We start from the raw sequence: 72089 nt of genomic DNA, 5'->3' as shown, positions 1-72089 counted from the left end.
CATCTGGCAGGACATCCTGCCAGCGAGAGGTCGGCAGGCATCACGACTTCAGAGACAATAAGACAGCCCTCCACACTGTCGCATTTTCTTTCTCGACTTGCCCATTACCACGAGGGTTATAGCTGGTAGTTCTACTCGTTGCAATTGCTTTCGATAGCAAAAACTGTCGCAATTCTTTGCTCATAAAGGAAGAACCCCTATCACTATGTATATAGTTAGACATGCCAGACAAAGAAAACAGTTGGCAGAGGCATTTAATTACAACAGCACTGGTCAGATCCGGACAGGGGATAACAAAAGGGAACCGAGAGTACTCGTCTATAATATTAAGAAAATGGACATTACGGTCGCTCGATGGAAGGGGACCTTTAAAATCGAGACTCAAACGCTCATATGGTCGAGTTGCTTTAATAAGATGAGCTGGCTCGGACGGCTTATAGAAGCGGGGTTTGCATTCAGCACAAACACGACAGGTTCTGGTCATTGTCCGGACCTCCTCAATAGAGTAGGGTAGATTGTGGGACTTAATGAAGTGGTTCATTCTGGAAAGTCCAGGGTGGCAGAGTGCATCGTGGAGACTTTGAAGCTTATCTATACCTAGACTAGCACATACTCCTCGTGACAAAGCATCCGATGGCTCATTAAATACTCCAGGCCTGTGCCGAATATCATAGTCATATGTTGACAGTTCTATTCGCCATCTTAAAATCTTATCATTTTTGATCTTGCCTCTCTGCTTAGTATTGAACATAAAGGCCCCAGATCGCTGGTCAGTAATGAGCGTAAAACATTGGCCAGCGAGATAATGTCTCCAATACCTGACTGCTTCAATAATCGCCTGCGCCTCCTTTTCCACTGAAGAATGTCGAACTTCTGGTCCTTGCAATGTACGAGAGAAGAAAGCTACTGGTCTACCAGCTCGGTTAAGAGTTGCTGCCAATGCAAAATCAGATGCATCACTTTTCACTTGAAAAGGGATCTTCTCATCCACGGCACATACCGCTGCCTTCTCAATGTCCCGTTTGATATTACAGAAAGCCTCCTGAGCTTCCGCCGATAGCGGAAAAGACATCGACTTAATGAGAGGTCGGACTTTATCTGAGTAGCTAGCCACCCACTGGGCATAGTACGAAAAGAATCCCAGACACCTTCTTAAAGCTTTTACAGTGTGAGGTAAAGGTAATTCCTTAAGTGGGCGTAATCTTTCAGGATCCGGCCCAATTACTCCATTCTCCACAATGCAACCAAGAATACACAAACGTGTAGTATTGAAGGTACATTGCTTTCGTTGTAGGTCAGGTTTAACCTCTTTGCCATCTCTAGGAACTTCACGAGATTTGATCATGCTCCCGTTGGTCACGCCCACAGATAGTAACATTGTCCAGGTACGGGAATGTTGCCTGCAACACGTATTCATCCACCATATGATCCATCTCCCGTTGGAAGACGGATACCCCATTCGTCACACCAAAGGGCACCCTAAGACATTGATACAGGTGCCCATTAGCTTCGAAGGCCGTATAAGGTCGGTCTTCTATTTTGATGGGGAGTTGATGGTAGGCAGATTTTAAATCAAGGGTGGAGAACACGCGGTACTGAGCTATCTGGTTCACCATCTCAGAAATACGAGGCAAAGGATAGGCGTCCAATTGGGTATACAAGTTTATAGTCTGGCTATAATCGACCACAAGTCTTTTCTTTTCATTAGTTTAAACCACCACCACCTGGGCACGCCACAGGCTATTACTGTGTTCGATGATTCCCTCCCGTTGAAGCCTTTCCACTTCCTCTTTTATAAATGTTTTATCTTCTGAGCTATACCGTCAACTCTTAGTCGCTATAGGTCTACAATTAGGAGCAAAGTTCACGAACAAAGAAGGTGGACTTACTTTTAAAGGAGAAAGGCTGCAGACTGTGAGTGGAGGCTGAGGCCCTCCATACTTAAGGGTAACGCTCTCATGCTGACACTGGAAGTCCAAGCCTAAAATTAAGTTCACACACAACTGAGGTAAGATAAGGAGTTTAAAGTCCTTATACTCCGTATCCTTAACGGTCAATGTGACTTTACAATATCCAGTTACCTCAGAAGTAAGGGACTTAGACGGCATCACAATTTCACTTCGAGTAGTATACACCTTCAATGAACAGAAGTTAACAAGTTTGGGATGTACAAAACTTTCAGTACTGCCACAGTCTATCAAACACCCAGTAGGACGACCATTAATCTTAATGTCCATCATAGATTTCGACAAGGAACACGGTATGGTCTGGTCAACCATAACCGAGGCTAGAGTAAAACAATAGGCGGCAGCAGAGAAGACATCGGGTACAGGATTACCCTTACACACTTTTCTAAAATGTCCCCGTTTCTTACATTTAAAACAAGTAGCCTCTCTGGCTGGGCATCTTTGCCTGGTGTAAGATTCGAAATTTTCAGCAATAATCACGCAAGAAAACAGGATAAAATAAGACAGTTTATTGACCAAAGTAAGCTTGCACAGAAAAACCTTTGATAAACGGGCATACAAAATGGCCGCCGGGCCTCATGATCAGTTTCTGGACCATTTGATTTCTGTTACTGCAAGCCAGACAGGCTTGTGGATTGAAGACAGTAAGCCCGCGAAAGCCAGTATCGGGAAACCAAAACTCAGGGAAACAGCATACATATTCAATGGATTCTAAGTACAGGACAGTTTCAGGCAAACAGGACGGGGCCCATCAAGATATGGGCGGACAATGCATGAACACTTAAACCCATTTAATGTACAAAGGAGAAACCGTTTAACAGCCATCAAGGGAAATCTCCAGACCGATCAATATGCGAACCGAGTCACGGTGACAATGTAAAAGACATTAAAAGACATTATCGGCCAGGAAGGCCAGTTAAGTTATCACCGGCTCCCGTTACAAGACAAAGCGCCCCTGCAGAGATTTCTGCCCGCCAAAATATTACAAAGACTGGACTATGATCTGGCGGGAGATAAGGCGGGCCCAAAAGGGTATAAATATGGATTTTGAAAAGTCCATCAGCCCTGCCCTGCCCTCTCTTCCACCTCGGTAGCTTCGGAATCGTTAAAGATGCTTCAGACGGACTCGGCCACGACGGGAAGACGATGAGGGTGGCCCGGGTGCTGTTGTCGGGAGATCATCGACGACCCAGGCCGAAGGAGAAGACACCCTCGGGAAAACGATGATCCAGGCCGGAGAAAAGGACAATCCGGGCCTAGCACTTCCGTGCCTCAACATCCCATCGAGGTGTTGTTCTGTTCCATGAACCCAAATCCACAACAGACTTGGTGGATTTCAGCCATGACGAGCGCTCACCGAGGCTGTGTCCACTGCCTCATCGCCTGAGAGAGAGAGAAAAACAAGCTGCGCCAGAAGTTTCCAAATCCACGTGATGATGGAAAGCTGTGCCAGAAAGGCTGCGAACCCTTCCTTTGCGATTCCGATAGTGGTGAGCATGATCCCGAGTTCCTCAAGTCGAAACTTAGTTTAGGTATTAGGGGAGGGAGTAAGGTTAAATCGTAATGTGTTTCCCCTTTTACGACGTGCCGTGTGTTCCCCATTTCCATAGAGTCAAGTTCATAAATTTGTGCATGATTGTAGTTACTTTAATCTGTGCCTGTGACATGTATTTTGTAATGCTTCAAACTGTTTAAAAATAAAAGCATCCATTTCGTGCTATTCAACCTGGTCTATTGAGTCCTTTCTCTGCACTACAGTTCTCTGCATCTAAGTCCAAGGTCTAGAACCGTAGGGTAGCGTGGGTCGAACCACTCAAGGGTAATTGTTGCACAAAGCCTGGCAGGAGACCAGAACGAGCAAGAGAAACCCCCTACACTGGAGTGTTTAGATTGGCCACAAAAATAACACTTAGACCCATGGGGTACAGCCGCAACAGTAGGATTAAGTGGAGGCTCCATTGGCGTTATGGATGCCTCCATACTCGGAACACACGAGGGTGAGAGAGATTCATGGGCTGATGCATACATTTCTAAATTCTTCTGGGCTACATCTAACGATCGAGCCGTAACAAGGACTGTTTTTAAAACTAACGAGTCATTCTCGAGGAGCCTCTGTCTAATATTATTAGATCGAAGGCCAGATATGAAAGAATCGCGGATGGCTTCTTCCTGATAAATTATGGCAGAGACAGCCTTGTAGTTGCAATCCTTAGCCAAAGCCTTAAGATCCTGCAGAAAATCATCCAGGGATTCCTCGGGTAATTGCCTGCGAGTAGACAAAAGATACCTGGCGTATACTTCATTAACCGACTTAAGGTACTGGGCCTTAAGAGCTGCAAGGGCCTCTTCATATGTAGTAATATCTTCAAATATAGAGTAAGTTGATGACTTACCAAGTTGGTTAAAAGACCCAAATTATTAACCGTCGGATCGATCGCTGCGATGAAGTGTTCAAAACATCGAACAAATGCGTAAATTTCTTCGATGCATCTGCCGAATGGGGATCAATATCCAGACGCTCTGGTTTCAAAAATTGATCCATCTTCCAAAGTTGTTACTTAATAAAATTGATGTGCCAAATAACCACCTGAATCCATGAGGTTGAAACTTAAAACTAAAGGCTTTTATAAAGTAAGAATCATGGCATCAAGTTAACACAGGGCAACCATCATTCATCACCAACCCAGCCCTTATGAGTAAAACCCAGCTCTTATAAATAAGACTTACACCAATCAGGAGGATCCATAAAGGTGGAGCTAGGGAGGAACATTAGTGGTTACACCTGTAAAACATTACAGACATTAACAAGTACAGCAACAGACAATCCAGAACACAGAGTTATTTCATCACAACATATTACTTGGAAAATAAGAATCTAAATGGGTTAGAAGTGCTAAAGCATCTCAGAGTACAAATACACAAATTACTAAATTTAGCGACGCAGGTTAATAGGGCCATAAAAAACAAGCACTAGCTGTAAAAGCTTTTATAGATATGTGAAGAGAAAAAGATTAGTGAAGTCAAGCATACGACCCTTGCGGTCAGAATCGGGGGAATTTATAAGGGGGAACAAAGAAATGGCAGACCGATTAAATACATATTTTGGTTCTGTCTTCACAAAGGAGGACACAAATAACCTCCCAGAGATTTCGGGGAACATAGGGTCTGATGAAAGGGAGGAACTGAAAGAAATCAGTATTTGTTGGGAAATGGTGTTAGGGAAATTGATGGGATTGAAGGCCGATAAATCCCCAGGGCCTGATAATCTACATCCTAGGGTACTTAAGGAAGTGGCCCTAGAAATAGTAGAAGCATTGCTGATCATCTTCCAACATTCGATGGAATCTGGAACAGTACCCATGGATTGGAGGGTAGCTAATGTTACCCCACTATTCAAAAAAGGTGGTAGAGAGAAGACGGGGAATTACAGACTGGTAAGCCTGACATCGGTAGTGGGGAAAATGCTAGAGTCCATTATAAAAGATGTAATAGCAGAGCACTAGGAAAACAGTGACAGGATCGGACAAAGTCAACATGAATTTACAAAAGGTAAATTGTGCTTGACTAATCTAGTGGAAATTTTTGAGGATGTAAATTGTAAAATAGATAAGGGAGAACCAGTAGATGTGGTGTATTTGGACTTTCAAAAGGCTTTCGATAAGGTCCCGCATAAGAGATTAGCATGTAAAGTTAAGGCACATGGGATTGGGGGCAAGGTATTGACTTCGATAGAGAACTGGTTGGCCGACTGAAAGCAAAGAGTTGGAATTAATGAGTCTTTTTCCAAGTGGCATGCAGTGACAAGTGGGGTACCGCAGGGATCTGTACTTGGACCCCAGCTATTCACAATATATATTAATGATCTAGACAAGGGAACTAGGTGTAATATCTCCAAGTTTGCAGATGACACAAAGCTGGGCGGTCATGTGTGCTGTGAGGAGGATGCCGAGAAACTCCAGGATGATTTGGACAGGTTGGGTGATTGGGTTGAAGCATAGCAGATGCAATATAACGTGGATAAATGCGAGGTTATCCACTTTGGTGTCAAAAGCAGGAAGGCAGATTATTATCTGAATGGCAATCGATTGGGACAAGGGGTAGTGCAACGATTTCCTGGATTTCCTTGTGCACCAGTCGCTGAAGGTAAGCATGCAGGTGCGGCAGGTGGTTAAGAAGGCAAATGGTATGTTGGCCTTCGTAGCGAGAGGGTTTGAGTACAGGAACAAGGATGTCTTGCTGCAGTTCTACATGGCCTTGGTGAGACAACATCTTGAGTATTGTGTGCAGTTTTGGTCGCCTTATCTGAGGAAGGATGTTCTTGCCATGGAGGGAGTTCAGCAAAGATTCACCAGGCTGATACCTGCGATGGCAGGGTTCACGTATGAGGAGGGATGGGTCGATTGGGCTTATACTTGCTGGAGTTTAGAAGAATGAGAGGGGATCACATTGAAACTTATAAAATCTGACAGGACTGGACAGACTAGGTGCAGGAAGGATGTTCCCGATGGTCGGGAATTCTCTACCACAGAAGGCAGTAGAGGCCAATTCATTAAATATATTCAAGAAGGAGTTGGATATATTTCTTAAGGCTAAAGGGATCAAGGGATATGGGGAGAAGGCAGGGACAGGGCACTGAATTTGAATGACCAACCATGATCGCATTGAATGGCAGAGCAGGCTTGAGGGGCCGAATGTCCTACTCCTGCTCCTATCTTCTATGTGTCTATGTTTTATATCTAGCGGGACAGATTGAAATTTAGAGAAGTAATGTTTAATTTTTATCGAACCTTGGTTAGATCTTACTTGGAGTACAGTGTACAATTCTGGTCGCAATAATATAAAAAGGAATTAGAGGCAATAGAAAGGGTGAAAAAAATATTGACAAGTATGATAACAGAAATGCGAGGTTATACCTTGCAGGAAAGGATGAAGAGCCTGTGTCTCTGTTCTCTTGAAATGATATCTTTCAAATTAGGAAAGGTTCTGATGGAGTAGACACAGCGACAGTGTTTCCACTTGTGTGGACGAGCACAACCAGAGGCCATAAATATAAGATAGACACCACAAACTCGAATGGTGAATTCAGAAAAAACTTCTTTACCCAGAGAGTGGTGAGAATGTGGAACTCGCCAGGAAATGGTTGAAGCAAATATTATAGGTGCACTTAAGGGGTGGCTGAACAAGCATATGAAGGAGAAGTGAATAGAAGGTTATACTGATTGAGTTAGATGAGGAAAGACGGGAGGAGGTTGGAGTTGAACATAAACGCCGGCATGGCCTGGTTGGGCCCAATGGCCTGTTTCTGCGCTGTATATCCTATGTAATCCTATGCAAGTACCTGTGGGTACAGTGCAAGGCACTTCAATATACCTTCAATAATCTGACCAGCAGTAACTCGCCTAACAGAATTTCCTTTACCCTGAGTTCAAGTAAATGAGCTGGATCCAGTGACCGATAGAAATAACACCACCCGCTTCCCTACCCCTCCATCTCACTAACGAGCACTGATTTATCTGTAGACCCTAGTACTACCCGTTCAACTGCCCCATCTATCTCACTGTCCATCACTGTGTGATCTCTACCCACTAATATTAGTCATTGCTGCGTGGGACTGATCAATTTGTGTCAGACCGTGACCCGATATTAATGCTGGGAATCAACATTTCATCAGCAACAAGACCTTGTATTGATGCAGCGCCATTAATGTAGGAAACACTCCCACTGGCGCTTTACAGAAACAAGAAAGACACAGACCTCAAGAACAAAAACAGATATTAGGAGGGGTGAGCAAAGGCTTAGTCAAAAAGGCATTGGGCTTTAGCCGGGTCTTAAATGGCCAGACGCAACTGGAGAAATATGGATTGAATGACAGCATTCCAGACGTGGATCCCAGACAGCCAACAGGAAAGGAGATGGGAGTTGTAGGCTGGAACATGTGTTGGAAAGTTAGAATCACTGAAGGAGTTTACCGACCTAGGAAGGGTAGGTGGCAGTGGTGGATTGAAACACAAGAATACGATTTCTAATGTTGAGGCTTTTGGGGGACCAGGATTCATTGTAGATTAGTAAAGGCCAGTTCGATACGGAGTGGGACTTGGTTTGTGCTAGCATATGGGGAGCATAGATTCGAATGATCTGAATTTCATGAGTGCTGGAGGATGGGAGCCCTAACCATCTCATTTTCACAATGAACGTCCCTCCATGCCTCCATCCCCTGCCAGGAATACCTCAGGGACCTCCGCTTCTTTGTTCAACGGAGGTCCAAATAGTCCCCGTCCAACACCACCCTCCTCCGCCTGGCTGAACTTGCTGAACTTGTTCTTACAGTTAGTAACTTCTTCTTTGACTCCACTGACTTCCACCTGATAAAAGGTATTGCGATGGGAACCCGCAGGCAATGTGATGCGAAAGCAACGCCTGCCTTTTTGTAGGGTATGTGGAAGACTTTTAATTCCAGTTACACTCAGGTCCCCTTTTCCACCTCTATTTCCAGTACATTGACGGTATTGGTGCCTTTTCCTGCTCTCTGGAAAAACTCTACTGGAAAAAACCATCAACTTTCTATCCATTTACACCCCTCCGTTGCCTCCACATGGTCCGACTCTTCCCTTTCCTTCCTCTACTTCTCAATATCCATCTCTGGGAATATGCTATCGACTATTATCTACTTTAAGCCCAATGACTCCCACAGCTGCTTTGATTACACTTTACATCTCCCTGCTTCCTGTAAGGAAACTATTCCATTCTACCAGTTTCTTTGTCTCCATTGCATCTGTTACGACGATGCCTCCTTCTAACGATATGTCTTCTCTTTTACTCAACCGAGGATTCGCCTGCACCGTAGTTGTCTGGCCCTCGACCATGTCCATCTCATTTCCCACACTTTTACTCTCACCCCTTGCCCTTACTCACAGAATCACGATATGGTTCCCCTCACCTTCCTCCCCACCAGCCTTCATATTTAACGGATCATGCTCCAACATATCCAGCATGATGCCTCTACCAAACACAACTTCCCCATCCCATCGATTTCCAAAATGAAAGTTCCCTCCTGGAAACACTGGTCCACTCTTCAATTACCCCCAACATGCCCTCTTCTTCTCACAGCACCTTCCCTTGCCAGCGCAGGAGATGCAAACATGGGGAGACCAAACACAAATGTTGTGATCACTTGGTGGAACAGCTCGTTTCAGTCGCTGCATGACGCTGAGATACCGATTGCTTGCCAAGATCGAAGGTGAAACAAACACGGATGTGAATTTCAGTGGTGGATGAAATGACGTCAGGATTGAGGTTGGAGATGTTCTCAAGCTGGAAATCGGCAAGGTTTATATACAAACTGGTGGTGGGTCTCCTTGAAGGAATGTGGTCTGAATGGACACGGAGGCCGAAGTGAGTAACTGGAGAGAGACAGAGGTTCCGGTGTAGATTCCGATGGGAGGGTTTGTGGGATGTTTGGGTTGGTGGATAATGAGAAGGGGGAGCCGCAGAGGCAGCTGAATGGAGAATAAAAGCACTTCTTCAAAATAAAACCATGTACAGAAGAGAATCTTCAATGAAACGTGATCTGTATGAAATATCTTCTTCTAGTCTTTGCAAATCCCAAATTACCTTGTCATTCAGGACAGTGGACCGAATCAAGTTGAAGTTTTTGGAATACTCACTTCAATTATTTCTGTCGTATTTGAAAAGTGGCCCCAGTAAATCCTTGGGGAGATGAAGTCCTGTCTTTACATGGAGGACACCCTCCATCGTGTTGTCTGGCACTAACCATGCTAAACGGGATAAATTCAGAACAGATCTTGCAGCTCAAAACTGGGCACCCATGAGGCGCTGTGAGCCATCAGCAGCAGCAGAATTGTATTCCACCACAAGTCGTAACCTCATGGCCCCGCATATCGCTCATTCGACCATTGCCATCAAACCAGGTGAGCACCCATGGTTGATTGAGATGTGTGGAAGAGCATGCCAGGAGATGCACCAGGAGTACCTAAAATGAGGTGCCAATTTGGTGATGCTGCAACACAGGGCTACATGTATGTTAAACAGTGGAAGCAGCAATCTATACACAGCGCTAAGCAATAACATGACCAACGGATCAGATAAAAGCTCTGCAGTCTTGCCACATCCACTCGTGAATGGTGGTGAATAATTAAACAACTGACGAAAGTCAGAGCGTCTTTGAGCAATCCCATCCTCAATGATGGTAGAGCCCAGCATGTCAGTGCAAAAGCCAAGTCTGAAGCATTTGCAACTATCTCAGCTCAGCCAGAAGTGTGAGTGGATGATCGATCTCAACCTCCTCCTGAGATCCCCAACATCACAGATGCCAGTCGACAGTCCATTCGATTGAGTCCACATGATATAGAGCCATAGATTCATAACGGAACATAAGGAGGCCATTCAGCTCTCTAGAGCAATCCATCAGTCAGTCCCATTGCCCCGCTCTATCCCCGTAGCCTTGCAAGTTTATTTCCCTCGCATGCCTATCCAGTCTCCCCTTGAAAACATTGAGATCCTCTGCTTCCACCTATTCAGTTGGCAGTGAATTCCAGGTCATCCCCACTCACTGCATAAAAAGTATTTCCTCACTTTCCCCTTGTATCTCTTGCCCAAAACCTTAAACCTGTTTCCCCAATCCTTGTACCATCAAGTAGCGGGAACAGTCTTTCCCCGTATAGCCTATCCAAAACATAATCGTGTACAACTCTACAAAATCACCCCTCAACCTCCTTTGCTCTAATGAAAACAAATCCAGCTTCTCCAACCTGTCCTTGTATCTAAGATCCCTCATCCCCGGAACCATTCTGGTAAATCGCCTCTGCACGCTCACAAGGTCTTTCACATCCTTCCTAACGTGTGGTGACCAGTGCTGGACGGAAAACTCCAGTTGTGGCCTAACCAGCGCTTTATAAATGTTCAGTATATCTTCTCTACTTTTGTATTCAATACTTCTATTTATGAAGCCCAATAAACGGCTGAGCCTTCTGGATACAGCAGAGACTATGGGTCCCAAATACATCCCTGAGTCCTTATGCTCCAGAACTAGTTGCGCCTCCAGCCTAGCTTGCCCAGTACAGCTACAACACCGGCATCTACCTCACAGAGTGGAACATTGCCCAGGTATGACATTTCCACAAAAAGTAGAGCAAATTCAGCAGCTGCAGAAATATTGTGGTGAATGGAAACCAAACGCTGGCCAGTTGAGAATATGAAAGTGATTTGGGGGAGAGATTTTGCCAGGCGTGGAAAAAAGGAATTGGCGTTCGGAGGGCGAGGGGGTTGTGGGTGGAGAGGAATAGAAGGAAGTGATCAGGGATGGCCTTACCTGTGATTGGCACAACGGCATCAGAGAGACAAACTTCGAGGGCATAACTGTGATTATATGTTGGGTAGTTTATTTGGAGGGAGCGATTAAAGGAGGACAGGAGGGCAGTGAACCTATTGGAGAGAGGGCATCGAACCATTGCTGTCTCTGCCCTCGGAGTGTTTTACGGAACACTGTAGAGGGCGCATTTCTCTCTAACTAACCCATGTTGTATCTGCAATGAGATTGTTTGATGGGACTGTGTAGAGGGAGATTTACTCTCTAACTAACACGTGCTCTATCTGCAATGAGATTGTTGAATGATGTGGAGATGCCGGAGTTGGACTGGGGTGGACAAATGTAAGAAGTCACACAACACCAGGTTATAGTCCAACAGCTTTATTTGAAATCACAAGTTTTCGGAGCGCTCCGAAAGCTTGTGATTTCAAATATTGCTGAATGATACAGTGTAGAGTGAGCTTTACTCCGTATCTAAACAGTGCTCTATCTGGTCTGTTAGTCTTTAATGGATCAGTGTCGAGAGAGCTTTACTCTGTAGCCAACCATTGCTTTATATGCCCCGGGACTATTTGATGGGACAGTGTAGTGGGAGTTTTGCTGCATTATTGCCAATGACAGACTCTCCAATTCATGCACCGGAAGTCCCACCAGTTGACAACCCTGACGATCCCTATTCTTTGTGCAAGTGACGATCATTCAGGGTCACAGGGAGAGGTTGGTTTCTGAACACAGAATAGATTGTAATATCCCTGCCTCATCTCAAAACCATAAGACCAATCTTCCAAAATAAGTGCGAGACACACTGCCTGATATGAAATGATTGAGATTGTGGCATGCATAAAGTAAGAAGTGGACATGGCGGCTATTGAGTAGTGAGACCTCACATTATGTGGATGGGCGGGTGTATTTGTGTGGTTTAATTTTGTTTGAAAAGTAGGTGCTAATAGATTGCCATGGAGGTAACAGTGTTGACCAAGAACCGATGGTGTAAAGGTGAGGCAATCGTGGTGCCAACTCTGGTTTGATGCATTGATAGAGGTTCTATCACGTAACTGGCTGATGACATGACATTTGATCGCAGGATTTCTACAAATGCTATTGCGTTTACGTACAAAGGTCGTGTCCACTTTAGGTGAGTGTTGCTGCTCGAAGTTTTGCACCAGCAGCTGTAGTAGAGCAAATTCCAAGAACCAGGAGGTCACCCGCGAGTAGGTGAAGAGCGAAGACTGAGTGCAGGGGAGGAGGGGAAGCCGAGGGTGGGGGAGGGGAATGGAGGGTGGGGGAGGAGGGGAAACCGAGGGTGAGGGAGGGGAATGGAGGGTGGGGGTGGAGGGGAAACTGAGGGTAAGGGAGGGGAATGGAGGGTGGGGGAGGAGGGGAAACTGAGGGTGAGGGAGGGGAATGGAGGGTGGGGGAGGAGGGGAAAACAAGGGTGGAGAGCATAATGGAGGGTGGGGAGGAGGGGAAACCGAGGGTGAGGGAGGGGAATGGAGGGTGGGGAGGAGGGGAAACCGAGGGTGGGGGAGAAGATTTATCTGAGGGTGGGGTGGAGGGAAAATCGATGTTGGCGACCGATTCACAAAACTGAACCCAGTGGAAGGGGTGACTTTGATTGCACCGATAAATGATGGCAACTCACTGAAACTGCACTCAGTGCTCACCACTCTGAACCTCGAGCTTCTGCCAGAGCTGATCTGTTCTTATTCATCACACGTCAAAATTGTGTGACACAGAGTGACCTAAACCAATCTGAGAGTTGGCACAGAGGGCTGGGGGCTCAGAGAACACATCGTCCAGAGCTCAGCTCATCACAAACATTTCTAAACCATCCCCTGAAGTCGGATACAAGAAAGGGGAGTTTTCATAAAATGGCAGGAATTATAGCACAGGAGGAGGCAATCCGGGCCCGGTGCGAGCGCTCGCTATCGTAAACTCATTAACCCCCCAGATCTTCTCATATTCCTCCTTTTCAAATCTTTGTCATTTTCTCTTTGAAATGAAGCTTTAGTCCCAATCTCAATAGCCATATATGGTGAGGTGACCCACGGTCTAATAGCCCTCAGTTCAAGAAGCTTCCTCCTCCCTTCCCAGCTGCTTCTGCCCATGAGAATGCTTGGTTTCCATTCACTAGTTCCCCATTTCCCCACCAGTGGACCACCCCTTCTCTCCCCTGACCTCCAATGCACAATCACCTTCACTCCCAGTCCCCCATTCCACAATCTCCATCTCTATCCGAGCCCCATTCCCAGTCTCCATCTCTCTCCTGAAACCCACATTTCCGAATCTCCATCTCTCCCCCAGCCCCCATTTCCGAGTCTCCATCTCTCCCTGAGCCCCATTTCCGAGTCTCCATCTCTCCCTCAGCCCCCATTTCCGATTCTCCATCTCTCCCCGAGTCCCCATTCCCCACTCTCCATCTCTCCCCGAGTCCCCATTCCCCAGTCTCCATCTCTCCCCGAGTCCCCATTCCCCACTCTCCATCACTCCCCGAGTCTCCATTCCTCAGTCTCCATCGCTCCGCCTCTGTTATTAGTGGTGACATATTGGACTAGATTGAGGACTGCCTAGAAAGCTGTAGGCAGACATAAGTTACTGATGGTTTTGGATCTGTTTGGAAACCAGTCATCAATGGTGTCCCATAGGGTTCAGATTCGGAACCGTTGCCTTTTACTATTTTTATCTATGATCTGGATGTAGGTGTTGGGGGCACAATCTGCAAGTTTGCAGTTGATAATGAGATTTATATCAGTTTCCGGGCAGTAAATGATACTTTACTGCTTCAGGTGGCTCTTGAGTTGTTGGGTGAGTGGCTCATGACTGGAAAATGATGTATTTTTTTGAAAATGCAGTGTTTTTCACGTGTGCAGGGCGAATGCTTAACATACATACACACTTCAACAAAAAGCATTAAAGCAAGTGGAACAGGCAAAAGATCTGGTGGTTCCAGTGAATGCATCTCTTAAGATTCATGTGCATGGCCAGGAATCGATTGCTAGAGCCAAGAGGACTGTCACAGGATTATTGACTATGAGACCTGCCTCGATCACTACTGTCGAGAACTTCTATACAAGTGATCTCTAAATCTTCATGGGCAATGCCATGAAGCGATTGCCAGACAAAAAAAAGTTTAGGGTTGCATTCATAGGACAATTGATTATAAGGCGATACATACCATTTTGTCCATGTATATACCATGGTCGGGCCTCACTTGGAATACTGTGTCCAGGTTTAGTCTCCTCATATGGTGGGCGATAATCAGGCTTTGAAAAGGGTGCAGACAATGGCCACTAGACTATCTTCTCGTTTGCAGCATCTTAGTTATCAAGATAGGCTAAAAGAGTTGGGACTGTGCAAATTAGAGAAGATTAGACGTAGGGGTGATGTGATTGAGGTTTCTAAGATAATAAAGGGAACAGATTGTCTTTCAGTTGATAGTTTGTTCCAATTAAATAGGTTAGGGAGGACCAGGGGTCAAAATTTAAGTTGTGTGAGGCCAGATCTAGGTGAGATGTCAGGAGGTTTTCCTTTACCCAGAGAATTGTGCATCTCCAGATCAGGCTGCCATCTCATGCGGTGGACGCCGATTCGCCAAACTCCTTCAAGCGAGAGTTTCTGGATGGAGTGAAGATTAACTGTACCAAAGTTAGGTAGTGCAAGGAATTATCAGGGCCAGAGTGATCTCCTGGACAATTTTAGATCGCCAGGGGTGTCGGAGAGGAATTTCCCATATTTGTGCCCAATTTGAATACCAGGTAGGTTGACAAACACGCGAAGGAGTGCAGTCCAGAGTCTGCCATCGTGAGGGAAATGGCTACACACGGGGGCATCCAAACTGTAATTGCAGCAGTAACTGGGGATTCGATAGTCAGGGGGACATAAAAGTAGTTCTGCTACCATCGGCATGAGATCCATGTGGTACGTTGCCTCTCTGGTGCCAGGGTAAGGGATATCATGGAGAGGGTGCAGAACATTCAGTGGGGTTGCGGTTGGAATGGAAGAGCTGGAAGTTGTGGTCCATGTCTGAACCAATGACCTAGGGAAGGAGAGGATTGTGGACCTGGAGTCAGACTTTAAGTAGCTTGGGAGGAAGTTAAATAGCAGGATCTCAAATGTCATAATCTCTGGATTACTCCCAGTGCCACGCACCAGTGAGAGTAGAAAAAGAAGGATGGTGCAGATTAAAGCATGGCTACAGACAAGGTGCAGCAGGGAGGGCTTCAGATTACTGGGACATTGCGACAAGTTCTGTGGCAGGAGGGAGCTGTTCAAGATGGACGGCTTGCACCTCAAGCGAGGTGGGACCAATATCTTGGCAGGAAGTTTAACTAGTGCGAGACGGAGGGTTTAAACTAATTCGGTAGTGGGTTGGGCACCAAGATTTGTATTAAAATATAGAATCAAAGTGCACAGAAGACTGGGAGAGATAGTTAGAGTTAGAAGTAATACAGAATTAGGTGGGTTCATAGAAAATACAAAGAGTTCTAAATTAGGTTTCGAGTGCATATCCTTAAATGCACGAAATTGTCTTAATAACTTTGGTGAGCTGATGGCGCAAATAGCCACGTGGGAATATAATGTAGTGGCGATAATGAGCCCTGAAAAATGTATCGGATGCTTCATATTCCTGGCTATAGGTTCTTCAAGGAAAAAAGGCAAGGAAAGAGGAGGAGGGTTTGCAGATTTGATTAAAGAATATAGGAGATAATAGGAGACTTTGCCAGACCATTCAGTACCTTGGCATCTTATTTGAACCTGAGATGAGGTTCCAACCCCATATCCTCTTCATCTCCAGGACTGCCTACTTCCACCAGTTACATTTCGCATCTTTGCCCCTGCCTCAGCTTATGTGCTGCTGACACCTTCATTTGTGCCTCTGTTACCTCTAGACTCGACTATTCCAATGCACTCTTAGCTGGCCTCCCAACTTGGACCTTCGTAACTTGAGCTCATCCATACCTCTGCTGCTCGTATCCTAATTCGCACCAAGTCCCATTGACACATCATCTCCGTGTTCGCTGACCTACATTAGCTCCCGGTCCAGCAATGTCTCGTTATAAAAATTCTCATCCCTCTGTTGAAATCGCTTCTTGTTCTTGCCCCTGTCTATCGCTGTCACCTCCTTCAGGACGTCAACCCTACATGAACAATGCAATCCTCCAATGCTGGCCACGGCTGGATTAAATTAACAGAGTGTCAAGCCTTGCTGGAAAATTGATTCAACAGCAATATTTGAGCTTCGGCACAAAAAACAACATAGATGGTGGAATGATTGTCTCTTGTTTGGTTGATCTTAGTGAGAATTTAACAAGATTCCATGATATGGTTTAACATTACTTTAATCGATAATCCACAATGGATTTATGTATAGTACAGCCCTTATGAAAAACTATAAACCATGATGAATTGGGTCTGCTGCAGGCATCTATTCTGTTTCAGATAAATCACTCAGCCCTTTAAGTGGTCTGGTCTCCTGAATTTTTCGGCCGTGGAATTTGTGCACTCTGGAATGTGAAGGACCGGGACCCGGGAGTGTAGTGTACTGGGACCAGGAGTGTGCAATAACAGGACCAGGGAGTGCGCTGTACCGTGACCCAGTAATGTACTGATGTACTGTACCGGGACCCAGAACTGTAGTGTACTGGGACCAGGAGTGTGCAATAACAGGACCAGGGAGTGCGCTGAGCTGTTACCCAAGAATGTACTGATGTGCTGTACTGGGACCCGGGATCGTGCTGTACTGGGTCCTGGGGATGTGCTGTACTGGGACTCGCGAGTGTATTTAGTCAGCACTCAGGAGTGTCGCAAAGACATTCCCTTCTAATCTGGCCCCCATCTCTATGTTTCCTCTTACAGTCTATCCAACGGTGGATCGAGTTATCACTGGCAAAGGTGAATTTTAGTTCGATTCTCAATCTGTTTTATTGAGCAACAGATAAAATATCCTGAACACTGAGTGCAATATATTCAGTCCAGCATCGGCCATGAAACTTCAAAAAGAAAGAACACACGTAGACAAACGCATTGGTTTGATTGGAATTAATGTACATACATTGATTCCTTTTCTCTATCTGTCCCAGTGAGAGTGCAGATATCCTTCACAGTCTTCTTCCTGCCTTGACATTTTTCAGGAGTCTGTCTTGATTTTCAAAAAAGTCATCCTTTAAAGACTTACAGAGATCAGAGAAAGTTTTCAACACTGAGGTGATAATCACCCCTTGAACAATGGGACATTTCACACGATTGGTCAAATTTGGTGAAATAATCACAACAAGCGCTCATTCGCAAAACACCCCTGGAGTGCGAGCTCAGCATGGGACTGTGTGAAGCAGCTCACCACTCTTGGGCAAGTATCTGCTCAAAGCACCTTTGTAAATAACCCATGTCTAGGTCCCACCCTTGGAAAAATGGCTACATGATCTTGAACTATGATGTTAACTAACATTTAATTGGAAGAAGATTGTGAACATTTTTCAGGCCAAATTTGCAGTCAGCGGTGAAGGAACTTTGATCACCGCTGACCTTGAAGAAAGCTGCCCACAAAGATCTTCGGATTTCTGTGGTGAAAACCTTAGCTTTCTCAATATTAAATTGATTGTAGTGCTGTCTTTAGGGGTCTCCAACTCAGACAGTTTCACCATCATCACCACCGCAATTTCTGGGCCAAAATAGTAAAGGAGCCTGACAGCCGATTCTACAGATTATCAAACAAAATATACATGATAATCACAGAAAGTGTTCGGACTTCTCATCTAATTAATCGGACCACCATTGTGTGGGATATTTCACTCCGTTCCTCAACTACTCCCTGAATTTCCTTTGGGTCACTGCACAAATAGATGTGTTCGTGCAGCAACTCAGGAGCTGGAGCATGAACCCAATTTCCGTGACAAATTTGGGCAGAGAAACAGAATATCCCAAGTAATCCAATCATCTCCATATAGAAGAACCCATGAACACCACCCACAGTATTATGAAATTCCCCGATATAACAAACAGTATAAGAGGTATAAGAGGAGGGGGTGTCGCAATATTAATTAAGGAGTCAATTACTGCAGTAAGGAGGGATGATATATTAGCAGGTTCCTCTAATGAGGCCATATGGGTGGAGCTTAAAAACAAAAAGGGGGCAAGCACTTTGCTGGGAGTGTACTATAGGCCTCCAAACAGTCAGGGGGAGATAGAGGAACAGATATGTAGGCAAATCTCAGAGAAATGTGCAAATAATAGGGTAAAAATAATGGGGGATTTCAACTTCCCCAATATTAATTGCGATAGTCAGAGTGTGAAAGGCTCAGAGGGTGTAGAATTCTTATAGTGCATCCAGGAGAGCTTTTTGAGCCAGCATGTAGAAAGTCCTACAAGAGAGGGGGCGGTAATGGACCTAATTCTAGAGAATGTGGCTGGCCAAGTGGAAAAAATGCTAGTAGGTGAGCACTTTGGTGACATTGACCATAATATGGTAAGATTTAAGGTGGTCATGGAAAAGGACATGGATGGGCCAGAAATAAAGTTTCTAAATTGGGGGAAGGCCGATCTTCATAGGATAAGGCAGGATCTGGCCAAAATGGACTGGGATCAGCTACTTGTAGGAAAATCCGCATCGGAGCAATGGGAGGCTTTCAGAAGGGAGATTGAGATCATACAATGGCAACATGTTCCCGTAAAGGTCAAGGGTGGTTATAAAAGCCACAGGGAACCTTGGATGTCAGGGGATATACGAGAATGGATTAGGAAAAAAAGGAGAGCTTTTGGCAGATACAAAAGGCTAAAGACGGAGGAAGCCCTAGAGGAGTACAAAAAGTGCAGGGGGATACTTAAAAAAGAAATTAGGAGATCAAGGAGGGGCCATGAAAAAGCACTGGTGAGCAAAATAAAGGAAAATCCTAAGATGTTTTATAAGTATATTAAGGGTAAGAGGATAACTAGGGAAAAAATAGGGCCCATTAGGGACAAAAGTGGCAATCTGTGTGTGGAGCCGGAAGATGTAGGAGGGGTTCTAAATGAATTTTTTGCATCTGTTTTCACGATGGAGAAGGACGATGTAGACATAGAAATAGGGCGGGGGGACTGTGATATGCTCGAACATATTAACATCGAGAGGGAGGAGGTATTGGCGGTTTTAGCTGGCCTAAAAATGGATAAATCCCCAGGCCCGGATGAAATGTATCCCAGGCTGCTGGGTGAGGCAAAGGAAGAGATTGCAGGGGCTCTAACACATATATTCAGGACCTCTGTGGCCACAGGGGATGTGCCAGAGGACTGGAGAACCGCTAATGTAGTACCATTATTCAAGAAGGGAAGTAGGGAAAAACCGGGGAACTACAGGACAGTGAGCCTAACATCAGTGGTAGGAAAATTATTGGAAAAAATTCTGAGGGACAAAATTTGTCTCCACTTGGAGAGGCAAGGATTAATCAGGGATAGTCAACATGGCTTTGTCAAGGGAAGATCATGTCTGACTAATTTGATTGAATTTTTTGAGGGGGTGACTAGGTGTGTGGATGAGGGTAACGCAGTGGATGTGGTATACATGGATTTCAGTAAGGCCTTCGATAAAGTCCCACACAGGAGACTGGTCAAGAAGGTAAGAGCCCATGGAATCCAGGGTGCCTTGGCACATTGGATACAAAACTGTCTTTGTGGCAGAAGGCAGAGTGTGATGGTCAAAGGTTGTTTTTGTGACTGGAAGCCTGTGGCCAGTGGGGTACCACAGGGATCGGTGCTGGGTCCCTTGCTGTTTGTGGTCTACATTAATGACTTGGATATGAATGTAAAAGGTATGATCAGTAAGTTCGCGGATGATACAAAAATTGGTAGGGTGGTAAATAGCGAGGAGGGTAGCCTCAGTCTGCAGGATGATATAGATGGGTTGGTCAGATGGGTGGAACAGCGGCAAATGGAATTTAACCCGGAAAAGTGTGAGGTGATGCACTTTGGGGGGACTAACAAGGCAAGGGAATATACAATGAATGGTAAGACCCTAGGCAAGAAGGAGGGTCAGAGGGATCTGGGTGTGCAAGTACACAGATCCCTGAAGGCGGCAGAACAGGTGGATAAGGTGGTAAAAAAGGTATATGGGATACTTGCCTTCATTAGCCGAGGCATAGAATATAAGAGCAAGGAGGTTATGATGGAGCTGTATAGAACACTGGTTAGGCCACAGCTGGAATACTGTGTGCAGTTCTGGTCGCCACACTACAGGAAGGATGTGATCGCGTTGGAGAGGGTGCAGAGGAGGTTCACCAGGATGTTACCAGGGCTGGAGCGCTTCAGCTATGAAGAGAGACTGGGCAGATTGGGTTTGTTTTCCTTGGAGCAGAGGAGGCTGAGGGGGGACATGATTGAGGTGTACAAAATTATGAGGGGCATAGATAGGATGGATGCTGAGGAGCTTTTTCCCTTAGTAGATGGGTCAATAACTAGGGGGCATAGATTCAAGGTAAAGGGCGGGAGGTTTAGAGGGGATTTGAGAAAGAACTTTTTCACCCAGAGGGTGGTTGGAGTCTGGAACTCACTGCCTGAAAGGGTTGTGGAGGCAGGAACCCTCACAACATTTAAGAAGCAATTGGACGAGCACTTGAAATGCCACAGCATACAAGGCTACGGACCAAATGCTGGAATATGGGATTAGATTAGACAGGGCTTGATGGCTGGCGCGGACACGATGGGCCGAAGGGCCTCTATCCGTGCTGTAAATCTCTATGACTCTATGACTCTATGACTCCTTCGGTTCCCCATCTCTGGGTTACTGGGACTCTCACCACTGCTCTGACCCCGGAGTCTCCTGCGGGCTCTGCTGGCCACTAAAATGTGTCTGACCGTCAATGCATTGAGCAGAAGAATCAAAAGAAATGGATAAAATGGTGTTAAAATGTAATGCATTAATTCCACGATGGCCCAGGCCAGCGACTGATATACACTGACTGGCACATCGCAAAACCAGGGATCGTGAGAAAGCCAGTGTTTACCTTTATACAGAAAATACCAGAAAACATTCTTCAAACAGCTGAGCACATTCACTGCTCCGAAAACAATAGCCGCCGATTTCTCGGTGCAATATTTAGATTTCAGCTTCTGACAACAAATGGCCACAAATCGATCGAAGGTGAAAGTTACGGTGAACCAGACAGAACAGTCTGTGGTGGCATGAAGTAGGACAGCATGGGTATTACATACTCTAATATAGCCTACAAACATGAATAGTTCCCGATAAACAATAGGAATCTGCCTTAGTATCAGATCGAGGATCACAACCGGTAGATCTGCTGCTGCCATGGCCACCAGGTAGTGAGTGACACATTTGGAGAGACCGCACTTTCCCCGAGACAAGATCACAATCGTCACCACGTTAACTGTGAGCAATTGGAGAAAACGGAAATTATTCACTGAACACCGGTCACATAGAGCACTTTGATTTGTTTCAAGTAATGTAAGGGAGTAGGTCTACAGAGTGGTCTGGACAGAATGGGCTTAAACAGAGTGCTTCTAAACAGCGTGTTAAGGTTGGGAATTTGGAGAGAATGAGAATTCGGAACCAAGGGGGAACGAGGTGCTGCTTTTAGCCACCAATACTTGTAGTGCTTTGTGTTACAGGTAAATATTTAAGTTATTCTACCTATAACTTGTAATGAGTTAAATACAAAATTATAAGCTAAATTAATTATTCTATAAACTTTTATAGGGTGAATAAATAAAAAAGGAAAACTATGGATGGCAGTGCCAGTGGTGATCCGCAACTGTAGCATGTGTGATTTGTGGCCAGCACTGCAATACCGGATGAACATGTCTACAGTAAGTGTTTGCATCTCGAGGATCTTCAGCTCAGAATTGTTGAACACGAGTCTATGGCGCAGCTATTGTGGGGCATCAGGGAGGGGGAGAGTTACTTGGACACTTCGCTCCATGAGGCAGTCTCACCCCTTGGGTTAGGTAGTGGTACACGTCTGGTTGGTTTTCAGGGATCCGAGGATGTGACTGCTACACAGGTGCAGTGCCGGAGCAGACTGAGCCTTTGCTCTTATGCAACACGCACGAGGTTCTTTTTACCTGTGTGGATGAGGGCAAAGTCTTCAGGGTGGATGATCAAACTGACCACGTCACCGTGGTACGAGGCCAAGCAACTGGGTGGAGTGAAAAGGAAAGTATTGTGGTAGGGGACACTATAGTGAGGGCGCTAGATACTGTTCTCTGGGAGCTAGATCCTTCCTATCCACTCTATCGAGGCCCCTCACAATTATATAGAACTCAATTATGTCTACCCTCATCCTCCTCTGCTCCATTGAAAACAACTGCAGCCTTTGTAATCTTTACTCATTGCAAAAACTCTCCAGGCCTGGCAACCTCCTCACAAATTTCCCCTGTAGCCTGTCTAATGCAGTCACATCTTCCATGTAATGTTGTGACCGTAACTGTACACAGTACTCTAGCTGTGGCCAAACTAATGTTTGATAGAGTTCAAGTAGAATCTCCCTGCTCTTATATTCTATGAATTGTCTAATAAAGGAAAGTGTCCCGTACGCCTTCTTAACTAGCTTATTGATCTCTTCTGCTACCTTCAGGGATCTGTGGACATGCAGTCCAATGTTCTCCTGTTCCTCTACAATGCTCAGCATCTTACCATTTATTGTGTATTCCCTTGCCTTGTGAGCGCTTCCCAAATCCACCACCTCACACGTCTCCAGATTGAATTCCATTTGCCAATTTCTGCCCACCTGAATGGCCGTTGATATCTTCCTGCAGTCGACAGCTTTGTTCCTCACTATCAACCGAGGGCCAATTTTTATATCATCTGGAATCGTCTTAATCATGTTCCCTACATTGAAGTCTAAGTCATTGATACATACAAACCCACACAAGAGAGAAAGAGCGTAAGAGAGAATGAAATAAAGAACTTGCGTTCATACAGCACCATTCTCCCTCATTTCTTAAATAGTGCGGTTATATATGCTACAGTCCAATCCACGGGAACCATTCTAGTATCTGTGGAATTTTGGAAATGTCAACCAGTCCATGCACTATGTCTATAGCCACCTCTTTTAAAACCCTAGGATGCGGGCCATCATGTCCAGGGAATTTATAATCTTTCAGTTCCATTAATTTCTCCAGTACTTTATTTTACTATTACTACATTCTTTTAGTTCCTGGTTCTCGCTGGACCCTTGGTTCTCCACTATTTCTGCAAAGCGTTTGCATCTTCTTCCGTGAAAACAGACATAGCATATTTATTTAATTTCTCTGCCATTTCCCTATTATAATTTCAGCCTGTAAGGGACCCATGTTTACTTTTGCTGACCTTTTCCTTATTACATGCCTATAGAAGCTTTTGCAGTTTGTTTTTACGTCTCTCGCAAGTTTACTCTCATATTCTATTTTTTTCTTCCTCAATTTCTTGGCCCTCCTTTGCTGAATTGCATATCCTCCAAATCCTCAGGCTTACTAATCTTTTTGGCAACATTATAATCCTCGTCCTTTACAGAAATCACAGAATCACAGAAATCCCCACAGTGTGGATAGAGGCCATTTCGGCCCATCGAGCCTGCACCGACACATATCCCACCCTATCCCCGTAACCCCACGTATTTAATCCCCTAACACTAAGGGTCAATTTATCATAGCCAAATCAACCTAACCCGCACATCTTTGGACTGTGGGAGGAAACCGGAGCACCCGGAGGAAACCCACGCAGACACAGGGAGAATGTGCAAACTCCACACAGACAGTCGCCCGAGGCCGGATTTGAACCCAGGTCCCTGGTGCTGTGAGGCAACAGTGCTAACCACTATGCCACCGTGCCTTATTTAATCTAATGTAATCATTAATTGCTCTAGTTAGCCATATTTGGACTATTTGCCTGTGGCGTTTTTATTCCTTATGGCAATGAAAAGTCGTTGCGAATTATGAATTATTTCTTTAAATGTTTGCAATTGCTTTTCTACTGTCTTATCTTTTAATCTAGTTTCATAATCGAACTTAACCAACTCGTTTCTCACACCTTCGTAATTCGCTTTGATCAGGGTTAGGACACTGGTTTTGGGCTTACCTAAATCACTCTCACATTCAACGTAAAATGTTATCATATTATGATCACTGCTTTCCAGATGCTCCTTTACTCCAAGGTTATTAATTAACCCCGTCTCACTGCACAGTACTGGATATAAAATAACAAATGTCCTCGTAGGATCCTTGACATACTGATCTAGATAACTATCTTGACTGCTTTGCATGAACTCTTCCTCTGCACTATTTCTGCAAATTTGGTTTCCCCAGTCTATATGAAAGTTAATGACCCCCATGGTTACTGTATTAGCCTTCTTACATGCATCTCTAATTTCCTGATTTATACTCTCTCCACCACTGCCACCACTGTTATGGGGCCGATAGATTAATCCCACTATTATTTTCTCCCCCTTGTTGTTTCTTAGCTCCACACAAACTGATTCTACATTTTGTTTTTCAGAGCCAAGATGTATTCTCTCTTCTGTGTTTATTCCCTCTTTTAATACCAGGGCTACCCCTGCTCCTTTTCCATTGCACCTGGCTCTTCCAAAAATCAAATATCCTGGAATATTTAGTTCCCAACCTTGGACACCCTGCAACTATGTCTCAGTAATTGCTATTAAAACAAACTCATTTATTTCTATCTGCGCTATGAATTATTCTATTTTGTTGTGAATGCTTCGTGCATTCAGATATAATATCTTTAGCTTTAACTTATCCTCTATTTTTCCCTGATGTCACTTTAGTCACTAATGTCCTATTACCTTTATTAATCTTTCTGTCCCTTCCTGACCCGCTCTGCTTATCTTTACCCAGATCTCTACTCTGCTCTACAGTCTTGACATTTCTCTTACTGCTTTTGAATTTACCCTTTCCTGAATCGTCCCAGACACCCACTTCATTAATTTAAAGCCCTATCTTTCGTTTTGCCAGGACACTGGTCCCAGCCTGGTTTAAGTGGAGCCCATCTCCAAGGAATAGCTCCCTCCTTCCCCGGTACTGGTGCCAGTGCCCCATGAAATGAATCCCCTTCCTCCCTCACCACTCTTTGAGCCACTAATTTAGCCTTCAAATCTGTTTGTCCCTCTGCCAATTTGCGCTTGGCTCAGGTAAAAATCCAGAGATTAAAAGATTAGGAGATTAAGAGATAAACCCAGAGATTAAGGTAAGCATTCTATTCAATTAGATTTCATTTTTTTAAACTTGAAAATAACCGATTAAAAATGTTTTTTTAACATTTAATAATGTTTAAAGAATTACGTCAGAATATATGAATGTTTTAAATGTTAAATTTTTTATGCTATTTAAAACTTGTGTGTATGCCTTTGTAAAAGTTCAAGATGTCCTTTAGATCAGTCTCGGGTGGTGAATTTTATCAGACACTGCGTATGATGGGCGGCCAATCCGATACCACCCATGTCCCACCACCACCCAACCAGACTTTCTACCGACTCACTTACTTAACATGACTTTTACACCTCTTTCCATGTTTCCCCACATGTACTGAATCTATTTAATGAAGTTTGTGAGGGAGAAACACGCTTCATGACGATTTTGCCCCAATCTTTTGTGAGATTCTGGCTCACAGCCTCGATCTCGCCAGAGAACAACAAAGAAGATTGAGCAACCATGATCAGGAGGAGCTACAACCCACTCCAGTTAGAGTACAGCGAGAGGCTGTCTGTTGAGATGATGTCACAGGAATTGTGTGTGAGAAGGCTACGCTTTAGTAAAAAGGCAATCAGTCGACTATGTGCCGTGTTAAAGAACGGCCTTCAAACACACTCAAAGATCTGTATTGCCTTGCCAGTGTCCATGAAGGTAACCGCAGCACTGAACTTCTTTGCATGCGGGCCATTTCAGTCAGGCACTGGTGGCATTTCAAACACCGCCCAGAGCAATGCGAGGGCCTGCATTCACCAGATCACATTTCATAGGATTGCTGGCTTCCCCAAATTGATTGGGGCCGTCGATGGAGCCCATGCTGCATTGAAGGCACCAAGTGATGCACCTGTGACATACATCAACAGGAAGGGGATTCATTCCTGAAATGTAATGATCACCTGTGACGCTCAACTGAGGATCCCATATGTGAAAGCAAATCACCGGGGAAATGCTCATGACTCCACCGTCCTCCATCACTCAGACTTATATGGCGCCCTCAGCACATTGCCTCCCGGAGCAGCATGGATATTGGGCGACAAGGGCTACCCGCTAAATCCGTGGCTGATGACCCATACTGAGGCACAGGAGAGGCAGAACCATGCACACGTGTCCACACGGCAAGTGATGGAGAGGTCAATCGGGGTTCTGAAATCACGCTTCCAATGCCTGGGCAGGTCAGGAGGGACTTTGCAGTACTCTCCTCTGAAAGTGTCAAGGATATTGGTGGCCTGTTGTACTTTTCAGAATACAATAGCAAAATACTGCGGATGCTGGATATCTGAAATAATGACAGAAAATGCTGGAAATACTCAGCAGGCCAGGCAGCATCTGTGGAGAGAGAAACAGAGTTAACGTTTCAGGTCTGGGACCCTTCATCAGAACTGGAAAAAGCTGGAGATGTAACAGATATTAAGCAGGTGCAGAGACAGGGTGGGGGGTGGTTAGGAGGGGAGGAAGGAAAGGAAAGGACATACTGTACATTTGTAAGAGGCAGGAAAGATAAAATGTTGCAAATGGGAATGGCAAAAATCATACAGCATGAAAATGGGGGCAGGGATTATTAGCTGAAATTGTTGAACCCGATGTTGAGTCCGGAAGGCTGTAAAGTGCCTAATCGAAAGATGAGGTGCTGTTCCTCGAGCTTACTTATTGTGGCATGTGAAGTGGTTTTTGAGTAAGTTGGAGATCTGACTCCCGGATTCCTTACCCCATAACACTGACTGATTGGCCGGGGTGATGCAGACTCCAGCCACGGGATTCTTTACTGCCAGTGCCCCAGTGATCAGTCTTGTGATACGACGTGAATGTGGCAAGCTGTTTAACTAAAAGATCCCAAACTCTGCCCAGATTTCTTGAAGCAATGCGGAATTCCATTACCCATAAATCTGTCCAGAGCTAGTTATGCTCAGTGGCTGGTTGACCACCTGAATAAGATTCTCACTGAATCTGAAACTCTATTATACTTTCATTCTCATTACCTGAACTTCCTCTTAAAAATTAGTGATGGGTTTGTTGTGGAGATCAATAATAAGGTTGGGCAATGAAATTCTGTTTGTTTATGCTTATCTCCTGGAGGCTTGGGATCTGTTGTGAATGTGAATCTGAAGTTATTACAGAATGTGGGTTGTGTAGTGGCAATATACGTGAGATTAGATGTGTTGGTGTTGATTAGTATAATCACAGAGCAATCCGCCAATGCGTAGCACTTAACAGACAATGGGCCAGAGTTTGCGGTGGGTATGATGGCGCGCTCTGAGATTATGCCATCATACCGCCTATGAAATTGACAGCAAGTTCGGGGCATGTGCTAAATCCCGAACTTGCGATCTGTCAAGTTTCGACATGAAAGATCAACTTCACCGACAATGCACTGACATTCAAAACCTATTTGCTGTCGCAGGGTTGGGCTAATTGCCCAGAAACTGGCTAACAATTATGTACAAAAGTTTTACGGCTGTTGGAAATTGGCGCAGGTCCTGTCAGTGTGAGGGGAAACTGCCTGACAAATCCAAGTAATTTTAACAACTTATCAGGCCGGAAATGGAAGCATTTTAGGACTTTCTCCTTGGAAAGTATTTATTTGTCTATGAGATGTTCGGAGGAATCGGTTGCTACATTGATAACATAATTAATTTTTGCATCTATGTCGAGCATGAGCTTTAATAAATATCCAAACTGAAAATTTAGATGTTTATCCCGGAAAGCTCTAGTAATGAGGATTTTTTTCTGTCCGGAGGTTCCTGATTGGCACACCATGCCCACTTGATATCAGGTACAGCCCTGGCATCCCTGGGACTTTACATTGCATTCTAGTATGCAGCGTCCAACAGCAAGTTCTCCAAGGAGGTTCCCGATCAGATAAGTTCGCATTGGGCCTGAATTTGCGATGTGAGTCTTGCCGCGGGCGGATGCCTCCGATCATCAAATTTTCTACGCATTTACCTGGTGGCCCGGGAGATATGGGGGCTTGCGATCCTGGGCCTCTCCTGGGAGAATTGCATTGAGGCCCAGGTATCCCAGGGGTGCATTCGATTCGCAAGCGCCCCCGGGATCACGGGGAGGGGGGCAGCCCAACTAATGAAAGAATGGAATCCACATTCATACTTTTCACAGTTCTGTACCTACAGAACAGTCATAAGTTGAATGGGGGTGACCTAAAAATACACGACCACATGAAAAAATGTTTTAAAATACATTCCATGTGTAAAATTAATTAAATGGCATTTAATTATATATCTTAAACAAAAAATTAATTTTTTGAAAGCAAATTAAATGTTTTAACAGGGCTAAAAATAAACTTACCTTATTGGAGCGGGCTTTTAATGTATAAGTGAGTGATAAAATATTATTTTAATTTTATTTTAAATGCTTACACTGGTAAAAGCTGGCCTTACGTCTGCTTTTGCCAGGTGCAAGAAATCCCCTGCCATGCATGCGGGCAGAATTTGGACAAATAGCGCAAATCTCCACCCGCAGAGGCCCTTTTCTTGGGCATGTGGATGATTTGTCCAGAAGATTCTTGACAGGTCGCAAATACCCTGTTTCAATGCATGCGCTTTGCATGCCTAAACCCGGCACTTGCGCAGCCCCTGTGGGTGTGTACATGCCTCGTACGTACCCATAGAGGTCACAGAATACGGCCCACTCTGTTCGGATGCCGGCGGCATGATCCACTGACCACAAAATCCAGGCCTATGTATTTACAGTAAGCTGTTCGCTTTCAGAGTCTGTCCCATAACATCGCTGGGTGACGAATGCAATTGACTAGCAACGCGAGCAAGTTAGTTAGCAGCCCTGCCTCCGATCTATCTCTTCTTTCCAGTTTTGAAGAAGGGTTCGACCTGAAACATCAACTCAAATTTCTGTCCACGGATGTTGCCTGACCTGCTGAGTTTTTCCAGCATTTTCTGTTGTTATTTAGTTCTTAAGTGACATCAGTTGTGTTTATTTGAGTAACTTAATAACTAGCATAAAGGGAGTTCTGACAATATTTTTCAACTCCTCTCTGAAATTGGCCTGAGTTACCACATAGATACAGGTGTTGGTACAGGAGCTGGTAAGCTGAAACATATACGCCATCTGTTGTAGGATATATCCAGGATCAGACGGACCTGTGTAATAATAAGAATTTGAGATTCGATAATATAAGAAATTAATGACATAGGGCATCCATAGCACGATGAAGTTGCCCGATATGGCGTAGAGTAATATCATGGATTTTCTTCGGTTCTCCGTTTCTGGATCGAACTGAGCCCCGCCGTGAGTGGAGAGCAGCCCCCTGCGAACTCTATTGGCCACTACAATGTGTCTGACGGTCAGAGCATTAAAGAGTAAAATGAAGAAAAAAGGCAAGAATGGGGTGAGGACTCGGTGGAGCCAATCATATCCAATCCAGGCAGGTAACGTGTAAAATGTGGGCTTTGATTGGCAGAACCATGGTACGTTGTCAATGATATAGAGAGGTTCAAATGAAAAATACCAGGGGATGTTCTTCAAGCAGAACAGTAGACATACGGCTACAATCACCGAAGTGGCCGTTTTTGGAATGCAATATTTTGCTTTCAGTTTCTGGTAACAAATGGCTATGAGCCGATCAAAAGTGAAGGCGACGGTTAACCAGACAGAACTGTCCCTCGCCGCACAGAGCAAGGCAATGATACAACTACACACAGGGGTGATGTGCAGGGAAGATTTGGGGAAGTAATAGTGAGCAATGCGATTCAATATCACTTCAGTAATAACCACCATCAGATCCGCCGCTGCCATGGCCACCAAGTAGAGTGTGATGCATTTGGAGAGCCCACATTTCCTCTGGGATAGAATCCAAATCGTCACCAAGTTCACTGTAAGAAACAAGAAAACACAGTCATCAAACAGTCATGCAGTTGTTCAGGGCCTTGGTGAGACCACACCTTGAGTATTGTGTGCAGTTTTGGTCGCCTTATCTGAGGAAGGATGTTCTTGCCATGGAGGGAATGCAGCGATTCACCAGGCTGATACCTGGGATGGCAGGAATGACGTATGAGGAGAGATTGGGTCGATTGGGCTGATACCCGCTGGAGTTTAGAAGAATGAGAGGGGATCTCATTGAAACTTATAAAATTCTGACAGGACTAGACAGCCTAGATGCAGGAAGGATGTTCCCGATGGTCAGGGAGCCCAGAACCAGGGGTCACAGTCTAAGGATAAGGGCTAAGCCATTTAGGACAGAGATGAGGAGGAATTTCTTCACCCAGAGAGTGGTGAACCTGTGGAATTCTCTACCACAGAAGGCAGTAGAGGCTAATTCATTAAATATATTCAAGGAGGAGTTAGATATATTTCTTAAGGCTAAAGGGATCAAGGGATATGGGGAGAAAGCAGGGACAGGGTACTGAATTTGGATGATCAGCCATGATCGCATTGAATGGCGGAGCAGGCTCGAGGGGTCTAATGGCCTACTCCTGCTCCTATCTTCTCTGTTTCTATGTAACTCGCAACTGCAGTAATCTCCGTTACACATCCTCCTTGCAACTGATCCTTTGCTTCTTAGATTTCTTGCCAGTCTCCTCGCCGATGTCATTCAGTTCACTCCATCCAATCAGACAAAATCACCTGTTTTCTGGGATTGCTATTTAAAGGGACCTGCCACTGAATTGTTTGTTGTAACTTAGTTTCTGAGCACTTCCAGCACTCTACGTGTGAAACGTCAAGTATGTGGGGATTACACGTCACCAGGAAGGCACGTGCTGCAAAATATTCTGGAGGGAACTTCAAACATCCTTTTTGCCGGAATGGCCTGCCCCGATCACTGCAATCAACAACTTCTACACAACGATCTCTAAAGTTTCATGAGCAAGGCCGTGAAGCGATAGCTAAAGCAAATAGAGTTTTGGGGTGCATTCATAGGACAATTGGTTATAAGATGAGGCATACTATTTTTTCCTTCTACAGGACTCTGCTCAGGCCTTACTTGGAATACTGTCCCCAGTTTTGATCTCCTCACACGATGGGTGGTTCTGAGACGTTGGAAAGGATGCGGAGGATGGCCACTAGTGTTATTCGTAGCATAAAGTATCTTAGTTATCAAGATAGGCTGAAATAGTTGGGACTCTACGCTTTAGAGAAGCGTAGGCTTCGGGCTGATATCGTTGAGGTTTATAAGGTGATGAACAGAATAGATTGTGTTCCAGTTGACAGTTTGCTCCAAATAAATAGGTGCGGGAGGGCCAGGGGGTCACAATTTAAAGTTGTATAAGGCCAGATCTAGGTGAGATGTCAGGAGGAGGTGGTTCTGTTCCCAGAGAACAGACCTCCTAAACAGGCTGCCATGTCATGCGGTGGACGCCGATTGTCTGGGTTTCTTCAAGCGAGAGCTGGACTTGTTTCTGGTTGGAGCAGACATACCCTCTTATGGAACATAAGTACTGCAGGAATGCAGGACCACATTGATCTCCTGGACTAGTTTTGAGCACCTAGAGGTGTTGGAGAGGAATTTCCCAATTTTTCCCCCCAAAAAACCTCGGTTGTTTTCTGGTATTTCGCCACTGCCAGGAGATCAGATGATCTTTAGGTGGGGTGGGGGAGTGTATATATTGGCCCAGATTTTCCGATCGCAGGCCTCCTGCCGGTGGAGGGCTGCAATCTGGAAAAATCGGCGCCTTTACCTGAGGGCTCCCGGGAGACACAGAGTTCCGCTGCTGGGCCTCTCCAAATTGCCGGTGCGCGGGGCCCCCGTATCCCAGAGACGCAGGTAGTTCACGGAGTCCCTGGGATCACGTGGGCCATGGTTAGACAATCAAAGAATGGAATCTCCCTTCATACATGTGACAGGAAGACCTGTCAAATATATGAACGGAGATCACCCCCAAAAAAATAGTAAAACTTCAAATACATTTTTTTTTAAATCACATTTTTAAAATGACATGAAATTACATAAATTAAATATTTTAATCCAAAATATAAATTTTTGAAATGAATAATTAAAGTTTTTAACGGGGCTAAAATAAAATTACTTTCCTTTAAATACATTTTAAATGATAAATCAGTGGGGCAAAATGTTTTTTTTACTTTTTTTCAACTCTTATCCTGGTAAAAGCAGGCCTTACCCCTGCTTCTACCAGGCGCAAGAACTTTAAGGGCTTTCAGCGGGTGGAGGGTCTCCAAAAAGTGGAACTCTACGCCCACAGAGGCCCTTCTCCTGAGCAGCCAGAGGATCTGTCGAGAGCTTTCTTGACAGAACGGAAATACCGGTTTCCAGCGCATGCACAGTGCCTGCCTGAAAATGGCATTTCCGCTGTCGCTACGGGTGAGTGCACAACGCAGACACACCAGTAGTGATCGGAATTTCTGCCCCATTGTGACACACAATGTATCATAACTGTGTGGGACAAGCTGGATGTACCAACGGTCTTTACCTTTCCGACATCGTTCAAATGTCCGTAACTGCCAACCACACTATTCATTTCACCTCAGGCTGATGTAAAACTCATTAAATTAACAATCTCTGGGAGCAATGCTAAGGAAATGCAGTCAGATTTTATCAACCAAATCTTCATTTACCTCTGCTGATCTTGTTCACTTTCCCAGGGTTTACCTTGGTGTCAGACTCTTGCGTTAAACTCCCTCATGTAGTGACCTAAACTGGGCTCCCACACGGCTGAGATTTGGGAAGGTGCTGGATCAGATGGTGCACGGGATTGTGGAAGGGCAAGTGATGGTACACAGGATTGTGGAAGGGCAAGAGATGGTACACAGGATTGCGGAAGGGCAAGAGATGGTACACAGGATTGTGGAAGGGCAAGAGATGGTACACGGGATTGTGGAAGGGAAAGAGATGGTACACATGATTGTGGAAGGGCAAGAGATGGTACACAGGATTGTGGAAGGGCAAGAGATGGTACACAGGATTGTGGAAGGTCAAGAGATGGTACACAGGATTGTGGAAGGGCAAGAGATGGTACACAGGATTGTGGAAGGGCAAGAGATGGTACACAGGATTGTGGAAGGGCAAGAGATGGTACACGGGATTGTGGAAGGGCAAGAGATGGTACACAGGATTGTGGAAGGGCAACAGATGGTACACAGGATTGTGGAAGGGCAAGAGATGGTACACGGGATTGTGGGAGGGCAAGAGATGGTACAGAGGATTGTGGAAGGGCAAGAGATGGTACACGGGATTGTGGAAGGGCAAGAGATGGTACACAGGATTGTGGAAGGGCAAGAGATGGTACACAGGATTGCGGAAGGGCAAGAGATTGTACACAGGATTGCAGAAGGGCAAGAGATGGTACACAGGATTGCGGAAGGGCAAGAGATGGTACACAGGATTGCGGAAGGGCAAGAGATGGTACACAGGATTGCGGAAGGGCAAGAGATGGTACACAGGATTGTGGAAGGGCAAGAGATGGTACACAGGATTGTGGAAGGGCAAGAGATGGTACACAGTATTGTGGAAGGGCAAGAGATGGTACACAGGATTGTGGAAGGGCAAGTGATGGTACACAGTGTAGTGTCCGTGTGTAGATAAAGACACTGAAGACAGGAGTTGGTTCATAGGTATTTACTAAGCAAGTCTGGGGGGGGGTTCTAAAGGATACACACAATACACAGGCTTATATAGCCCAAGTGGCAATTACCGGCATTACGCACACCTGGGGCTCTTAAAGGCACATACACCACAATTGCTCTTAAAGGCACATACACCACAATTCCTCCCCTTCTAGCTAACTAGTATATCATATTTTAAGTAATTATTAATTTACATGTTATATGCAAAATAATATACATTGCTGTATTAATTAATTATAAGTTAGTCTCTCAGGAGGCTTCCTGACTCGGTCCGGATAATGCCTCGGGGGTGTAGTAGTTTCTGGTGGTGTAGTAGGTTCTTCTGGCAAGGCTGATTCGGCTTGAAGGCCAGTGTCAGGTTCATCGGTTTCCAGTATCACCGGATCAGAGGTAGATATGGGTATCTCTACTTCATCGTTAGATGTATAGCGTGGTGGTGTAGGTTGTCCCTTTTCGGATGACTTGATGATTTGGTCAGCATGGCGCCTTATTATGCTTTCTCCGATGTCCACGGTATACATCAGTGGTCCTAGTCGTGTGCAGATAGTTCCAGGCTGCCATTTCTCGGTACGGTAGTCCCGGGCCAAAACCGGTTGGCCTATCTGGAAGGCCCTGAAACTGCCGGTTCTCCACGTCCCTTCGGATGTTGGGCTTGACCAAATCCAGCCGGCATCTTAGGTTTCTATTGTAGAACATCATGGCGGGAGTTTGGTTTGTAACCATATGTGTTGCATTCCTATATGCAAATAAGAAGTTATCCACCTTGTGCTGAAGTTTTATGTCTTCATTACCCATGGCCTTTATGGCCTTCTTGAAGGTCTGGACAAACCTTTCAGCCAATCCATTGGTGGCGGGATGGTATGGGGCGGACGTGTAGTGCTTTACCCCATTGTTCTTTAAGAACTTTCTGAATTCTTCGGACACAAATTGCGGTCCATTATCAGAACGTATCTGTTCCGGCAGCCCATTCCTGGCAAATATGGTCCTTAATACTGTGATGGTTTTTTCCGTGGTGGTGGAGGACATCTTTATTACCTCCGGCCACTTGGAGTGTGCATCAACTGCGATTAAGAACATTGAGTCCATAAATGGACCAGCAACGTCGATGTGCACCCTTTGCCAGGGAGATGAGGGCCACTCCCATGGATGTAGAGGGGCCTGTGGCGGAGCATTTTGGACCTTCTGGCATCCTAGGCAGCTCTTGGTCATGTCTTCGATGTCTCCATCGATACCTGGCCACCATACAAACGCCCTAGCCAGATTCTTCATTTTCACTCCACCCAGATGCCCCTCGTGAAGCTCCTTTAGCACTTTATCCTGGAGTTTGGGTGGAATCACCACTCTGGATCCACACATCAAGGTTCCTCGGCACACTGACAGCTGTTCTCTTCTTTGCGAGAATGCTGGCAACAGTGGTTTGCCATGTGCTGGCCATCCCTTCATTGTTAAATCGTAGACCCGTGAGAGAGTAGGGTCATTTCTTGTCTCCCTTTCAATGGCAGGATTTGTCACCGGTAGACATTCCACTATGGTAGAGTGGAATATCTCTACTGGGTCTACTGTAGGTGCCTCTTCTATCGTTGGCAACGGCAGGTGCGATAAACCGTCAGCATTGCCATGCTGTTTTGACCCTTTGTATTCAATGTTGTATTGGTGTGCCCCTAGAAAAAGGGACCACCTCTGTAGTCTTTGTGCCGTCATAATGGGGACACCTTTCTTAGGGTTGAATATGGAGAGGAGGGGTTGATGGTCAGTCAGTAAGGTAAATTTTTGTCCGTGTAGGTAATGGTTGAATTTCTTCACTCCCCATACCAGGCTGAGTGCTTCCCTGTCTATCTGGGAATAGTTACGCTCAGCTGAGTTGAATGAGCGTGACGCAAAAGCTATCGGCCGTTCCGAGCCATCAGGGAATCTATGGGACAATACCACTCCTATGCTGTAAGGGGATGCATCGCACGCCAGTCTGATTGGTAGTGATGGGTTGTAATGAGCCAAAACTTTCTCGGATGTGATTAAGTCTTTACATTTATGGAAGGCACGTTTACAGTCTTCGTTCCATTTCCAAATCACTCCTGTGTGTAGAAGATCATTAAGAGGGTGTAGAATAGTTGATAAGTTCGGTAAAAATTTATGATAGTAATTTATTAATCCCAGGAATGACCTCAATTGTGAAACATTTTCAGGTGCTGGGGCTTTTATAACTGCTTCAATTTTTTCAGGTGACTTATGCAACCCTTCCTTATTAATTATGTGGCCACAATATGATATCTGATTTTGGAAAAATTCGCACTTGGGGCGATTTGCTCGTAGGCCCCGTTCTTTCAGCCTAGTGAGCACCTGCTCCAAATTGGCAAGGTGCTCGTTGTCATTTTCTCCTGTTAGAAGGATGTCGTCTAGGTAGCACTGAGTCCCCGGAATCCCTTGCAGGACTTGCTCCATAGCTCTTTGCCAGATAGCTGGAGCTGATGCTACTCCAAAAACCAGTCGATTGTACTGGTACAGGCCTTTGTGTGTGTTTATTGTGAGATACTTTTTAGAGGTCTCCTCAACCTCCATCTGTAGATATGCCTGTGCCAAGTCAATTTTTGTGAAATGTTTTCCTCTGGATAGTGAGGCGGAAATATCTTCTATCCTCGGAAGAGGATACTGTACCATGTGAAGGACCGGGTTTACAGTCACCTTAAAGTCCCCACAGATGCGAATTTTTCTCTGTTCCTCAGAGTTATTTTTCAATGCTTTTTTCATGACTGGAACGATGGGTGTTGCCCATTCGCTCCAATCTATTTTGGATAAAACGCCTGCCTTTTCCAAATTCTTCAGCTCTGCCTCGACTGCCGGACGTATTGCGTATGGCACCGGTCTTGCCTTAAAAATTTTTGGAATTGCTGCATCTTTCACTTTTATTGAGGCGGTGATGCCTTTCAAGGTTCCTAGTTTCTCTTGAAACACTTCTTTGGCGTTGGCCAAGATGTCTTTTAATCGTTCAGGTATGATGTCATCATTGTTTTTTTCCTTACTGGTCACCGTCAGTGCCTGAATGGAGTGCCAGTCCAAACATATCTACCTTATCCATTCACGTCCCAACAACAGTGGACCACCATCTTGTAGAATGTATAAATACAACTTTTGTATTTCTTTGCCGTTGTATACCACAGGCACCTTTATTTTTCCTTTGGGGTATACTTTCTGCCCCGTATATGTTTTTAAGATAATGGATGTGTCTTTTAGAGGTGTATGCGAAAATAGCCTCTCGTAATCTCGTCGATTTATTACGGTTAGAGCTGATCCTGTATCTAGCTCCATTTTAACTGGGGACCCTGCTATTATGAGGGTAACCCAAATGGTCTGGTAATCTTCATTGGCCATTACATTATGTAATTTGAGAGAGCTTAGTCTCTTGTTCCCGGAGTTGCTATCGCTCTTCTGGTCTTTGGAGCTACTGTCCATCATCATTTGTACCTTTCTGTGCTTTTACTTATTGATTCTTTTCCCGTTCGTGGATTTTTTTATTTTCAGATCGGCATACACGTGGAATGTGTCCCATCTTTCCGCATCACCTGCATGCTTTTTCTTTGAACCAGCAATCCCTCTGGTCATGGTTGGTTCTGCCGCAGCGATAACATCTCTTGAAACCCCGTGTCATTTCATGGGTGCCGAAGTCCTGTGGCCTTTGCTGTATCTTTGCCGCTCCTATTGCACTGAAAGCCTTGTCCAGTGTTAAATCCTTTCCAGAAGATACCTTTTTTTGTGTTTCAACACTTAGGGGATCGCAGATGAATTTGTCTTGCAGAGAATCTGCCAGTCCTGCCTCGAATTGGCAGTGTAGGGTATCAACAATCTCCTCAAAATTCTTGTCCATCGGTTCGGCTGGAGTGATTAAGTTGCGTAACAGCTTGTATGTTTCTGCGCCCATTAGATCCAGAAGCACTGAAGCTTTTTTTTCATCTTCTATTCCATTTGCGGTGCAAAACACCTCCACTCTTTCTACATATGTGGTCCAATCCTCTATCTTGTTATCAAAAACATCAATATTGCCAAAGTTAGGCTCTGTTTCGTTATCAAAAGCATCAATATTTCCAGAATTAGGCATTTCAAAAAAAAAGATATGGCGCTTCCCGCACTTTTTTTTCTGTAGCAACGATATGGCGCTTCCCGCGCTTTCCTGCCGCTGCTACCGATAACAACGCTGTTTTACTGTGGTTTCCGTTTATTCACTGTTGGAGATTCGTTCCCGACGGAGGTCTAACCGCTGACCTGCTTGCCGCGCCGGCCGTCTCCCGAGTGCACCCTCCCAGTCCGTTATTGCTTGCCTCTGATTTTGCTGCCTGTCTCAGCTGTAGAGCCCGCCGCTGGAGCCCCAGCCTGACGCCCAGGAAGGATTAGCGCAGTACCTGCCACCAGCTTGGCCAGCTGGTGAAACCACAGTTTCTATTACATCCTTGAGTCTTCTGGACACTGGAGGAATCGATGTCCTTGAGGTGCTGCCGAATTGCAGGTAAGTCCGTTTCCACTTCGTCGCCACTGTAGTGTCCGTGTGTAGATAAAGACACTGAAGACAGGAGTTGGTTCATAGATATTTACTAAGCAAGTCTGGGGGGTGCTCCAAAGGATATACACAATACACAGGCTTATTTAGCCCAAGTGGCATTTACCGGCATTACGCACAGCTGGGGCTCTTAAAGGCACATACAACACAATTGCTCTTAAAGGCACAAACACCACACACAGGATTGTGGAAGGTCAAGAGATGGTACACAGGATTGTGGAAGGGCAAGAGATGTTACACGGGATTGTGGAAGGGCAAGAGATGGTACACAGGATTGTGGAAGGGCAAGAGATGGTACACGGGGTTGTGGAAGGGCAAGAGATGGTACACAGGATTGTGGAAGGGCAAGAGACTTTGCACAGGATTGTGGAAGGGCAAGAGATGGTACACAGGATTGTGGAAGGGCAAGAGATGGTACACAGGATTGTGGAAGGGCAAGAGATGGTACACAGGATTTTGGAAGGGCAAGAGATGGTACACAGGATTGCGGAAGGGCAAGAGATGGTTCACAGGATTGTGGAAGGGCAAGTGATGGTACACAGGATTGCGGAAGGGCAAGAGATGGTTCACAGGATTGTGGAAGGGCAAGAGATGGTACACGGGATTGTGGAAGGGTAAGAGATGGTACACAGGATTGTGGAAGGGCAAGAGATGGTACACAGATTCTGGAAGGGCAAGAGATGGTACACGGGATTGTGGAAGGGCAAGAGATGGTACAGAGGATTGTGGAAGGGCAAGAGATGGTACACAGGATTGTGGAAGGGCAAGAGATGGTACACGGGATTGTGGAAGGGCAAGAGATGGTACACAGGATTGTGGAAGGGCAAGAGATGGTACACAGGATTGTGGAAGGGCAAGAGATGGTACACGGGATTGTGGAAGGGCAAGAGGTGGTACACAGGATTGTGGAAGGGCAAGAGATGGTACACAGGATTGTGGAAGGGCAAGTGATGGTACACAGGATTGTGGAAGGGCAAGAGATGGGACACAGGATTGTGGAAGGGCAAGAGATGGTACACAGGATTGTGGAAGGGCAAGAGATGGTACACAGGATTGTGGAAGGGCAAGAGATGGTACACAGGATTGCGGAAGGGCAAGAGATGGTACACGGGATTGTGCGAAGGCAAGAGGTGGTACACGGGATTGGGGAAGGGCAAGAGATGGTACACAGGATTGTGGAAGGGCAAGATATGGTACACAGGATTGTGGAAGGGCAAGAGATGGTACACAGGATTGTGGAAGGGCAAGAGTTGGGACACAGGATTGTGGAAGGGCAAGAGATGGTACACGGGATTGTGGAAGGGCAAGAGATGGTACACGGGATTGTGGAAGGGCAAGAGATTGTACACAGGATTGTGGAAGGTCAAGAGATGGTACACAGGATTGTGGAATGGGAAGAGATGGTACACGGGATTGTGGAACGGCAAGAGATGGTACACAGGATTGTGGAAGGGCAAGAGATGGTACACGGGATTGTGGAAGTGCAAGAGATGGTACACAGGATTGCGGAAGGGCAAGAGATGGTACACGGGATTGTGGAAGGGCAAGAGATTGTACACAGGATTGTGGAAGGGCAAGAGATGGAACACGGGATTGTGGAAGGGCAAGAGATGGTACACGGGATTGTGGAAGGGCAAGAGATGGTACACGGGATTGTGGAAGGGCAAGAGATGGTACACGGGATTGTGGAAGGGCAAGAGATGGTACACAGGATTGTGGAATGGCAACAGAAGGTACACGGGATTGTGGAAGTGCAAGAGATGGTACACAGGATTGTGGAAGGGCAAGAGAAGGTACACGGGATTGTGAAAGGGTAAGAGATGGTACACAGGATTGTGGAAGGGCAAGAGACGGTACACAGGATTTTGGAAGGGCAAGAGATGGTACACAGGATTGTGGAAGGGCAAGAGATGGTACACAGGATTGTGGAAGGGCAAGAGATGGTACACAGGATTGTGGAAGGGCAAGAGATGGTACACAGGATTGTGGAAGGGCAAGAGATGGTACACAGGATTGTGGAAGGGCAAGAGTTGGTACACAGGATTGTGGAAGGGCAAGAGATGGTACACAGGATTGTGGAAGGGCAAGAGGTGGTACACAGGATTGTGGAAGGGCAAGAGATGGTACACAGGATTGTGGAAGGGCAAGAGATGGTACACAGGATTGTGGAAGGGCAAGAGATGGTACACAGGATTGCGGAAGGGCAAGAGATTGTACACAGGATTGCGGAAGGGCAAGAGATGGTACACAGGATTGCAGAAGTGCAAGAGATGGTACACAGGATTGTTGAAGGGCAGGAGATGGTACACGGGATTGTGGATGGGCAAGACATGGTACACAGGATTTTGGAAGGGCAAGAGATAGTACACAGGATTGTGGAAGGGCAAGAGATGGTACACGGGATTGTGGAAGGGCAAGAGATGGTACACAGGATTGTGGAAGGGCAAGAGATGGTACACAGGGCTGTGGAAGGGCAAGAGATGGTACACAGGACTGTGGAAGGGCAAGAGATGGTACACAGGATTGTGGAAGGGCAAGAGATTGTAAACAGGATTGTGGAAGAGCAAGAGATGATACACAGGATTGCGGAAGGGCAAGAGATAGTACACAGGCTTGCGGAAGGGCAAGAGATGGTACACGGGATTGTGGAAGGGCAAGAGATGGTACACGGGATTGTTGAAGGGCAGGAGATGGTACACGGGATTGTGGATGGGCAAGACATGGTACACAGGATTGTGGAAGGGCAAGAGATAGTACACAGGATTGTGGAAGGGAAAGAGATGGTACACGGGATTGTGGAAGGGCAAGAGATGGTACACAGGATTGTGGAAGGGCAAGAGATGGTACACAGGGCTGTGGAAGGGCAAGAGATGGTACACAGGACTGTGGAAGGGCAAGAGATGGTACACAGGATTGTGGAAGGGCAAGAGATTGTAAACAGGATTGTGGAAGAGCAAGAGATGGTACACAGGATTGCGGAAGGGCAAGAGATAGTACACAGGCTTGCGGAAGGGCAAGAGATGGTACACGGGATTGTGGAAGGGCAAGAGATGGTACACAGGATTGTGGAAGGGCAAGAGATGGTACACGGGATTGTGGAAGGGCAAGAGATTGTACACAGGCTTGCGATATGGCAAAAGATGTTACACAGGATTGTGGAAGGGCAAGAGATGGTACACAGGATTGTGGAAGGGCAAGAGATGGTACACAGGATTGTGGAACGGCAAGAGATGGTACACAGGATTGTGGAAGGGCAAGAGATGGTACGCGGGATTGTGGAAGGGCAAGAGATTGTACACAGGATTGTGGAAGGGCAAGAGATGGTACACAGGATTGTGGAAGGGCAAGAGATGGTACACAGGATTGTGGAAGGGCAAGAGATGGTACACAGGATTGTGGAAGGGCAAGAGATGGTACACAGAATTGTGGAAGGGCAAGAGATGGTACACAGAATTGTGGAAGGGCAAGAGATGGTACACAGGATTGTGGAAGGGCAAGAGATGGTACACGGGATTGTGGAAGAGCAAGAGATGGTACACATGATTGTGGAAGGGCAAGAGATGGTACACAGGATTGTGGAAGGGCAAGAGATGGTACACAGGATTGTGGAAGGGCAAGAGGTGGTACACAGGATTGTGGAAGGGCACGAGATGGTACACAGGATTGTGGAAGGGCAAGAGATGGTACACAGGATTGTGGAAGAGCAAGAGATGGTACACAGGATTGCGGAAGGGTAAGAGATGGTACACAGGATTGTGGAAGGGCAAGAGATGGTACACAGGATTGCGGAAGGGCAAGAGATGGTACACGGGATTGTGGAAGGGCAAGAGAAGGTACACAGGATTGCAGAAGGGCAAGAGATGGTACACGGGATTGTGGAAGGGCAAGTGATGGTACACAGGATTGTGGAAGGGCAAGAGATGGTACACAGGATTGTGGAAGGGTAAGAGATAGTACACAGGATTGTGGAAGGGCAAGAGATGGTACACAGGATTGTGGAAGGGCAAGAGGTGGTACACAGGATTGTGGAAGGGCACGAGATGGTACACAGGATTGTGGAAGGGCAAGAGATGGTACACAAGATTGTGGAAGGGCAAGAGATGGTACACAGGATTGTGGAAGAGCAAGAGATGGGACACAGGACTGTGGAAGGGCAAGAGATAGTACACAGGATTGTGGAAGGGCAAGAGAAGGTACACAGGATTGTGGAAGGGCAAGAGATGGTACACAGGATTCTGGAAGGGCAAGAGATGGTACACAGGATTGTGGAAGGGCAAGAGATGGTACACGGGATTGTGGAAGGGCAAGAGATGCTACACGGGATTTTGGCAGGGCTGGAGCTGGTACACGGGATTGTGGAAGGGGAAGAGATGGTACACGGGATTGTGGCAGGGGAAGAGATCGTACACGGGATTGTGGAAGGGCAAGAGATGGTACACAGGATTGTGGAAGGGCAAGAGATGGTACACGGGATTGTGGAAGGGCAAGAGATGTTACACGGGATTGTGGAAGGTCAAGAGATGGTACACAGGATTGTGGAAGGGCAAGAGATGGTACATGGTATTGTGAAAGGTCAAGTGATGGTACACGGGATTGTGGAAGGGCAAGAGATGGTACACAGGATTGTGCAAGAGCAATAGATGGTACATGGGATTGTGGAAGGGCAAGAGATGGTACACGGTATTGTGGAAGGGCAAGAGATGGTACACGGGATTGTGGAAGGGCAAGAGATGGTACACGGGATTGTGGAAGGGCAAGAGATGGTGCACAGGATTGTGGAAGGGCAAAAGATGGTACACTGGATTGTGGAAGGGCAAGAGTTGTTACACGGGATTGTGGAAGATCCAGGGATGGTACACGGGATTGTGGAAGGGCAAGAGATGGTACATGGTGTTGTGGAAGGTCAAGTGATGGTACACAGGATTGTGGAAGTGCAAGAGATGGTACACAGGATTGTGCAAGAGCAATAGATGGTACATGGGATTGTGGAAGGGCAAGAGATGGTACACGGGATTGTGGAAGGGCAAGAGATGGTACACAGGATAGTGGAAGGGCAAGAGATGGTACACAGGATTGTGGAAGGGCAAGAGATGGTACAAAGGATTGCGGAAGGGCAAGAGATGGTGCACGGGATTGTGGAAGGGCAAGAGATGGTACACATGATTGCAGAAGGGCAAGAGATGGTACACGGGATTGTGGAAGGGCAAGTGATGGTACACAGGATTGTGGAGGGGCAAGAGATGGTACACAGGATTGTGGAAGGGTAAGAGATGGTACACAGGATTGTGGAAGGGCAAGAGATGGTACACAGGATTGTGGAAGGGCAAGAGATGGTACACAGGATTGTGGAGGGGCAAGAGATGGTACACAGGATTGTGGAAGGGCAAGAGATGGTACACAGGATTGTGGAAGGGCAAGAGATGGTACACAGGATTGTGGAAGAGCAAGAGATGGTACACAGGACTGTGGAAGGGCAAGAGATAGTACACAGGATTGTGGAAGGGCAAGAGAAGGTACACAGGATTGCAGAAGGGCAAGAGATGGTACACAGGATTGTGGAAGGGCAAGTGATGGTACACAGGATTGTGGAAGGGCAAGAGATGGTACACAGGATTGCGGAAGGGCAAGAGATGGTACACAGGATTGTGGAAGGGCAAGAGATGGTACACGGGATTGTGGAAGGGCAAGAGATGGTACACGGGATTGTGGCAGGGCTAGAGTTGGTACACGGGATTGTGGAAGGGGAAGAGATGGTACACGGGATTGTGGAAGGGGAAGAGATGGTACACGGGATTGTGGAAGGGCAAGAGATGGTACACAGGATTGTGGAAGGGCAAGAGATGGTACACGGGATTGTGGAAGGGCAAGAGATGTTACACGGGATTGTGGAAATTCAAGAGATGGTACACGGGATTGTGGAAGGGCAAGAGATGGTACATGGTATTGTGGAAGGTCAAGTGATGGTACACGGGATTGTGGAAGGGCAAGAGATGGTACACAGGATTGTGCAAGAGCAAGAGATGGTACATGGGATTGTGGAAGGGCAAGAGATGGTACACGGTATTGTGGAAGGGCAAGAGATGGTACACGGGATTGTGGAAGGGCAAGAGATGTTACACGGGATTGTGGAAGGGCAAGAGATGGTACACAGGATTGTGGAAGGGCAAAATATGGTACACTGGATTGTGGAAGGGCAAGAGATGTTACACGGGATTGTGGAATGTCAAGAGATGGTACACGGGATTGTGGAATGGCAAGAGATGGTACATGGTATTTTGGAAGGTCAAGTGATGGTACACAGGATTGTGGAAGTGCAAGAGATGGTACACAGGATTGTGCAAGAGCAATAGATGGTACATGGGATTGTGGAAGGGCAAGAGATGGTACACGGGATTGTGGAAGGGCAAGAGATGGTTCACGGGATTGTGGAAGGGCAAGAGATGGTACACGGGATTGTGGAAGGGCAAGAGATGGTACACAGTATTGTCGAAGGTCTAGAGATGGTACACAGTATTGTGGAAGAGCAATAGATGGTACATGTGATTGTGGAAGGGCAAGAGGTGGTACACAGGATTGTGGAAGTGCAAGAGATGGTACACAGGATTGTGCAAGAGCAATAGATGGTACATGGGATTGTGGAAGGGCAAGAGATGGTACACGGGATTGTGGAAGGGCAAGAGATGGTTCACGGGATTGTGGAAGGGCAAGAGATGGTACACGGGATTGTGGAAGGGCAAGAGATGGTACACAGTATTGTGGAAGGGCTAGAGATGGTACACAAGATTGTGGAAGGGCAAGAGATGGTACACGGGATTGTGGAATGGAAATAGATGGTACACGGGATTGTGGAAGGGCAAGAGATGGTACACGGGATTTTGGAAGGGCAAGAGATGGTACACAGGATTGTGGAAGGGCAAGAGATGGTGCACAGGATTCTGGAAGGGCAAGAGATGGTACACAGGATTGTGGAAGGGCAAGAGATGGTACACGGGGTTGTGGAAGGGCAAGAGATGGTACACGGGATTGTGGAAGGGCAAGAGATGGTACACAGGATTGTGGAATGGCAACAGAAGGTACACGGGATTGTGGAAGTGCAAGAGATGGTACACAGGATTGTGGAAGGGCAAGAGAAGGTACACGGGATTGTGAAAGGATAAGAGATGGTACACAGGATTGTGGAAGGGCAAGAGACGGTACACAGGATTTTGGAAGGGCAAGAGATGGTACACAGGATTGTGGAAGGGCAAGAGATGGTACACAGGATTGTGGAAGGGCAAGAGATGGTACACAGGATTGTGGAAGGGCAAGAGATGGTACACAGGATTGTGGAAGGGCAAGAGATGGTACACAGGATTGTGGAAGGGCAAGAGTTGGTACACAGGATTGTGGAAGGGCAAGAGATGGTACACAGGATTGTGGAAGGGCAAGAGGTGGTACACAGGATTGTGGAAGGGCAAGAGATGGTACACAGGATTGTGGAAGGGCAAGAGATGGTACACAGGATTGTGGAAGGGCAAGAGATGGTACACAGGATTGCGGAAGGGCAAGAGATCGTACACAGGATTGCGGAAGGGCAAGAGATGGTACACAGGATTGCAGAAGTGCAAGAGATGGTACACGGGATTGTTTAAGGGCAGGAGATGGTACACGGGATTGTGGATGGGCAAGATATGGTACACAGGATTGTGGAAGGGCAAGAGATAGTACACAGGATTGTGGAAGGGAAAGAGATGGTACACGGGAATGTGGAAGGGCAAGAGATGGTACACAGGATTGTGGAAGGGCAAGAGATGGTACACAGGGCTGTGGAAGGGCAAGAGATGGTACACAGGACTGTGGAAGGGCAAGAGATGGTACACAGGATTGTGGAAGGGCAAGAGATTGTAAACAGGATTGTGGAAGAGCAAGAGATGGTACACAGGATTGCGGAAGGGCAAGAGATAGTACACAGGCTTGCGGAAGGGCAAGAGATGGTACACGGGATTGTGGAAGGGCAAGAGATGGTACACAGGATTGTGGAAGGGCAAGAGATGGTACACGGGATTGTGGAAGGGCAAGAGATTGTACACAGGCTTGCGGAATGGCAACAGATGGTACACAGGATTGTGGAAGGGCAAGAGATGGTACACAGGATTGTGGAAGGGCAAGAGATGGTACACAGGATTGTGGAAGGGCAAGAGATGATACACAGGATTGTGGAAGGGCAAGAGATGGTACGCGGGATTGTGGAAGGGCAAGAGATTGTACACAGGATTGTGGAAGGGCAAGAGATGGTACACAGGATTGTGGAAGGGCAAGAGATGGTACACAGGATTGTGGAATGGCAACAGAAGGTACACGGGATTGTGGAAGTGCAAGAGATGGTACACAGGATTGTGGAAGGGCAAGAGAAGGTACACGGGATTGTGAAAGGGTAAGAGATGGTACACAGGATTGTGGAAGGGCAAGAGACGATACACAGGATTTTGGAAGGGCAAGAGATGGTACACAGGATTGTGGAAGGGCAAGAGATGGTACACAGGATTGTGGAAGGGCAAGAGATGGTACACAGGATTGTGGAATGGCAAGAGATGGTACACAGGATTGTGGAAGGGCAAGAGATGGTACACAGGATTGTGGAAGGGCAAGAGTTGGTACACAGGATTGTGGAAGGGCAAGAGATGGTACACAGGATTGTGGAATGGCAAGAGGTGGTACACAGGATTGTGGAAGGGCAAGAGATGGTACACAGGATTGTGGAAGGGCAAGAGATGGTACACAGGATTGTGGAAGGGCAAGAGATGGTACACAGGATTGCGGAAGGGCAAGAGATCGTACACAGGATTGCGGAAGGGCAAGAGATGGTACACAGGATTGCAGAAGTGCAAGAGATGGTACACGGGATTGTTGAAGGGCAGGAGATGGTACACGGGATTGTGGATGGGCAAGACATGGTACACAGGATTGTGGAAGGGCAAGAGATAGTACACAGGATTGTGGAAGGGCAAGAGATGGTACACGGGATTGTGGAAGGGAAAGAGATGGTACACAGGATTGTGGAAGGGCAAGAGATGGTACACAGGGCTGTGGAAGGGCAAGAGATGGTACACAGGACTGTGGAAGGGCAAGAGATGGTACACAGGATTGTGGAAGGGCAAGAGATTGTAAACAGGATTGTGGAAGAGCAAGAGATGATACACAGGATTGCGGAAGGGCAAGAGATAGTACACAGGCTTGCGGAAGGGCAAGAGATGGTACACGGGATTGTGGAAGGGCAAGAGATGGTACACGGGATTGTTGAAGGGCAGGAGATGGTACACGGGATTGTGGATGGGCAAGACATGGCACACAGGATTGTGGAAGGGCAAGAGATAGTACACAGGATTGTGGAAGGGAAAGAGATGGTACACGGGATTGTGGAAGGGCAAGAGATGGTACACAGGATTGTGGAAGGGCAAGAGATGGTACACAGGGCTGTGGAAGGGCAAGAGATGGTACACAGGACTGTGGAAGGGCAAGAGATGGTACACAGGATTGTGGAAGGGCAAGAGATTGTAAACAGGATTGTGGAAGAGCAAGAGATGGTACACAGGATTGCGGAAGGGCAAGAGATAGTACACAGGCTTGCGGAAGGGCAAGAGATGGTACACGGGATTGTGGAAGGGCAAGAGATGGTACACAGGATTGTGGAAGGGCAAGAGATGGTACACGGGATTGTGGAAGGGCAAGAGATTGTACACAGGCTTGCGATATGGCAAAAGATGTTACACAGGATTGTGGAAGGGCAAGAGATGGTACACAGGATTGTGGAAGGGCAAGAGATGGTACACAGGATTGTGGAACGGCAAGAGATGGTACACAGGATTGTGGAAGGGCAAGAGATGGTACGCGGGATTGTGGAAGGGCAAGAGATTGTACACAGGATTGTGGAAGGGCAAGAGATGGTACACAGGATTGTGGAAGGGCAAGAGATGGTACACAGGATTGTGGAAGGGCAAGAGATGGTACACAGGATTGTGGAAGGGCAAGAGATGGTACACAGAATTGTGGAAGGGCAAGAGATGGTACACAGAATTGTGGAAGGGCAAGAGATGGTACACAGGATTGTGGAAGGGCAAGAGATGGTACACGGGATTGTGGAAGAGCAAGAGATGGTACACATGATTGTGGAAGGGCAAGAGATGGTACACAGGATTGTGGAAGGGCAAGAGATGGTACACAGGATTGTGGAAGGGCAAGAGGTGGTACACAGGATTGTGGAAGGGCACGAGATGGTACACAGGATTGTGGAAGGGCAAGAGATGGTACACAGGATTGTGGAAGAGCAAGAGATGGTACACAGGATTGCGGAAGGGTAAGAGATGGTACACAGGATTGTGGAAGGGCAAGAGATGGTACAGAGGATTGCGGAAGGGCAAGAGATGGTACACGGGATTGTGGAAGGGCAAGAGAAGGTACACAGGATTGCAGAAGGGCAAGAGATGGTACACGGGATTGTGGAAGGGCAAGTGATGGTACACAGGATTGTGGAAGGGCAAGAGATGGTACACAGGATTGTGGAAGGGTAAGAGATAGTACACAGGATTGTGGAAGGGCAAGAGATGGTACACAGGATTGTGGAAGGGCAAGAGGTGGTACACAGGATTGTGGAAGGGCACGAGATGGTACACAGGATTGTGGAAGGGCAAGAGATGGTACACAGGATTGTGGAAGGGCAAGAGATGGTACACAGGATTGTGGAAGAGCAAGAGATGGGACACAGGACTGTGGAAGGGCAAGAGATAGTACACAGGATTGTGGAAGGGCAAGAGAAGGTACACAGGATTGTGGAAGGGCAAGAGATGGTACACAGGATTCTGGAAGGGCAAGAGATGGTACACAGGATTGTGGAAGGGCAAGAGATGGTACACGGGATTGTGGAAGGGCAAGAGATGCTACACGGGATTGTGGCAGGGCTGGAGTTGGTACACGGGATTGTGGAAGGGGAAGAGATGGTACACGGGATTGTGGCAGGGGAAGAGATCGTACACGGGATTGTGGAAGGGCAAGAGATGGTACACAGGATTGTGGAAGGGCAAGAGATGGTACACGGGATTGTGGAAGGGCAAGAGATGTTACACGGGATTGTGAAAGGTCAAGTGATGGTACACGGGATTGTGGAAGGGCAAGAGATGGTACACAGGATTGTGCAAGAGCAATAGATGGTACATGGGATTGTGGAAGGGCAAGAGATGGTACACGGTATTGTGGAAGGGCAAGAGATGGTACACGGGATTGTGGAAGGGCAAGAGATGGAACACGGGATTGTGGAAGGGCAAGAGATGGTGCACAGGATTGTGGAAGGGCAAAAGATGGTACACTGGATTGTGGAAGGGCAAGAGTTGTTACACGGGATTGTGGAAGGTCCAGGGATGGTACACGGGATTGTGGAAGGGCAAGAGATGGTACATGGTGTTGTGGAAGGTCAAGTGATGGTACACAGGATTGTGGAAGTGCAAGAGATGGTACACAGGATTGTGCAAGAGCAATAGATGGTACATGGGATTGTGGAAGGGCAAGAGATGGTACACGGGATTGTGGAAGGGCAAGAGATGGTACACAGGATTGTGGAAGGGCAAGAGATGGTACACAGGATTGTGGAAGGGCAAGAGATGGTACAAAGGATTGCGGAAGGGCAAGAGATGGTGCACGGGATTGTGGAAGGGCAAGAGATGGTACACATGATTGCAGAAGGGCAAGAGATGGTACACGGGATTGTGGAAGGGCAAATGATGGTACACAGGATTGTGGAGGGGCAAGAGATGGTACACAGGATTGTGGAATGGTAAGAGATGGTACACAGGATTGTGGAAGGGCAAGAGATGGTACACAGGATTGTGGAAGGGCAAGTGATGGTACACAGGATTGTGGAGGGGCAAGAGATGGTACACAGGATTGTGGAAGGGCAAGAGATGGTACACAGGATTGTGGAAGGGCAAGAGATGGTACACAGGATTGTGGAAGAGCAAGAGATGGTACACAGGACTGTGGAAGGGCAAGAGATAGTACACAGGATTGTGGAAGGGCAAGAGAAGGTACACAGGATTGCAGAAGGGCAAGAGATGGTACACAGGATTGTGGAAGGGCAAGTGATGGTACACAGGATTGTGGAAGGGCAAGAGATGGTACACAGGATTGCGGAAGGGCAAGAGATGGTACACAGGATTGTGGAAGGGCAAGAGATGGTACACGGGATTGTGGAAGGGCAAGAGATGGTACACGGGATTGTGGCAGGGCTAGAGTTGGTACACGGGATTGTGGAAGGGGAAGAGATGGTACACGGGATTGTGGAAGGGGAAGAGATGGTACACGGGATTGTGGAAGGGCAAGAGATGGTACACAGGATTGTGGAAGGGCAAGAGATGGTACACGGGATTGTGGAAGGGCAAGAGATGTTACACGGGATTGTGGAAATTCAAGAGATGGTACACGGGATTGTGGAAGGGCAAGAGATGGTACATGGTATTGTGGAAGGTCAAGTGATGGTACACGGGATTGTGGAAGGGCAAGAGATGGTACACAGGATTGTGCAAGAGCAAGAGATGGTACATGGGATTGTGGAAGGGCAAGAGATGGTACACGGTATTGTGGAAGGGCAAGAGATGGTACACGGGATTGTGGAAGGGCAAGAGATGTTACACGGGATTGTGGAAGGGCAAGAGATGGTACACAGGATTGTGGAAGGGCAAAATATGGTACACTGGATTGTGGAAGGGCAAGAGATGTTACACGGGATTGTGGAATGTCAAGAGATGGTACACGGGATTGTGGAATGGCAAGAGATGGTACATGGTATTTTGGAAGGTCAAGTGATGGTACACAGGATTGTGGAAGTGCAAGAGATGGTACACAGGATTGTGCAAGAGCAATAGATGGTACATGGGATTGTGGAAGGGCAAGAGATGGTACACGGGATTGTGGAAGGGCAAGAGATGGTTCACGGGATTGTGGAAGGGCAAGAGATGGTACACGGGATTGTGGAAGGGCAAGAGATGGTACACAGTATTGTCGAAGGTCTAGAGATGGTACACAGTATTGTGGAAGAGCAATAGATGGTACATGTGATTGTGGAAGGGCAAGAGGTGGTACACAGGATTGTGGAAGTGCAAGAGATGGTACACAGGATTGTGCAAGAGCAATAGATGGTACATGGGATTGTGGAAGGGCAAGAGATGGTACACGGGATTGTGGAAGGGCAAGAGATGGTTCACGGGATTGTGGAAGGGCAAGAGATGGTACACGGGATTGTGGAAGGGCAAGAGATGGTACACAGTATTGTGGAAGGGCTAGAGATGGTACACAAGATTGTGGAAGGGCAAGAGATGGTACACGGGATTGTGGAATGGAAATAGATGGTACACGGGATTGTGGAAGGGCAAGAGATGGTACACGGGATTTTGGAAGGGCAAGAGATGGTACACAGGATTGTGGAAGGGCAAGAGATGGTGCACAGGATTCTGGAAGGGCAAGAGATGGTACACAGGATTGTGGAAGGGCAAGAGATGGTACACGGGGTTGTGGAAGGGCAAGAGATGGTACACGGGATTGTGGAAGGGCAAGAGATGGTACACAGGATTGTGGAATGGCAACAGAAGGTACACGGGATTGTGGAAGTGCAAGAGATGGTACACAGGATTGTGGAAGGGCAAGAGAAGGTACACGGGATTGTGAAAGGGTAAGAGATGGCACACAGGATTGTGGAAGGGCAAGAGACGGTACACAGGATTTTGGAAGGGCAAGAGATGGTACACAGGATTGTGGAAGGGCAAGAGATGGTACACAGGATTGTGGAAGGGCAAGAGATGGTACACAGGATTGTGGAAGTGCAAGAGATGGTACACAGGATTGTGGAAGGGCAAGAGATGGTACACAGGATTGTGGAAGGGCAAGAGTTGGTACACAGGATTGTGGAAGGGCAAGAGATGGTACACAGGATTGTGGAAGGGCAAGAGGTGGTACACAGGATTGTGGAAGGGCAAGAGATGGTACACAGGATTGTGGAAGGGCAAGAGATGGTACACAGGATTGTGGAAGGGCAAGAGATGGTACACAGGATTGCGGAAGGGCAAGAGATCGTACACAGGATTGCGGAAGGGCAAGAGATGGTACACAGGATTGCAGAAGTGCAAGAGATGGTACACGGGATTGTTTAAGGGCAGGAGATGGTACACGGGATTGTGGATGGGCAAGAGATGGTACACAGGGCTGTGGAAGGGCAAGAGATGGTACACAGGATTGTGGAAGGGCAAGAGATAGTACACAGGATTGTGGAAGGGCAAGAGATGGTACACGGGAATGTGGAAGGGCAAGAGATGGTACACAGGATTGTGGAAGGGCAAGAGATGGTACACAGGGCTGTGGAAGGGCAAGAGATGGTACACAGGACTGTGGAAGGGCAAGAGATGGTACACAGGATTGTGGAAGGGCAAGAGATTGTAAACAGGATTGTGGAAGAGCAAGAGATGGTACACAGGATTGCGGAAGGGCAAGAGATAGTACACAGGCTTGCGGAAGGGCAAGAGATGGTACACGGGATTGTGGAAGGGCAAGAGATGGTACACAGGATTGTGGAAGGGCAAGAGATGGTACACGGGATTGTGGAAGGGCAAGAGATTGTACACAGGCTTGCGGAATGGCAACAGATGGTACACAGGATTGTGGAAGGGCAAGAGATGGTACACAGGATTGTGGAAGGGCAAGAGATGGTACACAGGATTGTGGAAGGGCAAGAGATGATACACAGGATTGTGGAAGGGCAAGAGATGGTACGCGGGATTGTGGAAGGGCAAGAGATTGTACACAGGATTGTGGAAGGGCAAGAGATGGTACACAGGATTGTGGAAGGGCAAGAGATGGTACACAGGATTGTGGAAGGGCAAGAGATGGTACACAGGATTGTGGAAGGGCAAGAGATGGTACACAGAATTGTGGAAGGGCAAGAGATGGTACACAGAATTGTGGAAGGGCAAGAGATGGTACACAGGATTGTGGAAGGGCAAGAGATGGTACACGGGATTGTGGAAGAGCAAGAGATGGTACACATGATTGTGGAAGGGCAAGAGATGGTACACAGGATTGTGGAAGGGCAAGAGATGGTACACAGGATTGTGGAAGGGCAAGAGGTGGTACACAGGATTGTGGAAGGGCACGAGATGGTACACAGGATTGTGGAAGGGCAAGAGATGGTACACAGGATTGTGGAAGAGCAAGAGATGGTACACAGGATTGCGGAAGGGTAAGAGATGGTACACAGGATTGTGGAAGGGCAAGAGATGGTACACAGGATTGCGGAAGGGCAAGAGATGGTGCACGGGATTGTGGAAGGGCAAGAGAAGGTACACAGGATTGCAGAAGGGCAAGAGATGGTACACGGGATTGTGGAAGGGCAAGTGATAGTACACAGGTTTGTGGAAGGGCAAGAGATGGTACACAGGATTGTGGAAGGGTAAGAGATGGTACACAGGATTGCGGAAGGGTAAGAGATGGTACACAGGATTGTGGAAGGGCAAGAGGTGGTACACAGGATTGTGGAAGGGCACGAGATGGTACACAGGATTGTGGAAGGGCAAGAGATGGTACACAGGATTGTGGAAGGGCAAGAGATGGTACACAGGATTGTGGAAGAGCAAGAGATGGGACACAGGACTGTGGAAGGGCAAGAGATAGTACACAGGATTGTGGAAGGGCAAGAGAAAGTACACAGGATTGTGGAAGGTCAAGAGATGGTACACAGGATTGTGAAAGGGCAAGTGATGGTACACAGGATTGTGGAAGGGCAAGAGATGGTACACAGGATTGTGGAAGGGCAAGAGATGGTACACAGGATTGTGGAAGGGCAAGAGATGGTACACGGGATTGTGGAAGGGCAAGAGATGCTACACGGGATTGTGGAAGGGCAAGAGATGGTACACAGGATTGTGGAAGGGCAAGAGATGGTACACAGGATTGTGGAAGGGCAAGAGATGGTACACGGGATTGTGGAAGGGCAAGAGATGCTACACGGGATTGTGGCAGGGCTGGAGTTGGTACACGGGATTGTGGAAGGGGAAGAGATGGTACATGGGATTGTGGAAGGGCAAGAGAAGGTACACAGGATTGCAGAAGGGCAAGAGATGGTACACAGGATTGTGGAAGGGCAAGTGATGGTACACAGGATTGTGGAAGGGCAAGAGATGGTACACAGGATTGCGGAAGGGCAAGAGATGGTACACAGGATTGTGGAAGGGCAAGAGATGGTACACGGGATTGTGGAAGGGCAAGAGATGGTACACGGGATTGTGGCAGGGCTAGAGTTGGTACACGGGATTGTGGAAGGGGAAGAGATGGTACACGGGATTGTGGAAGGGGAAGAGATGGTACACGGGATTGTGGAAGGGCAAGAGATGGTACACAGGATTGTGGAAGGGCAAGAGATGGTACACGGGATTGTGGAAGGGCAAGAGATGTTACACGGGATTGTGGAAATTCAAGAGATGGTACACGGGATTGTGGAAGGGCAAGAGATGGTACATGGTATTGTGGAAGGTCAAGTGATGGTACACGGGATTGTGGAAGGGCAAGAGATGGTACACAGGATTGTGCAAGAGCAAGAGATGGTACATGGGATTGTGGAAGGGCAAGAGATGGTACACGGTATTGTGGAAGGGCAAGAGATGGTACACGGGATTGTGGAAGGGCAAGAGATGTTACACGGGATTGTGGAAGGGCAAGAGATGGTACACAGGATTGTGGAAGGGCAAAATATGGTACACTGGATTGTGGAAAGGCAAGAGATGTTACACGGGATTGTGGAATGTCAAGAGATGGTACACGGGATTGTGGAATGGCAAGAGATGGTACATGGTATTTTGGAAGGTCAAGTGATGGTACACAGGATTGTGGAAGTGCAAGAGATGGTACACAGGATTGTGCAAGAGCAATAGATGGTACATGGGATTGTGGAAGGGCAAGAGATGGTACACGGGATTGTGGAAGGGCAAGAGATGGTTCACGGGATTGTGGAAGGGCAAGAGATGGTACACGGGATTGTGGAAGGGCAAGAGATGTTACACAGTATTGTCGAAGGTCTAGAGATGGTACACAGTATTGTGGAAGAGCAATAGATGGTACATGTGATTGTGGAAGGGCAAGAGGTGGTACACAGGATTGTGGAAGTGCAAGAGATGGTACACAGGATTGTGCAAGAGCAATAGATGGTACATGGGATTGTGGAAGGGCAAGAGATGGTACACGGGATTGTGGAAGGGCAAGAGATGGTTCACGGGATTGTGGAAGGGCAAGAGATGGTACACGGGATTGTGGAAGGGCAAGAGATGGTACACAGTATTGTGGAAGGGCTAGAGATGGTACACAGGATTGTGGAAAGGCAAGAGATGGTACACGGGATTGTGGAATGGAAATAGATGGTACACGGGATTGTGGAAGGGCTAGAGATGGTACACGGGATTTTGGAAGGGCAAGAGATGGTACACAGGATTGTGGAAGGGCAAGAGATGGTGCACAGGATTCTGGAAGGGCAAGAGATGGTACACAGGATTGTGGAAGGGCAAGAGATGGTACACGGGGTTGTGGAAGGGCAAGAGATGGTACACGGGATTGTGGAAGGGCAAGAGATGGTACAAAGGATTGTGGAATGGCAACAGAAGGTACACGGGATTGTGGAAGTGGAAGAGATGGTACACAGGATTGTGGAAGGGCAAGAGAAGGTACACGGGATTGTGAAAGGGTAAGAGATGGTACACAGGATTGCGGAAGGGCAAGAGACGGTACACAGGATTTTGGAAGGGCAAGAGATGGTACACAGGATTGTGGAAGGGCAAGAGATGGTACACAGGATTGTGGAAGGGCAAGAGATGGTACACAGGATTGTGGAAGGGCAAGAGATGGTACACAGGATTGTGGAAGGGCAAGAGATGGTACACAGGATTGTGGAAGGGCAAGAGTTGGTACACAGGATTGTGGAAGGGCAAGAGATGGTACACAGGATTGTGGAAGGGCAAGAGGTGGTACACAGGATTGTGGAATGGCAAGAGATGGTACACAGGATTGTGGAAGGGCAAGAGATGGTACACAGGATTGTGGAAGGGCAAGAGATGGTACACAGGATTGCGGAAGGGCAAGAGATCGTACACAGGATTGCGGAAGGGCAAGAGATGGTACACAGGATTGCAGAAGTGCAAGAGATGGTACACGGGATTGTTGAAGGGCAGGAGATGGTACACGGGATTGTGGATGGGCAAGACATGGTACACAGGATTGTGGAAGGGCAAGAGATAGTACACAGGATTGTGGAAGGGCAAGAGATGGTACACGGGATTGTGGAAGGGCAAGAGATGGTACACAGGATTGTGGAAGGGCAAGAGATGGTACACAGGGCTGTGGAAGGGCAAGAGATGGTACACAGGACTGTGGAAGGGCAAGAGATGGTACACAGGATTGTGGAAGGGCAAGAGATTGTAAACAGGATTGTGGAAGAGCAAGAGATGGTACACAGGATTGCGGAAGGGCAAGAGATAGTACACAGGCTTGCGGAAGGGCAAGAGATGGTACACGGGATTGTGGAAGGGCAAGAGATGGTACACCGGATTGTGGAAGGGCAAGAGATGGTACACGGGATTGTGGAAGGGCAAGAGATTGTACACAGGCTTGTGGAATGGCAACAGATGGTACACAGGATTGTGGAAGGGCAAGAGATGGTAAACAGGATTGTGGAAGGGCAAGAGATGGTAGACAGGATTGTGGAAGGGCAAGAGATGATACACAGGATTGTGGAAGGGCAAGAGATGGTACGCGGGATTGTGGAAGGGCAAGAGATTGTACACAGGATTGTGGAAGGGCAAGAGATGGTACACAGGATTGTGGAAGGGCAAGAGATGGTACACAGGATTGTGGAAGGGCAAGAGATGGTACACAGGATTGTGGAAGGGCAAGAGATGGTACACAGAATTGTGGAAGGGCAAGAGATGGTACACAGAATTGTGGAAGGGCAAGAGATGGTACACAGGATTGTGGAAGGGCAAGAGATGGTACACGGGATTGTGGAAGAGCAAGAGATGGTACACATGATTGTGGAAGGGCAAGAGATGGTACACAGGATTGTGGAAGGGCAAGAGATGGTACACAGGATTGTGGAAGGGCAAGAGGTGGTACACAGGATTGTGGAAGGGCACGAGATGGTACACAGGATTGTGGAAGGGCAAGAGATGGTACACAGGATTGTGGAAGAGCAAGAGATGGTACACAGGATTGCGGAAGGGTAAGAGATGGTACACAGGATTGTGGAAGGGCAAGAGATGGTACACAGGATTGCGGAAGGGCAAGAGATGGTGCACGGGATTGTGGAAGGGCAAGAGAAGGTACACAGGATTGCAGAAGGGCAAGAGATGGTACACGGGATTGTGGAAGGGCAAGTGATGGTACACAGGATTGTGGAAGGGCAAGAGATGGTACACAGGATTTGGAAGGGTAAGAGATGGTACACAGGATTGTGGAAGGGTAAGAGATGGTACACAGGATTGTGGAAGGGCAAGAGGTGGTACACAGGATTGTGGAAGTGCACGAGATGGTACACAGGATTGTGGAAGGGCAAGAGATGGTACACAGGATTGTGGAAGGGCAAGAGATGGTACACAGGATTGTGGAAGAGCAAGAGATGGGACACAGGACTGTGGAAGGGCAAGAGATAGTACACAGGATTGTGGAAGGGCAAGAGAAGGTACACAGGTTTGTGGAAGGGCAAGAGATGGTACACAGGATTGTGAAAGGGCAAGTGATGGTACACAGGATTGTGGAAGGGCAAGAGATGGTACACAGGATTGTGGAAGTGCAAGAGATGGTACACAGGATTGTGGAAGGGCAAGGAATGGTACACGGGATTGTGGAAGGGCAAGAGATGCTACACGGGATTGTGGCAGGGCTGGAGTTGGTACACGGGATTGTGGAAGGGGAAGAGATGGTACACGGGATTGTGGAAGGGGAAGAGATGGTACACGGGATTGTGGAAGGGCAAGAGATGGTACACAGGATTGTGGAAGTGCAAGAGATGGTACACGGGATTGTGGAAGGGCAAGAGATGTTACACGGGATTGTGGAAGGTCAAGAGATGGTACACGGGATTGTGGAAGGGCAAGAGATGGTACACGGGATTGTGGAAGGGCAAGAGATGGTACACAGGATTGTGCAAGAGCAATAGATGGTACATGGGATTGTGGAAGGGCAAGAGATGGTACACGGTATTGTGGAAGGGCAAGAGATGGTACACGGGATTGTGGAAGGGCAAGAGATGGTACACGGGATTGTGGAAGGGCAAGAGATGGTGCACAGGATTGTGGAAGGGCAAAAGATGGTACACTGGATTGTGGAAGGGCAAGAGTTGTTACACGGGATTGTGGAAGGTCAAGGGATGGTACACGGGATTGTGGAAGGGCAAGAGATGGTACATGGTATTGTGGAAGGTCAAGTGATGGTACACAGGATTGTGGAAGTGCAAGAGATGGTACACAGGATTGTGCAAGAGCAATAGATGGTACATGGGATTGTGGAAGGGCAAGAGATGGTACACGGGATTGTGGAAGGGCAAGAGATGGTACACAGGATTGTGGAAGGGCAAGAGATGGTACACAGGATTGTGGAGGGGCAAGAGATGGTACACAGGATTGTGGAAGGGCAAGAGATGCTACACAGGATTGTGGAAGGGCAAGAGATGGTAGACAGGATTGTGGAAGAGCAAGAGATGGTACACAGGACTGTGGAAGGGCAAGAGATAGTACACAGGATTGTGGAAGGGCAAGAGAAGGTACACAGGATTGCAGAACGGCAAGAGATGGTACACAGGATTGTGGAAGGGCAAGTGATGGTACACAGGATTGTGGAAGTGCAAGAGATGGTACACAGGATTGTGGAAGGGCAAGAGATGGTACACAGGATTGTGGAAGGGCAAGAGATGGTACACGGGATTGTGGAAGGGCAAGAGATGGTACACGGGATTGTGGCAGGGCTAGAGTTGGTACACGGGATTGTGGAAGGGGAAGAGATGGTACACGGGATTGTGGAAGGGGAAGAGATGGTACACGGGATTGTGGAAGGGCAAGAGATGGTACACAGGATTGTGGAAGGGCAAGAGATGGTACACGGGATTGTGGAAGGGCAAGAGATGTTACACGGGATTGTGGAAGGTCAAGAGATGGTACACGGGATTGTGGAAGGGCAAGAGATGGTACATGGTATTGTGGAAGGTCAAGTGATGGTACACGGGATTGTGGAAGGGCAAGAGATGGTACACAGGATTGTGCAAGAGCAAGAGATGGTACATGGGATTGTGGAAGGGCAAGAGATGGTACACGTTATTGTGGAAGGGCAAGAGATGGTACACGGGATTGTGGAAGGGCAAGAGATGGTACACTGGATTGTGGAAGGGCAAGAGATGGTACACAGGATTGTGGAAGGGCAAAAGATGGTACACTGGATTGTGGAAGGGCAAGAGATGTTACACGGGATTGTGGAAGGTCAAGAGATGGTACACGGGATTGTGGAATGGCAAGAGATGGTACATGGTATTTTGGAAGGTCAAGTGATGGTACACAGGATTGTGGAAGTGCAAGAGATGGTACACAGGATTGTGCAAGAGCAATAGATGGTACATGGGATTGTGGAAGGGCAAGAGATGGTACACGGGATTGTGGAAGGGCAAGAGATGGTACACAGGATTGTGCAAGAGCAAGAGATGGTACATGGGATTGTGGAAGGGCAAGAGATGGTACACGTTATTGTGGAAGGGCAAGAGATGGGACACGGGATTGTGGAAGGGCAAGAGATGGTACACGGGATTGTGGAAGGGCAAGAGATGGTACACAGGATTGTGGAAGGGCAAAAGATGGTACACTGGATTGTGGAAGGGCAAGAGATGTTACACGGGATTGTGGAAGGTCAAGAGATGGTACACGGGATTGCGGAATGGCAAGAGATGGTACATGGTATTTTGGAAGGTCAAGTGATGGTACACAGGATTGTGGAAGTGCAAGAGATGGTACACAGGATTGTGCAAGAGCAATAGATGGTACATGGGATTGTGGAAGGGCAAGAGATGGTACACGGGATTGTGGAAGGGCAAGAGATGGTTCACGGGATTGTGGAAGGGCAAGAGATGGTACACGGGATTGTGGAAGGGCAAGAGATGGTACACAGTATTGTCGAAGGTCTAGAGATGGTACACAGTATTGTGGAAGAGCAATAGATGGTACATGTGATTGTGGAAGGGCAAGAGGTGGTACACAGGATTGTGGAAGTGCAAGAGATGGTACACAGGGTTGTGCAAGAGCAATAGATGGTACATGGGATTGTGGAAGGGCAAGAGATGGTACACGGGATTGTGGAAGGGCAAGAGATGGTTCACGGGATTGTGGAAGGGCAAGAGATGGTACACGGGATTGTGGAAGGGCAAGAGATGGTACACAGGATTGTGCAAGAGCAAGAGATGGTACATGGGATTGTGGAAGGGCAAGAGATGGTACACGGGATTGTGGAAGGGCAAGAGATGGTACACAGGATTGTGCAAGAGCAAGAGATGGTACATGGGATTGTGGAAGGGCAAGAGATGGTACACGTTATTGTGGAAGGGCAAGAGATGGTACACGGGATTGTGGAAGGGCAAGAGATGGTACACGGGATTGTGGAAGGGCAAGAGATGGTACACAGGATTGTGGAAGGGCAAAAGATGGTACACTGGATTGTGGAAGGGCAAGAGATGTTACACGGGACTGTGGAAGGTCAAGAGATGGTACACGGGATTGTGGAATGGCAAGAGATGGTACATGGTATTTTGGAAGGTCAAGTGATGGTACACAGGATTGTGGAAGTGCAAGAGATGGTACACAGGATTGTGCAAGAGCAATAGATGGTACATGGGATTGTGGAAGGGCAAGAGATGGTACACGGGATTGTGGAAGGGCAAGAGATGGTTCACGGGATTGTGGAAGGGCAAGAGATGGTACACGGGATTGTGGAAGGGCAAGAGATGGTACACAGTATTGTCGAAGGTCTAGAGATGGTACACAGTATTGTGGAAGAGCAATAGATGGTACATGTGATTGTGGAAGGGCAAGAGGTGGTACACAGGATTGTGGAAGTGCAAGAGATGGTACACAGGGTTGTGCAAGAGCAATAGATGGTACATGGGATTGTGGAAGGGCAAGAGATGGTACACGGGATTGTGGAAGGGCAAGAGATGGTTCACGGGATTGTGGAAGGGCAAGAGATGGTACACGGGATTGTGGAAGGGCAAGAGATGGTACACAGTATTGTGGAAGGGCTAGAGATGGTACACAGGATTGTGGAAGGGCAAGAGATGGTACACAGGATTGTGGAATGGCAATAGATGATACACGGGATTGTGGAAGGGCAAGAGATGGTACACGGGATTTTGGAAGGGCAAGAGATGGTACACAGGATTGTGGAAGGGCAAGAGATGGTGCACAGGATTCTGGAAGGGCAAGAGATGGTACACAGGATTGTGGAAGGGCAAGAGATGGTACACGGGGTTGTGGAAGGGCAAGAGATGGTACACGGGATTGTGGAAGGGCAAGAGATGGTACACAGGATTGTGGAAGGGCAAGAGATGGTACACAGAATTCTGGAAGGGCAAGAGATGGTACACAGGATTGTGGAAGGGCAAGAGATGGTACACGGGGTTGTGGAAGGGCAAGAGATTGTACACGGGATTGTGGAAGGGCAAGAGATGGTACGCAGGATTGTGGAAGGGCAAGGGATGTTACACGGGATTGTGGAAGGGCAAGAGATGGTACACGGGATTGTGGAAGGGCAAGTGATGGTACACAGGATTGTGGAAGGGCTAGAGATGGTACACAGGTTTGTGGAAGGGCAAGAGATGGTACACGGGATTGTGGAAGGGCAATAGATGGTACACAGGATTGTGGAAGGACAAGAGATTGTACACGGGATTTTGGAAGGGCAAGAGATGGCACACAGGATTGTGGAAGGGCAAGAGATGGTACACGGGATTCTGGATGGGCAAGAGATGGTACACGGAAATGTGGAAGGGCAAGAGATGGTACACGGGATTGTGGAAGGGCGAGACATGGTACACGGGATTGTGGCAGGGCAAGAGATGGTACACGGGATTGTGGAAGGGCAAGAGATGGTACACAGGATTGTGGAAGGGCAAGAGATGGTACACAGGATTGTGGAAGGGCAAGAGATGGTACACAGGATTGTGGAAGGCACACTATCCCATTTTCTAGCACTTAGTCCGTAGCCTTGTATGCTATGGCATTTCAGGTGCTCATCTAAATGCTTCTAGAATGTTGTGAGGGTTCCTGACTCTACCAGCCTTTCAGGCATTGAGTTTCAGATTCCAACCACCGTCTGGGTGTAAAAGGTTTTCCTCAGATCCCCTCTAAACCTCCTGCCCCTTACCTTGAATCTATGCCCCCTTGTTATTGACCCCTCTACTCAGGGGAAAAGTTCCTTTCTATCTACCCTATCTATGCCCTTCATAATTTTGTACACCTCAATCAGGTCTCCCCTCAACCTTCCCTGCTCTAAGGAAAACAACCCCAGCCTGTCCAGTCTCTCTTCACAGCTGAAGCGCTCCAGCCCAGGTAACATCCTGGTGAATCTCCTCTGCACCCTCTCCAAAGCAATCACATCCTTCCTAGAGTGTGGTGACCAGAACGGCACACAGTATTCCAGCTGTGGCCTAACTAGCGTTTTGTACAGCTCCATCATAACCTCTCTGCTCTTATATTCTATGCCTTGGCTAATGAAGGCAAGAATCACATAGGTCTTTTTAACCACCTTATCTACCTGTCCTGCTGCCTTCAGGAATCTATGTGCATGCACACCAAGGTCCCTCTGATCCTCTGTCCTTCCTAGGGTCCAACCATTCATTGTGTATTCCCTTGCCTTGTTAGTCCTCCCAAAATGCATCACCTCACAATTTTCAAGGTTAAATTCCATTTGCCACTGTTCTGCCCATCTGACCAACCTATCTATATCGTCCTGTTGCCTGAGGCTTCCCTTCTCGCTGTTTACCACTCCACCAATTTTTGTGTCATCTGCGAACTAACTGATCATACCTCCTACATTCATATCTAAATCATTAATATACACTACAAACAGCAAAGGACCCTGCACCGATCCCTGCGGTTCACCACTGGACACAGGCTTCCAGTCACAAAAACAACCTTCGACCATCACCCTCTGCCTCCTGCCACTAAGCCAATTTTGAATCCAATGTGCCAAATTTCCCTTGATCCCATGGGCTCTTACCTTCTTGACCAGTCTCCCATGTGGGACTTTGTCAATGGCCTTACTGAAGTCCATGTAGACCACATCAACTGCACTGTCCTCATCCACATACCTAGTCACCCCCTCGAAAAATTCAATCAATTGGTCAGACGATCTCCCCCTGACAAAGCCAAGCTGACTATCCTTGATTAATCCTTGCCTCCAAGTGGAGACTAATTCTATCCCTCAGAATTTTTTCCAATAACTTCCCTACCACTGATGTTAGGCTCACTGGCCTGTAATTCCCTGGTTTATCCCTACTACCCTTCTCGAATAATGGTGCTACATTAGCTGTTCTCCAGTCCTCTGGTGCCTTCCCTTTGACCAGAGCGGTTCTGAAAATTTGTGTCAGAGCCCCTGCAATCACCCCCCTTGCCTCACATAGCAGCCTGGGATACATCGCATCTGGACCTGAGGATTGAACCTCTTTTAAGCCTGCTAAAACCGCGAGTCCCTCCTCCCTCCAATACTAATTTGTTCAAGTATATCACAAACCCCCTACCTGATTTCTATGCCTACATCATCCTTCTCCATAGTGAACACAAATGCAAAATATTCATTTCAAACCTCACCTACATCTTCCGGCTCTACACACAGATCGCTACTTTGGTCCCGAATGGGCCCTACTCTTTCCCTGGTTATCCTCTTGCCCTTAATATGCTTATAAAACATTGACGATTCAACTCCCCTGCTCCTGGTGATTAGCGCCTATTGAAGACAAGCACTTGCATCTGACTGACAGTTAACTGCCACTTGCACTCAGCTTCTGTTAACTAGAGTATTTAAAGTTTTAAAGCTCTATGTTAAAATGAAAATCTTAAACTAAGTTTAAATTTTTGCAGTTTTCACTTACCCAATACTTACCAGAAATTCCCACTCTTTCCCAACAAAAGCTTTCTGTTCAAGTCCCCTCCGTTTAATCCTGCTTTCTGCAGAGCAGCACAAATGGCAGCTGATGCTGGGTGAATTGTTAATTTTAAGTCTGTGATTAATAGATTTTAGTTAACTAAAGATATTGAGGAATATAAGGAAAAAGCGGTTATATGGAGTTGGTTCAATGATCAGCCACTGAATGATGGAACATGCTGGAGGAGCGAAATTACCTTGTCCTGTTCCTATGTTCCTCTGTTTACCGAGGCTCCTTCCAGTGGAAACTGATTCTCCTTATTTACTCTATCAAAACCCCACATAATTTTGAACATCACTATTACTTTCCCTGCTCTGAGGATTAAACCCCCGCTTCTCCACTCTCGCCACATAAGGTGCCACTCATCCCGTGTAGCATTCTGGTAAATCTCTTATTATTCCTCTCCAAGGCATTGACTTCATTTGTAAAGGGTGGGGCCCAGAATTGGATACAATTCCACTTTCCCAAGTTAAAAATAAAGTTTTCTGCAGTCCCTCAAATACTGAAAGTCACACCAAGGAATATCCAGAGAAATGTTGTTCCTCTTTGACCAACAACCCCGTAGATCAGGGCCCTGCTGTCAATCTCAAGCGCTGCACTCTGCAACTGGCCCACATTTGATCATCAGGCAGAACCTGGAAATTTCGCGGGATAACTCGTTTAATAACTGTTCCCCCCAGCTCGACAACCGGACACGGCTCCAGGATTTAGACGGCCATCTCCTCTCAGATCATTCTGATTGCTGCTTCATCTGACACAGCTTCTGATATTACCGATTCACCAGGGTAATATAGTATTGGAAGAGTGGAACAGAGCCATCCAATTGATAGGTGTTTTAATATTATAGCGAAGACAGGCCATTAAAGGATATCCATTAACAGTAGCCTGTATACTGCTACAGGAGCAACAATTTGACCCCCAGAATGTAACGTCTTGGTGAGGGAGGAGACCCCGACCACAGGGAATGAACGACTGGCCACAGTTTGCCAGTTGTCATTCTGCATTTAATGGGGGTTTTGGCAGAGGCATTAAGCAGGGGAGATCTTGGCAGTCCGGCATATGGCACACATTTCGAAATTACAATTATATTTAGGACACCACTTTTCAATTTCTTCGCCATTTATGACAATTTTTTGATTATTTGGAAGTTCAACTGTTATGGATGTCTATGGACCAATAAGAACAGCATTATTGTATTACTTACAGAATGTAAATACAATATGCCCAGGGATCTTTCCCCACAACTCTGGATGTTATTTGCCAGAAGTTGCCTTGATTACTCTGGAATGATGTTTCTGAGAAACTGGACGGCTGCAGGAATGTTCTCACCTCTGGTCGGAAATCGATGTCAATCATTGTCCATTTCTTAGTGACGTCCATCCTTGAGTTTTGGCAAGGTGTACGAGACGAGAGGTGAGCTGCCAGGATTTCTGCCCATGGTCAAAATCACCCCATTAGCTGTGTTATTATTATTTTCATCAGCCTCTTTCGGGGACTCGTGGTTGAGGTGTAGAATTCCTGTGCTGATCCTGGAAACTCTGGATTTATATCTGCCATTCCCTGTTATACATGGCACTTTACTGTCAGCGTTGGGATTAGAGCCTTTCAATTTAATATTGATTTTAGGATTGATTGATGAAGTGCATTTTCCACAAGTGTACAGAAAGCGATACCCACTGGTAACATAAAGGCACTAAGTAGCAAACTGTTGTTGATTTGGTTGCTACTGTGATGTTTGAACTCGCTGTCCCTCTATATTGGATCTGATTGTCCTGTCCTACTGTGGGTTATGCTCCAGATATCTCCTTCACCTAACTTGAATGCTCCAATAGCAGAACATGTCACAACTGCTTTGAGGTTCACGACTACAAGAGGAACAGTTCTAGGCAGAAAAACCTGACCCCCCAAGTCTCGCTGTGCAGCGAGAGTGTCCTAAAGCAAGGGGGATGTAATACCAAATCAGGCAAGATTAGCACATACAGTAATGGCGAACTGTTCATTTACCTGCTGACAGTAAATAGACAACTGACCAAAAAACATCAAAATAAACATGGTGAATTATCGGATACCCAGAAACAGCAGTAATCCAGTTTAACTGTGATTCAAATAAATAATAACCTCGGATCCTCACTCACCAGGAAGTCCTATAGCCGCGAGGAGAGGGTAGTAAAAAGCGTAGATCAGGTCAATAAACGATGCATACATTTTTGCAAAATGCGCCAGTGTCTGCTGGTGTCGAATTGAACAAATGCAGGAACACAACAAAGCTGCACATCCAAGGGATGATACTTATAACTGCAGGAAATCCCCAGAGGAGCAATTAAGCTGCTTGTAAATTGCTGAAAGGGATCTGCACAAACAGACTACGAATGAGCCTCAACGGACAATATGTTCAGATAATAAATGTATCATGCAGACATTGGTTTCTTTAGAAACAAATTAGTACAAAGGCTGAAACTGTTACTAAAATACGATTTCAGATCTCCCCTCACTGCTCTTTCATCAATTCACCATTGAATTTCCAGGTTTGACCTTATCACTTCCGAGTCATATTAACTCAGTAATTAAACTCTAATATTATATCTCAGCTGTTGCAGGGACAGGGAAGATGCATTTCAACAACCCAGGTAAAATGGTTCCACAGCAGTTTAGGTCTTTTTTGGGCAGATTGAGTAATCAATACCTTAACAACAAAAATCCACGGCTCCTTTCTTCATCAGCTTTATGCCTTTTAAATCCACGATTTTAAGAAGAAACTGACAATGAACATGTGGCTTCGATCCAAGCACGAAGCTTAGCAGAGCAAAAATGAAATAAAGAAACATTTACATTTAGATAGCGCCTTTCACGACCCCCAGGACTGCCCAAAGCGCTTTACAGCCAATGAAGTACTTTTAAACTGCAGTCACTGTTGTAATGTAGGAAAAAAGGGATCCAATTTGCACACAGCACGTTCCCACAAATAGCATTGAGATACATGACCAGGTAATCAATTTCAGCGATGTTGGCTGAGGGAAAATACTGGCCAGTACATTTGGGAGAACTCCCCTGCTCTTCTACAAAATTGTACTGTGGGATCGCTACATTCACCTGAGAGAGCAGACACGGCCTCGGGCAAACGATTCAATTAAAAGGTGGCAGCTCCAATAGTGGAGCTCTCCTTCAGTACTGGACTGCAGTGTCTGCTTAGATTATGTCCTCAAGTCTCCGGAGTGGGTCTTCAACCCACTGAGCCCTGCCTGACACCTCTGCCATGGCATGACTTAATGTAACATATCAAAACATAATATAATAAGGCTATACAAAAGCAAACCAGGCACTGGGTGCCCAGTTTCGGCTACGTCAAGACCACTAGGCTCCTGAACTCATCACAGCCTTGGTCCAAACATGGACAAAGGAGCGGAATTCCAGCGGTGAGGTGAGAGTGACTGCCCTTGACCTCAAGGCAGCATTTGACCGAGTGTGGCATGAAGCAACCCTAGTTAAGCTGACATCAATAGGAATGGGGGAACTCTTTCCACTTGCTGGAGTCATACCTAGAACAAAGGAAGATGTTTGTGGTGTTTGAAGGTCAATCATCATAGCACCAGGACATCGCTGCAGGAGTTCCTGAGGGCAGCGTCCTCAGCCCAACCATCTTCAGCTGCTTCATCAATGACCTTCCCTTCAACATAAGGTCAGAAATGTGGATGTTAGCTGATGACTACACAAGACCTGGACGACGTTTAGGCTTGTGCTGATAAGTGGCAGGTAACATTCGCACCACAGAAATGCCAGGCAATGACTATCCCCAACAAGCGAGAGTCTAACTACTGCCCCTTGACATTCAATGGCATTACCATCGCCGAATTCCCTACCATCAACATCCTGGGTGTCACCATTCACCAGAAGCTTAACTGGACCAACCAAATAAATACAGTGGCAACACGAGCAGGTCAGAGATTAAGCATTCTGCGGTGAGTGCCTCAACACCTGGCTTCCCAAATATTTTCCACCATCTACCAGGCACAAGTCAGGGGTATGATGGAATACTTGCCTGGATGAGTGCAGCTCCAACAACACTCAAGAAGCTGGACAGCATCCAGGACAAAACAGCCCTCTTGATTGGCACCCCATCCACCACCTTAAACATTCACTCCCTCCACCACCAGCGTACTGTGGCTGCAGTGTGTACCATCTACAAGATGCACTGCAGCAACTCGCCAAGGCTTCTTCGGCAGCACCTCCCAAACCCACGACTTCTTTCACCTGGAAGGACAAGGGCTGCAGGTGCATTTGAACACCGCCACCTCCAAGTTCCCCTTCAAGTCACACACCATCCGGAATAGAATTATATCGCCGTTCGTTCATTGTCACTGGGTTAAAATCCTGGAACACCCTCCCTAACAGCACTGTGGGAGTACCATCACCACACGGTCTGCAGCGGTTCAAAAAGGCGGCTCACCACTACCTTCTCAAGGGCAAATTGGGATGGGCAATAAATGCTGGCCTTGCCAGCGACGCCCACATCCCATAAACGAATAAAAAAGTGACCAAAAGCTTTGTCAAAGAGCTATGTTTTGAGAGGCATCTTAAAGGAGGAGAGATCGGTGGAGAGGCGGAGAGATTAGTGATAAAAATCCAGCGCATAGGGCCTAGGTAGCTGAAGGCAGGGCCATCAATGCTGAAGTGTTTAATCTCGTGGATGCGGAAGAAGCCAGAATTGGAGGAGCGCAGAAACCTCAGAGGTTTCTAGGTCTGGATTTCTTTACAGAGGGAAGTGGACAAGAGAAATAGATATGGATAAATGTGTCAGAAACCCTGCAGACAGGGATAGGCGGCTATCATATGTGCGAGTGAGACAAGCTGTAAAAGATGAAACCCACATGAGGTACTTTGGCTTAGTTGGTTGAAGCGCCTGTCTAATAACCTACGACATAATCCTGGGTTCAAATCCCAGTGGTGAACCTTAGGTCTGCCTCCGCATCTTTTATCATTTTCAGGTTTTTTGTGAATTTAAGCAAAAACTGACCTTTACTATGTCCTTTCAGGAGCCAGGACTGAATGATTTCTGAATTGCAGCTCCTTCTTTCTACAGATGGGTTTTCCATAGAATGTATTGGTGACAGTTGTCTTCCTGCATTATTGGGTTCAGTTCTGGGGCAGGAGGGACCTGTACAAACGGATGGGTTGCATTTTAACAGGGCTAGAACCAATGATCTCACAGAGAGGTTAAATAGTTCTGTTGAGAGGATTCAGCATGAGAATTTGGCAGGAGAAGGAGCACCAGGACGTACCAACAGAGAGGAGGGAACAGGTGCACTGAAAACCTGGTGGGACAAATATCAACAGAATAGTATAAAAAGAGCAAATTTGACTAGCCCTAGGAGTCAGGTTGGGACCAATGTCCTGGCAAACCGTATAACTAGGGCAGCAGACAGGGCTTTAAACTAATGAAGGGGGCGTGGGAGGATTCAGGAAAGAGTAAATGTTAAAGCACTGAGAGGAATGTCAAGACTCGAGAGCAGAGTAGCATTGAGGGTTAAAATAAGCCGAGTGGGTCAGGAAGGGACAGAGCGAGTAACAAAGCCAATGTGATTAATGTGACATCAGTGAAAAATAGAAATAAGTCAAAACTAAACGATAAATCTAAATCTGAATGCGTGAAGCATTTGCAACAAGTAAATGAATTAATTGTGCAGATAGAAATTAATAGGTCTGACCTAATAGCCACTATGGAGAGGAGACGTGGTTGCAATGTGGCCAAGGTTGGGAACTAATTATTCCAGGATGCTAAAGTTTTGGAAGAGATAGGGATAATGGAAAAAGGAGGTGTAGCCCTGATAATAAAGGATGTGATAAAGACAGTAGAGAGAAAGGATCTTAGCTCCGAAAATCAGAAAGTAGAATCAGTTTGGGTGGAGCTAAGAAACAGCAAGGGGCAGAAAACTGTTTTGGGAGTTGTTTATAGGCCCCAAACAGTAATTGTAATGTAGGGCAGATAAGTCACGAAATTAGAGATGCATGTAACAGGGGTAATACAGTAATCATGGGGGACTTTAATCTACACATAGACTAGGCAAACCAAGTTTGCTGTTATGGTGTGGAGGATGAATTCATGGAATGTATGCAAGATAGATTCCTAAATCGGGATGTTGAGGAACCAAGTAGGGAACAGGTCATTTTAGATCTAGTATTGTGCAACGAGAAAGGGTTAATTAATAACCTTGTAGCAGCGGGGCCTTTAGGGAAGGGTATACATTATATGATAGGGTTTCATATTGAGTTTGAAAGTGATTTTGTTAAGTGCGAAACTAGGGGCTTTAATCTAACCAAGGAAAACTACGTAGCTATGAGGGGCGAGTTGGCTAAGGTAGATTGGGAAGCTATATTAAATGTTATGATGTTGGAGAAGCAATGGCTAGCGCTTAAATAATAAATACTTAATTTGCAACAAGTATACATTCCTTTAATGCACAAAAACCCCACAGGAAAAGTGGTCCAACCGTGATTAACAAAATAAGTTAAATATAGTTTTAGAGCAAAGGGAGAGGTTTATAATGTTGCCAAAAAAGTAGTAAGCCTGAGGTTTTAGTATTCAGCAAAGGAGGTCCACGAAATTGATAAAGAAAGGGAAAATGGAATATGAGATTAAACGAGCGAGATACATAAAAACAGACAGTAACATCTTGTATAGCTATGTAAAAAGGAAAAGACTAGCGAAAGTAAATGTGGGTCCCTTAGAGGCTGAGACAGGAGAAATTATAATGGGGAATAAGGAAATGGCAGTGAAATTATCAGTAAAAAAATAGTACTGGAAAAATTAATGGGACTGAAAGCTGATAAATCCCCTGGACCTAATGCGTACATACTACGGTTTTGGAAGAGGTGGCTACAGAGATAGTGGATGCATTAGTTGTCATTTTCCAAAACTCCATAGATTCTAGAATGGCTCCCGCAGATTGGAAGGTTGCAAATGTAACCACATTGTATAAGGAAGGAGGGAGAGAGAAAACAGGGAGCTACAGACCAGTTTGCCTGACATCATATTAGGGTAAATGCTAGAATCTGTTATTAAGGATGTGGTAACTGGGCATTTGGAAAATATAATAGGATTGGGCAGAGTCAACACGGATTTATGAAAGGAAAATCGTGGTTGACGAATTTGGTAGAGTTTTTTGTTGTTGTTACTAACAGAATAGGTGAGGGGCATCAGTGGATGTGGTGTATTTCGATTTTCAAAAGGCATTTGATAAGGTGCCTCACAAGAGGTTATTAAACAAAATTAGGGCTCATGGGATTGGGGGTAATATACTAGCATGGATTGAGGAT

The 72089-nt window shown here is 46.6% G+C and overlaps 1 protein-coding gene across 1 annotated transcript; it reads right to left on the bottom strand.

Annotated features, from left to right (window-relative positions):
• Window positions 1-29400: 29400 nt before the first annotated feature.
• LOC147090022 (putative G protein-coupled receptor 139) lies at window positions 29401-66983 on the bottom strand. Its single transcript, XM_085977026.1, has 2 exons — window positions 66914-66983; window positions 29401-30299 (listed from the first exon to the last, which is right to left on the bottom strand). Exons 1-2 carry the CDS (start codon window positions 66981-66983, stop codon window positions 29401-29403), a joined length of 969 nt encoding a protein of 322 aa, XP_085833152.1.
• Window positions 66984-72089: the final 5106 nt, after the last annotated feature.

The sequence above is a fragment of the Somniosus microcephalus genome, unplaced genomic scaffold (assembly GCF_052327205.1).
Source record: "Somniosus microcephalus isolate GS21.2 unplaced genomic scaffold, FLI_Smic_1.0 unresolved_chr4, whole genome shotgun sequence".
NCBI classification, from domain to species: Eukaryota; Metazoa; Chordata; class Chondrichthyes; order Squaliformes; family Somniosidae; genus Somniosus; species Somniosus microcephalus.
This window is presented reverse-complemented; position numbering and strand designations above follow the sequence as displayed.

Coding starts and splice junctions, on each gene's coding strand:
- LOC147090022 (XM_085977026.1), bottom strand. CDS start 66,983: ATGTATGCATCGTTTATTGACCTGATCTACGCTTTTTACTACCCTCTC. Junction 30,300..66,913: donor CGCGGCTATAGGACTTCCTG/GTGAGTGAGGAT, acceptor TGTTTCTTACAG/TGAACTTGGTGACGATTTGG.